This window comes from Mustela erminea, chromosome 3 (assembly GCF_009829155.1).
Source record: "Mustela erminea isolate mMusErm1 chromosome 3, mMusErm1.Pri, whole genome shotgun sequence".
Classification (NCBI taxonomy): domain Eukaryota; kingdom Metazoa; phylum Chordata; class Mammalia; order Carnivora; family Mustelidae; genus Mustela; species Mustela erminea.
The window spans coordinates 111,160,732-111,221,679 of record NC_045616.1 but is presented as its reverse complement, the minus strand read 5'-3'; the positions used below and the strand labels follow the sequence as shown (position 1 = coordinate 111,221,679).

General features: G+C 39.9%; 1 protein-coding gene across 2 annotated transcripts; it reads left to right on the top strand.

Moving 5' to 3' along the window:
• Nucleotides 1-717: 717 nt before the first annotated feature.
• On the top strand, nt 718-20,017 carry MAT2B (methionine adenosyltransferase 2B). Of its 2 annotated transcripts, none has more exons than XM_032337104.1 (7): nt 718-877; nt 10,493-10,687; nt 13,412-13,526; nt 13,714-13,866; nt 16,619-16,812; nt 17,565-17,678; nt 18,061-20,017. In XM_032337104.1, the coding sequence occupies exons 1-7, from the start codon at nt 848-850 to the stop codon at nt 18,229-18,231; spliced, it is 972 nt and encodes a 323-aa protein (XP_032192995.1). In that variant the 5' UTR covers nt 718-847; the 3' UTR covers nt 18,232-20,017. The 2 variants fall into 2 exon arrangements, with proteins under 2 accessions (XP_032192995.1, XP_032192993.1); XM_032337102.1 differs by lacking the exon at nt 718-877 and adding an exon at nt 3,168-3,273.
• Nucleotides 20,018-60,948: the final 40,931 nt, after the last annotated feature.

The window sequence follows — 60,948 nt, the reverse complement described above, 5'->3', positions numbered from 1 at the left end:
TAGTTCTACCTATATGGCATTTTGTTGTTGTTCTTAAACTGTTACAAAGCCATAGTCCAGAACAGTGGTTCAAAATTTAATGGAGTGTATTCATTGTCCTAGAAATTGTTAAAAGTAAGATTACAGGGCTTCACTCCTACAGAATGACTTTTGTTTCATAGTTTCTATAGTGCATGCAGGTTTGCAAATCATTCATCTAGAAATCTTCACTTAAAGCTGCCCCACCTACCATTTTCTCAGTGCCAAGGCAGCATAATGTTAATAAAAATGACCTGTTGCATTTTAATTGTTGGGTGCTGTTACCACCAGTGCCTTTTACTGTGCTTTGAGATAATTAGAAGGCACTGGGTGGAAAAGCACTGAAAAACTTTACTTAGATGCTGTTGCAATACGGCATAACTGAATAAAATATTTCAGGACACGAAATCAACTGCAAAATTTGCGTGCTTTCCAACTGTGAGCTCTTGCTTTTCTTCTGCAAGAGAAAATTGCAACAAGTCTTCACAGGAAGTTTTTTTGTTTCTTCCTTTCTTCTTCTTTTTTTAAATAAACTGGTCCTCCCAATAGTTTTGCTAATGGACCCTAACTTGACATGCAATTAAACATGAAACTTCTCATTGGGTATTTTCAAGACTGCCAGGGGGAATCAGCTGCCAGTTTACTGCAATGTGGAAAACTGCATGAGATTCTGGGATTGGAATCAAAATGCTAATTTAAAAGGTCGAGTGAAGCTGAAGCTCACGTTTTTGCGTGCCTGCGCTCTCTTCAGGCAGAACAAAGACCCAGGCAGAAAAGGCAGAGGCTGAGACTCACCCCAAATCTGTTTTCCTGAGATAATTTTGGAATCATGCCTGAAATGCCGGAGGACATGGAACAGGTAAGAGCTAGCTGTTCAAGAAATGAAGCATTTTGGAGTTAGTGTCTTTAAAAAGCATCCCAGTGAATGGTAAAAACCAAAAGGGTGTGTTAAAAAAAGAAAAAAAGAAGCGGGTGTCATTCATTTCTTTAAAACATGTAACTTTGGGACATGGAAGGATAAACCAGTTTTAATTATTGACCCTGGGGACCAGGTTTTCAGCTAAGTCTCATTAACTGACAAAAAAAAAAAAAAAAAGCAAAACAGAACAGCAGTTTCCTTTACCAAATTATATGCAGTGATGTACGTGAAGGTTCTATATAAGTAAGGATTTTATCTTTAATTGTGTGCTCTTGCCTTTGTCTTAGCATGAACTGAATCTGCTAACATAACTTTAGCTCCAGGCTGCTCTCTTTGAATTTACAGACTTAGCCACCACAGGAACTTGGATATTGTATGTACAACGGTGGCATTTTTGTTCACAGAGAAACTTTAATCTTTAAAGAGAATGAATAAAAACTACACACCTAGACTCTGGTTTTACCTGGGAGGTATCACGCCAAATTCTAAGGTAGGCAAGAAAACTCTTGTTCTTAACTCTGGACAAGGCTGCTCTGAGAATCAAAAAAAATAGTAATTGCATATGCATGTCCTTAAATCTTCGCACTGTACACTTTTTAAAAAAAATCAGAACGATCAGGTTGCATCACACGTCGCTACTAGAAATTAACAACAAAAATCCCAGTTTTTAAAGAGAACTAGGAGGATCTTGAATTTGCCTCCCCTACCCACCCACGGACACTCACCTTTTCTTTGTGTGCAGATTATGAATGTTTAATGCTGGGGCAGCCCTCTCAAGGACTCTCTGAATAATGCTAAGTTGATTAACAGTTTGGGAAAAAACAAAAATTGGAAAGCGGGGTGGGGGGTTGGGGGGGCTTCAGGCTCTCTTTCCCCACCGTTCCAAAGAAAGACTGTTTACTCGAATTAAGAAATGAGTTCTTGTTGGGGGGAGGGGGGTTGGATAGAACAAAGAAAAACTTTTTCAAAAGGCTGCTTCTTTAGCTCTGAAATAAACCGAAAGAGATTATGAAAATAAGGCCTTTTTGTTCAGATTTTCAGAAAAATCCAAGCCGCGGTCACGCCTGTGGGCGACTCTCAAGCCCCGTGTCCGGCGTGTCTGGGTCAGAACACTCGGGACTGCTGGGTGCATGCCCGCGGAGCCTACACGGCCCATGGCGGGTTTTTTCCTGGGCAAATTCCACAGGCGTCCCAATGGACGCGGATTTTGCGGTTTTGAGCTGGGAGGGAAACCAGTTGCCTGCGAGGTCTTTCTCGGCCCTCGGGGCTGCTGTTTCCGATTCGTGCTTTGAGGAAGCCGTGCAAGTGGTGGAGGGTCTAGCGCTCCTCCGCTCGGTTTCTTGAACTTGCGGTGGTTGCGGAGGCCAAGCTCGCGGGACCGGACCGGGCAGTTCCTGACGCGAGTGCTTCTCTCCAAGGGGGTCGGTGGGGTCCGGTTCCTTCCGCTAACGAAGATGTACAGTCCCCGGGTCTATTACCACGGGTTCTCGTTATGTGTTTACGGGTACAGTCGAGAATCTATTTTGAAGAATCTCCCCGATAATTCCTACCCCACCCCACCCCACCCCACCCCCAACTTTTTATTTTTAACTGGTTAAAAATAGTTTGACTTATTTAGAATTTCACACGTACCACTTTTTAGCATCCCAGAAAGACAAATGGGTTGTTGAGGTGTTAATGACTCAGATGCCAACACTTGTATTTTTATTCTTCTGTCTTTCTAAATCTCTGGGCAAAACAAAAAACAAAACACCACCTCCTAATGTTGCAGAGAGGGGAGGTCTACTGTCCTCCCTCCTCCTGGTGTTCCCCAAACCTACCCCCTGGCTTTAAAATGTTTTCTCCTACTTGATGTATTACGTGCGCAGTTGGCTCTTACGCACGGGGCACTCTGGAAACTTGAAACCCTAGGCGATCCAGTTCAGTTCTTCCCTAAACCAGAACAAAGGCAAAGAGAGAAAAAAGTACAGAAACAACCCCTCCCCACACAAAACTTGTATTCACTGCCTAAGGCCAAGGCCTTTGTTTGGTGTATTCCTTTAAGAGTTGGCGAGTGGGCTGGGAGCGTACTGAACGCGCCCGCCCCCTTTCTGGGGCATCGGCTGAGCGTGGCCAATCAACGGGCGAGGCCTTGGCGGCGGAAGCCGGAAGCGGAGAGCGGGGGCCGGCCCAGACCTAGGGAGGCGGGCCGAGGGCGACGCTGCTGCGGCCCGCGGCGATCCTGGGCTGGTGGAAGTGGCGGTCGCTGCGGCGGCGGCGCGAAGACGGCGGGCATGGTGGGGCGGGAGAACGAGCTCTCCATCCACTTTGTTCCCGGGAGCTGCCGGCTGGTGGAGGTGAGGGAGTCGGCCCGGGGGTCTCGTAGGAATCGGGAATGCAGAGGGGGACGAGCCAGGTCGCGGGGGCTCGGGTGATCTACCTTGCGCATCTTGCAGAAATCCCAGCCCCTGACTCTGAGTCGCCCCGGCACCTCCTTCCGACCTCTGGTTGGAGAGGGCGGCGCCACCGAGTTTGTTTACCTCCGTGCACACCCGTCGGTGTGTGCTTCTCCAGTCCTGCGGCAGGAAGCGAGTGGGTCTGGTTTCACTCTGGTGTCTTCGGTCTTCCCTCCGGGAAACGAAGAGGGGCTTTCAGAGCTCTTTCGGTTTTGTTTTATCTCTCTGAATTTCTTCTTCATTCTTTGTTCTTATCTCTCGATCTTACCAGTTCTTATCTGAGAACCAAGGGGAAAGTGGTGTTTTAGAAATAGCGGATTTGGAGATGACAAGTTACCGAAATCTTAGTGCAAGGCACTAGGTCAGGCACTTTACATGCATCATTTAATCGACCTAACGGTGAGATACTGTTTTTGCTCCATTTTACAGAGGAGAAAATTGAGGTTTACGGGATGAGCCTTCGGCCAAGTTCATTCAGTAAGCTTGGAGCCGAGATTCAGATACAAATCTCTTTCACTTTCTCAGGCTTTGAATCACTATGGAGGTTACATAAAGGAAGATTGTTACGGTGGGAGAACTATCCCAGACGTCTTCCGTCTCCATGCTTGCTTGTGTTTCATTTCTGGGCCTCCCAGCATTCAGTCCGCAGAATGTATCTAGCAATGGCGAAAAGAAGAATGTTAATGCCTAGACCGATATGTCTTACGGAAATAAGAGATGTGGGAGATGGCTGGTTTTGATACTGCAGAATTTTTATGCTTCCAAGAGTATATTTAGTGTTTCTAATCAGTTTGGTGTTCGGGGGGGTAAAGGTAGGCGAGATGGACTATGAAAACTTATGTATTGTTCTTATGTGTCCCCCAAAGTACTGAATGCATAATGTTACATATTGTTTACATACATATGCGTGTGTGTGTTTGTGTGTATGCGTGTAAAGCTTAATGTTTCACAGTAGGAGTTCAGTAGATTAATGAAAATAGGTTTTCATGATTTCACTAAAAACGATACACCCTAAATCTTACCTTTTTTTTTTTTTAAGATTCTTTTAATTTTAAAATAATCTGCACCCATAGTGGGGCTCACACTCACAGTCCTGAGATAAGAGTGTAAAGCTGTACAGACTGAGCTGGCCAGGGGGCCTCCACCCTAAATCTTGACACATATTTTCTACTCTCTCAAAACATGTAGAATTAAAATTCACTCGTGAGGGCGCCTGGGTGGCTCAGTGGGTTAGGCCGGTGCCTTCGGCTCAGGTCATGATCTCAGGGTCCTGGGATCGAGTCCCGCATCGGGCTCTGCTCAGCAGGGAGCCTGCTTCCCTCTCTGCCTGCCTCTCCGTCTACTTGTGATTTCTCTCTGTCAAATAAATAAATAAATAATCTTTTAAAAAAAAAAAAAAAGAAAATTCACTCGTGAGAATGAGGACTGCCTTACTGCTTACATTGGAGAAGGTGACTGTGGTGGTACCTGTTAAGACTGTCTTGAAGGGTAGAGATAGGGTGACAGTAGCAGTTAGACCAGTGTCACCTAGATAGTCACGGAATCTTGAGTCTCTTAGTGTCCAGTAATGTCTACTCAGAGATCTGCCTCCAGGGGAATGTTGTATGAGAGGATCAGTTAAAGAAAGGAAGAGGAAACTGCCATATCTAAGAGGTTCTAAAAATAGCAAAGTATTTTATTTACCACTAAAATTTAAGAAGATCTGATGTCTCATTCTTTTTCTGGGACATATTTATTTTATTTTATTTTATTTTTTAAGATTTTATTTATTTATTTGACAGAGATCACAAGTAGGCAGAGAGGCAGGCAGAGAGAGAGAAGGGGGAAGCAGGCTCCCCGTGGAGCAGAGAGGTTTGATCCCAGGACCCCGAGATCATAACCTGAGCTGAAGGCAGAGGCTTAACCCACTGAGCCACCCAGGCGCTCTCTGAGACATTTTTAGAAGTTAATGCAAGTGTACTAAAGTGAAAATCACTGTCCTGGAGTAGTGTTTGACCATTTTGAAAGAGCCATTTGTATCATTACCTATAGTTTGGTGTCATTTGATTAGGTAGCATAATGAAACTGGTACCTCTATGTTTATTTATATGTATTTAATTTTTTAGGAATTCTTTGAGTGACTATATAAATCTGTTCACTTGTAGTTTTATACTTCTAAGAGTTTATGTAGTTAGAGGCAAATACATTCAGAGTAACTTAAAGTGATACTTCATAGTATATACATATAAGTTAAGTTTTCAGGCAGACAGTATTTTCAGTTCTCTGTTGTTGTTTGGATTAACTACAGTTTCTTCATTCTGAGTTCTTTGAAGTGCATGGATATTCCTGAGTTTTGCAAGACTAAAGTATTTTATGGAGTAACAGTCCAAAGTAATTTTTTAGAGGAATAGTCCTTTTCTTTTAAAAATAAAAATAAAGGGATACCTGGGTGGCTCAGTTGGTTAAGCTGCTGCCTTTGGTTCGGGTCATGATCCTGAGTTTCTGGGAGGGAGTCCCACATCGGGCTCCTTGTCCAGCAGGGAGCCTGCTTCTCTCTCTGCCTCTGCCTGCCACTCTGCCTGCTTGCGCGCTCTCTCTCTGACAAATAAATAGATAAAATCTTTAAAACAAACAAACAAAAACCCCTGAAAACAGTGTGCTTTTTAAAAGCTTGAGGTGGATTTCTGTTTATATATAGAAAGTAAAAAATAAATATTTTTGTTTGGCGTCTTTTAATTTCAGAGTGAGGCATATTTTATTTGCCAACCACCAAATGACAAAAATCTTGTCTTGGCTCCTGTAGTGTGACAGAAGGTGCTCATTGAGTCTCTAGAGAGAACTCTGTGAAAAGAGGAAAAATGACTTAAATAAACGAGGCTCCTTTCGCTCTCCAGTCCCCTCTGTGTTAAGTATAATATGGAAAATGTTAGAATTACAAAACTGTGGGCGCCTGGGTGGCTCAGTGGGTTAAGCCGCTGCCTTCGGCTCAGGTCATGATCTCAGGGTCCTGGGATCGAGTCCCGCATCGGGCTCTCTGCTCAGCAGGGAGCCTGCTTCCTCCTCTCTCTCTCTCTCTCTGCCTATCTCTCTGCCTACTTGTGATCCCTCTCTGTCAAATAAATAAATAAAATCTTTAAAAAAAAAAAAAAAAAAAAAAAAAAAGAATTACAAAACTGTAAAGCTGGAAGAGCCTTAGTCATCTTATTCACATTCCTCTTTTTATTAATGAGGAATTTGATCAATAGAAATTTCAGTAACTTTTCAGTACCATATTTCATGGCAGAATAGTTAAAATTTAATCATTATGAAATCAAATAGAAGTTCAAAGGATTAAGACAAAACTCAGTTTTGTCTTCTATGGCTGGACCATAGAAGCTAGAAACAAGTCTGGGCCCAACCTTTTCCGTTTACTGTGGGTAAAGACTTTGATGTTTCAGTGCTTGAGATTCCTCAGTTTGGAAATAGTATTTGCCCTGCATGTTTAATAAGGCTATTCTTATGATCAGAAGTTATGATGTAGGCTTACATAATACTGGATAGTTTTCAGATATAAGATTGTGCAGTATCATTTCCGTTTTAAGAAATGCTTGCACTTCAGATCTCTGCTTTTTTTAATAAAGAAAATTCTCGAGCACTGACATCTGTTCACTGGTTACTATGGACTGATTCCTCTTTTCTTCTAGGGACCTTACAAATTACCCCAGGCTTTAAGGACAAAAGATAGTATTTTTTTCCATGCAACCACATTCTGTTTTAAAGTTAAGTGTATTAAATTCCCTAAGAGCCTTGCTGTCCTTGTAATTTAATTCTGTATTTCATCAAGTCTAAAATGTACTTGATTATCTGGGCTCTGATTTTAAGATGCACTAAAAAGCAAAAGACACTGCCAGAGTATGACAAAGTAAGAAGATGCATCTCTGTTTTATTCATTTAACAGGGATGTTAAAATGAGGAAAAAGTGTGCTTTACGCAGTCAGGGAAGTACGCAGAGATTGGAATCCACTGTTCAGTAACCTTTGTGTAATACATTATACTTGTTCTTTGACTTAACTCTTGTTTTCCTTTTACGGGAGAAAAGGGAAGGAAGGAAAGGTGTCGCTTTTGGAAAGGTAGATGACATTTTTTGGCTTCTTTGAATAAGATAAATGTTTCTTAGGAAAACCTTGGACTTTTCCCGGAGTTCAAGATTACACTTCTCAAAGGGCAGTTTCCAAATCACCATCTTCAGCACATTCCTGGGAACTTGCTAGAAATACAAATTATCAGGACTTATCCCAGATGTACTAAATCTGAAAGCCTCCTGCATGTTTCTTACACATAATGAGCCCTAAGAACCACCAACTAAGAACTGTAACATATGCCTTTGCTTCTTTAATGTGAAGTAATAAAAAGTGAGAAACTCAGAAGAAACCAAATCATAGCTCTTTTATATTTTCTCAGGGATCTTTATGGTATTTATCCTGTGTAAATTGTTTTCTGATTGTATCTACTAGACTTGGCATGTTCTCTCTTCTTTACAAATCAGTCTTTGTAGGGCTGTTTTCTTGCCAAAATTCAAAGAAAATATTTTGCTGGCTGAAATCCTTGTTTTCATAGATCAGTTGGCTTGGGGCCAGGTTTTAAAACAGAGAGCCTAGATAATTTTTCCTTCAATTTTTAAAAAGTTTGGAATGGTTGAACTAAGGAAAAGATATCTTTAAGAGTTTACCATTATGTAGTCTCCTTTTTTTTTTTTTTTTTTAAAGATTTTATTTATTTTTTTGACAAACAGAGATCACAAGTAGGCAGAGAGGCAGGCGGAAACAGGCTCCCTACTGAGCAGAGAGACCAATGTGGGGCTCTGTGGGGCTCGATCCCAGGACCCTGGGATCATGACTTGATCTGAAGGCAGAGGCATTAACCCACTGTCCACCCAGGTGCCCTGTGGTGGCGGCCTTTTTTTTTTTTTTTTTTTTTTAAACATAGTGCTAAATTATTTTGCTAAACTAAGGACTATCAAAGATCTTTAGTTATTGTATGCTTGTTTAAAGTGTTTTTGTTTTTGTTTTGTTTTGTTTTTTTAAGATTTTATTTATTTGAGAGAGCATGAGCAAGGGAGCCCCAGAGGGAAAAGGAGAAGCAGACTTCCTGCTGAGCAAGGAGCCCCATGTGGGACTTAATCCCAGGACTCTGGGATCATGACCCCAGCCAAAGGCAGACACTTAACCCACCGAGCCACCCAGGTACCATGCTTTTTGAAGTTTCTGACATCTCAGAATAGGTGACCATAGCTATAGTAAAAAGACTGCGAACTGATAAAATATAATTTTTTAAAGTAGGCTGCACACCATACCTGGGCTTAAATTTACGACCCTGAGATCAAGAGTCACATGCTATACTGACGCAGCAAGCAAAGTGCCCCTAATAAAACTTTTCTTTTCTCTCTCTCTCTTTTTTTTTTTTAAAGATTTTATTTATTTATTTTTTTTTTAAATATTTTTATTTATTTACTTGATAGACAGAGAGAGATCACAAGTAGGCAGACAGGCAGGCAGAGAGAGAGGGGGAAGCAGGCTCCCCGCTGAGCAGAGAGCCCGATGTGGGGCTCGATCCCAGGACCCTGAGATCATGACCCGAGCCGAAGGCAGAGGCTTAAACCACTGAGCCACCCAGGCGCCCCTAAAGATTTTATTTATTTATTTGACACAGAGAGAGAGAGAGAGAGATATCACAAGCAGGCAGAGAGGCAGGTAGAGAAAGAGGGGGAAGCAGGCTCCCAGCTGAGCCGAGAGCCTGTATTCAGGGCTTGATCCCAGGACCCTGAGATCATGACCTGAGCCGAAGGCAGAGGCTTAACACACTGAGCCACCCAGGTGCCCCCCCCAATAAAACTATTTATTGGTGGTTTTTAAAATAGTAAATGTTGATTTTATTCAAGAGTTTGGGAAATTTGGTGTTACCCATCTTTGGGAAGAATGGAAGTTTTTAAACTGGTTTGGAAACAACTTTTTTTTTTCTAAATAGTTGTTCCTTTTAATTTCATTGTGTAAGGAATTTTTTCTTCGCCATGTAAGAACATAGATTAGTTTAAAATATTTGTTTCTTTTTCTTTTTTCCATTATCTTCTGTGTTAGGGCTTTCCCCACCAATGTTAGTTTTAACTTGTCTGTTAAAGTAAATTTAGAGTTAACTCAGGAACATTTACCAGTTTGCTTAAACTTGGATTATTATTACTGTTAAGACCACATGTATTTTTCCTCCACATAAATTCCTGTGAAATGTGAATTCTCTAATTCACACCTATCAGAATATGATAAATCAATGAGATTTGGAAGAAAACTTGGGATTACAAACTGAAGACCAAAATTGTCAACTTGTGAACATACTGGTGGAATACAGCCAAATAGTTAATCAGGGCGTAAAAAATTCATAAGCTTCAGGCTAATTGTACATTTTTATAAAATGGAGAACGTAATTAAAATTGCTGTTTATTCAACTATAAATCTATTTAACTAGGTATATCCTTACATATCACCTTAGGTTCTTTTTCTTGGATAAGATGAATAAAACCTTTCTTTCTTTTTTCTTTTTTAAAGATTTTATTTATTTGACAGAGAGAGATACAGCGAGAGAGGGCACATGAACAAGGGGAGTGGGAGGGGGAGAAGCAGGCTTCCCACCAAGCAGGGTGTCTGATGTGGGGCTTGACCTGAGCCGAAGGCAGACACTTAATGACTGAGCCACCTAGGTGCCCCAGTAGAACGTTTTCTTAAGTGATATAATTATTGATGCAGCTTGATCTTTGTTCTAACTTAAGAATTGTCTAATACGGGGCGCCTGGGTGGCTCAGTGGGTTAAGCCGCTGCCTTCGGCTCAGGTCATGATCTCAGGGTCCTGGGATCGAGTCCCACATCGGGCTCTCTGCTCAGCAGGGAGCCTGCTTCCCTCTCTCTCTCTGCCTGCCTCTCTGACTACTTGTGATTTCTCTCTGTCAAATAAATAAATAAAATCTTAAAAAAAAAAAAAAGAATTGTCTAATAAATATGGGACACGAAGCAAACTACTTAGCCTGGAAGTATTTATTGAACAATAATGGTGACTAATTTTGTAGAGAGAGTATTTTCAAAATACCTGATCCTTTGTTCTCCTATTCATCTTTTAGGAGGAAGTTAACGTTCCCAATAGGCGGGTTCTGATTACTGGCGCCACTGGGCTTCTTGGCAGAGCTGTGTATAAAGAATTTAAGCAGAATAATTGGCATGCCTTTGGCTGTGGTTTTAGAAGAGCAAGACCAAAATTTGAACAGGTTAATCTTTTGGATTCTGAAGCGGTTCATCACATCATTCATGATTTTCAGGTATGGTTGTCTGTTTAACACATACATAAACTATGCTAAGAATTGTCTATGAACTATATTAAACAGTTGTCTGGATGATTTAGAAAATGTTCTTGCTCTCAAGAGAGTTACTGTACTTAAGCTCTAACCTATTAAGCAACAAGAGTATGCAGTTGACCCTTGAACAGTGCAGGCCTTAGGAGTGCTGATCCTTGCATAATTGAACATCTACGTATAACTTTTTACTTCCTCAAAACAACTGCTAATATAAGAGATTTGATATAAGAGATTTGAATTTATGAATTTAATTTGAAATTGGTATTCTTTTAACACTATTGACTGGAAGCCTGGTTGATTAACACATAGTTTGCATATGTGTTATATACTGTATTCTTACAATAAAATAAGCTCTGGAGAAGAAAATGGTACTGAGAAAATACATTTATGGTATTTTATTTATTTAAAAATATCCGCATATAAATAGACTCGTAACTCAAACCCATGTTCCACGATCAAGTGTATAGTGCACTTTTTTTTTTTCTGTTAGCATGGCAAAATACATGCAGCCGTTCAAAAGATTGTGTCGAAACACAGGTTGACAAAACTTGGGAATTAAAAAAAGCATTTTATAAAAAGCTTATGTTTGTGAGGTTCTCTTGTTAAATACGACTTTCTGTGCAAATGCACAGAAATATTATCTGTAAACCCATAACACTGCAAAGTAGGTATTATCATTTCCATTTTAGAGATGACAGAGGCTTGGATTAAATAACTTGTTGACCAGTGCTGTAGTAAAGTTACTGAAAAATTTAACTTTTGTTCTACCTCTGATCAAATTGTGAGAGTTAAAGTTCTTTTCAACAATGTCCAAGGGACACCTGCATTAGTCACTTGGAGAACTCATTATTTAGACCTCATTTCCAGAAATTTTAACTCAGTAAGTCTGTGTGGGGCCCAGGACATTGTAAGATGCACCCCAGATTATGCACGTTCAAATTTTAAAGCAACTCTAAGATTATGCTTCTTCGGCAGTTGTTAAGGATGGAGATAGTCCGGCATGTTTGTGTGTTAGCCCTCCCTGTCAGTACTTTTACCGAATCTTCACTTGGGTTCATCTTCTCTGGGAAGTAGATACCCCTCCTTAACAAAAGACCCTGTGCATTCTTATATCTTCAATTTAGTTATTATAATTATTTTTTTTAAGTAAGCTCTAGGCTGCACATGAGGCTTGAACTTGTTACCCCAAGTTCAAGAATCACATCCTCTACTGACTGAGCCAGCCAGGTGCCCCATTCCTCTGTCTTGATGTATGTCACATACTACTGAAACAGTCTCTTTACATACCCTTCTTTTCCAGTAGATTATGAAATCCTTGCTCCTTGCACAGGGGTTAGTATGTAGGTGACATAATAAATGGTTAACATTTTGTTGTTGTTTAAGATTTGATTTATTTGACAGAGAGAGAGATCACAAATAGGCAGAGGGGCAGGCAGATAGAGGGAGAAGCAGACTCCCTGCTGAACAGGGAGCCCAAGGTGGGTCTCAGTCCCAAGACCCTAAGATCATGACCTGAGCCGAAGACAGAGGCTTAACCCACTGAGGCACCCAGGTTCCCCATAGTTAACACTCTTTAAATGGTTGATATAAGAGATTTGAATTTATGAATTTAATTTGAAATTGGTATTCTTTTAACACAAATTATTATTTAGGTCATATTTATTGTATAAATGTTAGCTCTTTTCTCCCATCCAAATTAGAGAATAAAGCTTATTTTGATTGAAAAATAATAGTTGTTGGGGCGTCTGGTGGCTCAGTGGGTTAAGCCTCTGCCTTTGGCTCTGGTCATGATCCCAGGGTCCTGGGATGGAGCCCCGCATCGGGGTCTCTACTTGGTGGGGAGCCTGCTTCCTCCTCTCTCTCTCTGCCTACCTCTCCGCCTACTTGTGATCTCTCTCTCTGTCAGATAAATAAAATCTTTTTTTTTTTTTTTTAAAGATTTTATTTATTTGAGAGAGAAACAGTGAGAGAAAGCATGAGCGAGGAGAAGGTCAGAGGGAGAAGCAGACTCCCCATGGAGCTGGGAGCCCGATGTGGGACTCGATCCCGGGACTCCGGGATCATGACCTGAGCCGAAGGCAGTCGTCCAACCAACTGAGCCACCCAGGCGTCCCAAATAAATAAAATCTTAAAAAAAAAAAAAAAGAAAAAGAAAAGAAAAATAATAGTTGTTGACCTTGAGTTTATCTGGTTTTGCCTAGGGATTACTAAATTGATCTTTCCTTTTCAGGGCCTACATTTATTTATTTATTTGTCTGTCTGTCTGTCTGTCTATCTCTTAAAGATTTATTTATTTATTTGAGAGAGAGAGAGAGATCATAAGTAGGCAGAGTAGTAGGTAGAGAGAGAGGGGAAAGCAGGCTCCCTGCTGAGCAGAGAGCCTGATGGAGGGCTGAATGCCAGGACCCTGAGATCATGACCTGAGCTGAAGGCAGAGGCTTAATCCACTGAGCCACCTAGACACCCCACCTACATTTATTTTAAGGAAGTTTGAAATTTGGAAAAGGGAAGCATGGCAAAACTATTATAGCAATTCTAAAAAAAAAAATTAAAAAAATTACAGCGATTATTTACTTGAAGGAATATTGATTTAGCAAACCTTTTTTATGAATTGAGTCACTGTTGGGAGGCTGTAGCTCCCCTGTTTTATTCCTTTGGCTTAAAAATACATCAATGTTTACCTTCCAGCCCCATGTCATAGTACACTGTGCAGCGGAGAGAAGGCCAGATGTTGTGGAAAATCAGCCAGATGCTGCTTCTCAGCTTAATGTGGATGCTTCTGGGAATTTAGCAAAGGAAGCAGGTAATGATGACTTTATAAAATCTTTGCAAAATATTAAATAATTGCTGAGTTTATAAAGGTCAAAGGTTTCTAGATCGCTTAGAAGAGATTTATATATGATGAATAAGCTATTATAAATGCCAGTACAGAGTGATGTTATGTAATAATTTGATAGATTATTTTCTTTTATGTCTGTCTTTTTTTTTAGCTTTAATTGGAGCATTTCTAATCTACATTAGTTCAGATTATGTATTTGATGGAACAAATCCACCTTATAGAGAGGAAGACGTACCAAGTCCCCTAAATCTGTATGGCAAAACAAAATTAGAAGGAGAAAAGGCTGTCCTAGAGAACAATTTAGGTAAGACAAATTTCTTTAGCTCCTGATAGTTTTGATTGTTTTGAGGATTCCTTTTATGATACTGAGAAAAACACACACACAGACACACACACATGTATATATATACATATATATGGTATGCTATATATATGACATACAAAATTTTGAAAAAATTAGCATAAATCATTGGAGGAAAAATTAGAGAATGTAGTTAATAAAAATGAAAAATAAGAATTTTAGAAATCATGACGAATTTATGAATCCTTGCAGACTTTTTCGAGTATTGGTATATACATGAATGTCATTGTATAGGGGCACCTGGCTGGCTCGGTCAGTAGAGTATGTAATTCTTGATGATCTTGGGGTTGTGAATTCAATCCCCATATTGGGCGTAGAGCTTAGATTAAAAAAAAGTTCTTGTATTAAACACAATACTCTTATAGTATAAATATTTGTAATATTCTTTCAAAAAACAGGTCTGTATCATTTCTCCTAGATTGAGGTATTTGTTATTTTTTGTACAATTCGTAAATTTATTTCTTTTTTTTTAAGATCTGGAGAGACAAGGGAGTTAGGGGGAGGGGCAGGTGGAGAAGGAGAGAGAGACTCTCAAGCAGGCTTCATACCCAGTGTGGAGCCCAGGGCTGGACTTGATCTCACAACACTGAGATCATGACCTGAGCCAAAATCAGGAGTCAGATGCGTAACTGACTGAGCCACCAAGGTGCCCGAGGTTTTGAATTTCTGTTTGTATGGCTCTTCTTTTCCCCTATATGTTTGTGTATATACACACACATATATGTGCCGAATATAAAAAGTAATACTCTTTTTTTTTTTTAAAGATTTTATTTATTTATCAGAGAGAGAGAGGGGAGAGAGCAAGCACAGGCAGACAGAATGGCAGGCAGAGGCAGAGGGAGAAGCAGGCTCCCCGCCGAGCAAGGAGCCTGATGTGGGACTCGATCCCAGGACCCTGGGATCATGACCTGAGCCGAAGGCAGCTGCTTAACCAACTGAGCCACCCAGGCGTCCCTAAAAAGTAATACTCTTACTGGAAAAAAAAATAAAATCAAAATTGTAAAGCGTAGAAGTTCTTTTATAATCTCGCCTCTGGGAAGCACCAAATGTGGTTAGGTATGAAAGCATTTTTTGTGAATTTTCTAAAAATGGAGGATTTCGTTTTATAATCTGGTCCCTCGAATATTTGTCTTTCACTACATATTGAGTCATCTCTGGATTATCTTTTCCTATCAGTGGCTGCATAGTACTTGATTTAATGATTCCTTGCACTGCCTTAGACTGTACAGTCTTTGAGAAGCATCTTGTAGTGTAGATTCCATGCTTATGGCATTTCCAGGTGGGGTTTTTTTTTTACCCTTTGGTATTATAAATTATCCTGCAGGAATCATCCTTGAATACATATCTATACATGGTTATCCAGTATGTTAATTTAATTAAAAAGTTGTTAATTTTCAGTTAAAGTGTTCATTATTCAAAGTCTGTTGTAACTGCTCAGTAGGGACCTACATAAAATCTGAAAGCTCATAATTCCTTAATCAGTGGTTCCAAGAATAATGTGGTGAAACACTCACATAACTTTTATATAGATTCACCACTTGTTAATGTGTCATGGTTGTATGTGTGTGTGTTTTTCACCGAACATGTTGGGAATTAGTTGAAATAGTTCACCCCAAAATATTTCACCATGCTGTTTATCTTTTTTAAAAGATTGATTGATTGATTGATTGATTCTGGGGTGGGGGAAGGAGCAAAGAGAGAGAATCTTTAAGCAGATTTCCCACTGAACACAGAGCTGTATGTGGGGCTCAGTCTCACAACCCTGAGATTATGACCTAAACTGAAACCAAGGGTCAGACACTAAACTGACTAGGCCACCCAGGCACCCCTATGCTATTTATCTTCTAAGAAGATTTTTCTTTACATAATTACAGTGTAGTTATCACACTCAGGAAATTTAACATTACTATGGTGTTATACTATAATATATCATCTATGTAGGAATTTTCCCACTTGTCCCAATAATACCCTTCATTGCCTTTTCTTTTTTAATCTAGGATCCAGTCAAGGATCACTCATTGCACTTAGTTGTCATATCAGTTTAATTTCTTCATTATTATGACTGTTAAAAATAATATATAAAGGGGCGCCTGGGTGGCTCAGTGGGTTAAAGCCTCTGCCTTCAGCTCAGGTCATGATCTCAGGGTCCTGGGATCGAGTCCCGCGTCGGGCTCTCTGCTCGGCGGGGAGCCTGCTTCCTCCTCTCTCTGCCTTCCTCTCTGCCTACTTCTGATCTGTCTCTGTCAAAGGAATAAATAAAATCTTAAAAAAAAAAATAATATATAAAAATACCCCAAATGACAGAGACCTTTAAAAATATTCAGTATAACATTTGTTAAATGGGCGTTATTATAGGTGAACTATGTCATTTTGGTATATTGCAAGTTTTCTACAACAGTATTTTTTTTTAATTTTAATTTTTTTATTTGAGAGAGCATGGGTATACAAGCACAAGCAGGGGGAACAACAGAAAGTGAGGGAGAAGCAGGTTCTCTGCTAAGCAGGGACCTTGACGTTGTGGGGCTGATGCCAGGATCCTGGGATCATAACCTGAGCTGAAGGCAAATGCTGAACCCAATGAGCCATCCAGGCATCCCCCTGTGGCAGTATTATTTAAATCTATGTACTTTCATTTTATATCAAGATTTAAGAACCAGTCAGCTTTTAAAAATTACCTGTTTTTATTAATTCCTAGGAGCTGCTGTTTTGAGAATTCCTGTTCTGTATGGAGAAGTTGAAAAGCTTGAAGAAAGTGCTGTAACTGTTATGTTTGATAAAGTGCAGTTCAGTAACAAGTCAGCTAACATGGACCACTGGCAGCAGAGGTTCCCTACACATGTCAAAGATGTAGCTACTGTATGTCGCCAGTTAGCAGAAAAGAGAATGCTGGTGAGAATCTTTGGAAGGAGGAGTTCTTAATTGCCATCAACAAGTGAAAATCCAAGTGTTTTTGTTTCCTTTATTATTATACATAATAATATATATCTTTATAAAAATATAAATAACTACCAAGTTTTTATGAAAATTTTTTTTTACAACTGCGACCAAATGAAAGTAGTTTGCAGATAGTAGGCTATATTTGTGAATAGTAAAAATATTATGCTCTTGTATTTGAATTTTTTTTTCATACACTATGGACTCTGTCTCTGACTAGAATATTAATAGAAAGGTGAGAGTGATTGATTTTAAGATGTTAATAATGGTTTGTAGTTTTTTAACATATAAAAATGTATATTTTAAATAGGTACTATGGAACTATTTAAGGATATCGTGCCTAATTAGCTCATACTGCAAAATGGTTCTGTTACATTTTGATTTAGCTGAGGATAATTAGAAATACTCATTAAATTGGCCTGTGTTTCTGTAAAAATCTATAATCATTCTTATGATTCCCACTAAATAAAATTTGGAGCCATTTATATTTTTATTAAAAAAAAAATTCTTAAGCCTAAATTCTAGGAATTGTTTCTCATGCTTAGCTGGGTATATTTATAGGAATTTGATTTTAGATATCTCCTGGGCAGCATTCTAGAAAGGAGGGATGCATTTTAGTTCCTGCACTTCTAAATTAGTTTTTTGTCCATTCTGTTCCACTCAACTCAAAAAGTTGAAACTGTTTTGAATTTTTATGTCGTTATTAGGATCCATCAATTAAGGGAACCTTTCACTGGTCTGGCAATGAACAGATGACTAAGTATGAAATGGCATGTGCAATTGCAGATGCCTTCAACCTTCCCAGCAGTCACTTACGACCTGTAAGTACATGGTGTTTTAAACCTCACTGGTTGAAAGCCCAGATCTGTCACTATATTTGTATTTTTTTTTTTATATTTTGTATTACTGATAAAACTTTCCATGTTGCTTTAGAAATACTGGGTAACTTCATTTTTTGGGGTACTAATTAAAGTGAACTTGTAAGTTGGTGGTTTATAATATAGTTACTTATCTCTAAATTATCCTGTACAAGGAAGCCCGTGCGTATTGGTGAAGTTTATAGGAAAAGTCTTATCTTGATTATTTGTATTTTTCCAGGGATCAGATCAGATTTGCAGTTAAGGGCAAAGTGAAATAGAGACTATAAAACTGCAACATAGATGTATTTATTTTTAATTTTTTTGTTTTTATTTTTCTTTAAAGATAACTGACAGTCCCGTCTTAGGAGCACAACGTCCAAGAAATGCTCAGCTTGACTGCACCAAATTAGAGACCTTGGGCATTGGCCAGAGAACACCATTTAGAATTGGAATCAAAGAATCACTCTGGCCTTTCCTCATTGACAAGAGATGGAGGCAAACGGTCTTTCATTAGTGTATGTGCAGTTTTTTTTTTTTTTAATTGAGAAGTATAGTATGTGGCACTTTTTAAAGAAAAAAGAAATAGTTTTGTATGAGTGCTCTTTAATTGTGACTCATGATCTTTCAGGTAAATGATGCTCTTGCACTAGTGAAATTGTCTAAAGAAACTAAGGGCAATAATGCCACAGTTGAAGTAATGATTTTTCTTTTTATCATTTTGTTCTGGCTTAACTTTGTTTGAGTATAGTAAATTATGATTCTTAAATATTTACAAGCCAGGATGAGACAGATCTACTGTAGACTTTCTCTTGGATGAAATGCATTATTCATTCCTATAACCTCTACATTTTCAGGACTTTTGCAACTGTTGACCTTTTTTATGTTTTAAAGTGAGTTAAGTAGTACAAAAATCATTGGTGTTCATTATTTGCATTGCTTGAGCTCTGATCAAAATGTTTGAAGAAAGAAACTTTATTTTTGCAACTTACATGCAGTTTTTAAGCTTGAGATATTTCAACGTGTTATGTATATTGGAACTCCTGTAGCCTGATGCCTCCTGCTTTTGTAGCAGTGTATGGTGAGCAATTGACAGAGAGTGTGTGTGTATGTGTATGTATTTTTTTAATATGTGTAAAACTGTCCTTTTCACTCCATGTCACTAAGTGATATTTCATATCTGTGGTTATATTAATAATGATGGGCCTTGTAAGTCTTTTGGCCATTCAAGAATAATAAATATGTACTGCTGGCATGGTAATGCTTAGTTTTCTTTTATTTACTTTATAACCATAAGGACCAGGCATCTAAACTCACTGTTATTTGTTGCTTTAATTTTTAAAAATTACATTCTTATGTAACATCTGATGCATATAAGAAAATACAGTTGCTATCTATTGAGATATAAATAATAAAATGAACCCTGGTGAACTCTACTTGAGACCTAGAATGTTACAGATACTGTATCTACTTGTGCCATCTGATTGTTTTTTAACTAAAAATAACTATGTAATTTTGACACATGTTTCTATAGGATGTTTCTTCTGAAGAATGCAGAGTATTTGAATGTATTATCTATGCAGAGTAACATTGAAGTGACCTTAGCTTCAAGGATATTTTTGGTCCTTAATAAGGAATCAGCATGGTAGAATGAGGTGTATGACTTGGCTTCTGTTGAGGGTTCATTGTGAAACCTGGTTTTCTGATTTCACTTATGGGGTATCCTTTCCCTAGATTATGATTTTGTCATCCATTGGACAAAAAGTACTTATAAAAAAAGTATTTCTAAGTTCCTAATTTACTTAGAGTTTTAGGTTTAGAAAGAATCAGGTTTGGATGATTTGTTTAAAGGACCAGTTCCCACACCATGTTATATTTTGTAATTAGGGAAATTTTGGTGGTACCTAACCCCTAGCCTGGACTCACTGAAATAGAATTTCTGGAATTGAGACCTGCTAATCTAGTTATAAATTTTCTCTGGATGCTTCCAAAGTAAGCAGCCTGGTACTTAGATTTGGCAACCACTGGATTAAAGCCCCCCCCCCTTTTTTTTCTTTTTTTAAAAGTTATTTAATTGCACATAGGACAAAACTGAAAAGTTTCAGAGTAAAAAACCTTTCTCATTCTTCTCTAGCTACTGATTTTCCATCTGTGGAAGAAATCAATGTAGATCAGATCCTGGTATGTTTCTGCAGGCACTCTGTATAGTAAGATAAATACACTCATTACATGTGTATGTCACCATCCCTTCTTTATACAAATAGCATCATAAAATAAAAATTTTTCTGTGCTTTTAAAAACTTTATATGCCTTAGAGTTTATTCCAAATTAGTATAAAGAATGTCTATGTGTTTTGTTTTGTTTTGTTTTGTTTTTACTATTCACTTTGAAATTTCAGTCCTTTTTCTTTTTTTTAAGATTTTATTTTTAAGTGATCTCTACATCCAACATGGGGCTCGAACTCACAACCCTGAGATCAAGAATCATGTGCTCCACTGACTAAGCCCATCAGGAGCCCCTGAAATTTCAATCTTAACAGAAAAGTTGTCATAATAGCACAAGAATGTCTGTATTCCCCTTCCATAGTTCCCAGTTATCAACATTTAGCCACATTTATCCTATCATTTTCTCTTTCTCTTTACATACACAAAGTATGTTTTGTTTTTTCTGAGCTGTTCAAGAGTAAATTGCAGACATGATTCCAAGTCACCCACCTGCTATATAAGCATCATTGTATAATTCCTAAAAATCAAGATGCTCTTCCATATAACCCTATAATAAAACCATCAGACTCAAAAAATTAACATTGATACACTGTTATCTAGTCCACAGACCCCATTCACGTGTGTTGTGCCAGTAATGTCCATATTTATAAGTCTATCCAGTCCAGGATTTTTTGTGGCATTTCTTACCATTTTGTTTAGGATTCAACCTGCAACAGTTTTTCAGTGTTGTGTTCTCTTTCATGATCTTGACTTTTTCTGACATCTCTCTAAAAGAAACAAATTCACTTTGATACTTCAGTGCCAAATCACTCCATTCTTTTCTGTGCAGCTCCATTCTCTGACGTGAGAAATCTAGTTCCTGTAATTCTTAATATCCTTACCACTTGGCTCAAGTTATCTATAAGAACCATTCTGATCACACAGTTCCTGCTACCCTCATCACAGACCTCCATGAGCCAACTGAGCATCTCTGACACCTGGGCCATGGCCCCTATGACAGTGACCATGACAGTTACTGTACCTAGTTGAGGCCACTCTTTCCCTTCCCTAGCCCACACAGTCTACTGCACCAACAGCCACAGGAGCTACCACAAACCTACCCGCAGAGCACCAAAGGGAAGGACCTAGGTATTCTTTGATGGCGGCATATATATCAGTGAATGAACCACGATTTATTTAATTATTAGTTTCTTTAATGATGGACTTCAGGTTGTGTGGAATTTTAGAGCATGCTTTTAATGAGCCCAATGTATAAAACATTCAAGTTTGTGAGACTTTCTGTTCTACTGTATATCCACAGATCATACCAAAAGCTCAGGTATATATTCCAACAGGTCCTAAATGTGTCAGTCTGTGGCACAAGAATGAATATAGGAAAAATTCATTACCAAAAGGAAAAGAGCTTGATCAATCAACCTGAATGTATGAAGAACAGAATGTATCTTAAATATTTCTCAGACTATTTTTGTTACATGTTTAAACTACTGTCCTATGTAGTTAAAGGTATTTGCTTATTTTGAGTTTTAATATAAAATAACAAGCATTTGAGACACTTTCAGCAGGAAGTAGGAAACATTCAACTGTCCAATAAAACCTTTGGGATAAATTACTGTTGGAGTCTAAATTCTATCTCTTTGTAAACCACATCATATCATTAGCCTTAAATAAGGCAGTAGATTTTACTTCAACTGTGTAGATTAGTCAAGAGAGAATTTTCTAACTTGGGGACCGTATTAGGTGTAGCAAATAAGAAACAGCCAAATCTGATTTCGAATGTGGTTCTATTGCTTGCTTCTGGCAAGTTATTTTTCCTTTGAGTTTCAAGTTTCCTTTTAGGGTTAAGTGGGAGTAATATCTATTTCTTTTTTTTTTTTTTTTTTTTTTTTATTTATTTGTCAGAGAGAGAGAGTGAGAGCGAGCACAGGCAGACAGAGTGGAAGGAAGAGGCAGAGGGAGAAGCAGGCTCCCTGCGGAGCAAGGAGCCCGATGTGGGACTCGATCCCAGGACGCTGGGATCATGACCTGAGCCGAAGGCAGCTGCTTAACCAACTGAGCCACCCAGGCGTCCCATATTTCATAGGTTATATTGTGGAAATGCCTAGAGCACAGGTGATTGACAGAAAGTAGCAGTGGACTTACCAAGTGCCTAGAGGAAGAGCTTGGAGGTGTGTGGAGGAGCCTGTGCTTATACACTCTTGAGCTAGCTATACTTTCTGACAAAAGACAATAGGAGTTTTCCTCCATAAGTAGAATTACAAGTGGGTTTTTTCTAAATGATTTTTTAATATTTTCTGAGTTCTCTATAATGAGCATTTAATATTTTAGAAATAAATTTTAAAAGATTTTCATTTATTTGAGAGAGTGTGCAACTGAGGGAGGAACAGAGGAAGAGGGATAAGTTGACTTCGTGTGGACTCCCACAGTCTGGAGATCATGATTCCAACCGAAATCAAGGGTCAGACACTTAACTGACTGAACCACCTGGGAGCCTTTAAAAAATTTTAAAAAGGATAAATTAGTCCTTACTGTAACTTCTTTAGCCTAAGTACTTCTGAAATTCTGTATTTTGCCATGCAAATTAATTTATATGTACCTAATTGCAAATTGGATTTAAATGTACCTAATTCTATCTCCAGAAATTGGATGTTAAAATTCCTTTATTTGTAATTGGTTTATTTATCTTTAAATTTTAATTTTTTTTAAGTAGGCTCTGCACCCAACGTGGGGCTTGAACTCAGTGACCCTCAGACCGGGACTTGGATGCACTACCAACTGAGCCAGCTGGATGTCTTCCCATACTCTTTTTTTCAACAATTTTAGGCATTTTATTTTGTTTTGTTGGTTTTTTCTTTCTATTTTTATTTTTATTTTTATTTATTTGTTTAAAACACAAATATTTTAATTTCATCTTTAATCCAAATTACTTATTCATGAGAGTTCTGTACATAGCAGAAATTTCATAGCTTCTATTTTAAATTATTTTTTAATTGCTGTGGGTTTTTGAAAAATTTTTTTATTTTTTATTAACATATAATGTATTAGCCCCAGGGGTATAGGTTTGTGATCATCAGGCTTACACACTTTCCAAAACTCACCATAGCACATACCCTCCCCAATGTCTATAACCGAACCACCCTCACCCTACTCCCCTTCCCCCAGCAACCCTCAGTTTGTTTTGTGAGATTAAGAGTCTTTTATAGTTTGTCTCCCTCCCAACACCATCTTGTTTCATTTTTTTCCTTCCCTACCCCCCAAACTCCCTACATGGCCTCTCAACTTCCTCATAGCAGGGAGATCATAAGATAATTTTCTTTTTCTGATTGACTTATTTCGCTCAGCATAATACCCTCTAGTTCCATCCACGCAGTTGCAAATGGCAAGATTTCGTTTCTTTTGATGGCTGCATAGTATTTCGTGTGTGAGTGTGAATGTGTGTGTGTGATCACATTTTTATCCATTCAGCTATTGATGGACATCTCTGTTCTTTCCATAGTTTGGCTGTTGTGGACATTGCTGCTATAAACACTAGGATAGACGTGCCCCTTTGGATCACTACACTTGAATCTTTTTTTTTTTTTTTTAAAGATTTTATTTATTTGACAGACAGATCACAAGTAGGCAGAGAGGCAGGCAGAGAGAGAGGAGGAAGCAGGCTCCCCACCAAGCAGAGAGCCCAATGCGGGGCTCGATCCCAGGACCCTGGGATCATAACCTGAGCCAAAGACAAAGGCTTAACCCACTGAGCCACCCAGGTGCCCCTACATTTGTATCTTTAAGGTAAATACCCAGTAGCACAATTGCTGGGTCATAGGGTAGCTCTATTTTCAAATTTTTGAGGAAACTTTGTGCTGTTTTCCAGAGTGGCTGCACCAGCTTGTATTCCCATCAACAGTGTAGGAGGGTTCCCCTTTCTACACATCCTCACCAGCATCTGTCATTTCCTGACTTACAGTTTTAGCCATTTTGACTGGTGTGAGGTGTTGTCTCATTGTGGTTTTGATTTTATTTCCCCGATGATGAGTATTGTGGAGCACTTTTCACGTGTCTATTGGCCATCTGGATGTCTTCTTTGCAGAAATGTCTGTTCTTGTCATCTGTCAATTTCTTGATTGGATTATTTATTCTTTGGGTATTGAGTTTGATTAGATCTTTATGGATTTTGGATACTAGCCCTTTATCTAATATGCCATTTGCAAATATCTTCTCCTATTCTGTCAGTGGTCTTTTGGTTTTGTTGACTGTTTCCTTTGCTATGCAAAAGCTTTTGATTTTGATGAAGTCCCAATTGTTTGTTTTTGCCCTTTCTGCCCTTGCCTTTGATGATGTTTCTAGGAAGAAGTTGGCTGCGGCTGAGGTGGAAGAGGTTGCAGCCTGTGTTCTCCTGAAGGGTTTTGATGGATTTCTGTCTCACATAGAGGGCTTTCATCCATTTTGAGTCTATTTTTATGTGTGGAGTAAGGAAATGGTCCAGGTTCGTTTTTCCGCATGTGGCTGTCCAATTTTCCCAACACCATTTGTTGAAGAGGCTATCTTTTTTCCATTGGACATTCTTTCCTGCTTTGTCAAAGACTAGTTGACCGAAGAGTTGGGGATCTACTTCTGGGCTCTCTATTCTTTCCATTGATGAATGTGTCTGTTTTTGTTCCAGTACCATACTTTCTTGATGACAGCTTTGTTAATAGAGCTTGAAGTCCGAAATTGTGATGCCATCAACTTTGGCTGGCATGCTTGCTTGCTTGCTTTTTTAAAAAATATATTTATTTATTTATTTGACAGAGAGAGAGCACAAGTAGGAAGAGAGAGAGAGGGAAGCAGGCTCCTTGCTGAGCAGAGAGCCCAATGCGGGACTCGATCCCAGGACCCAGAGATCATGACCTGAGCTCAAGGTAGTGGCTTAACCCACTGAGACACCCAGGCACCCCAAACTTTGGCTTTCTTTTTCAGCATTCCTCTGGTTATTCAATATAAATTTTAGGATTATTTATTCCATTTCTTTACAAAAAATTGATGGTATTTTGATAGGGATTGCATTAAATGTGTAGATTGCTTTAGGTAGAATAGACATTTTCACAATATTTGTTCTTCCAGTCCATGAGCATGGAACATTTTTCCATTTCTTTGTGTCTTCCTCAGTTTATTCCTTGAGTACTTTATAGTTTTGAGTACAGATTCTTTGCCTCTTTGATTAGGTTTATTCCTAGGTATCTTATGGTTTTGGTGCAGTTGTAAATGGGATCAACTCCTTAATTTGTCTTTCTACTGTCTTGCTGTTGGTGTATAAATGCAGCTGATTTCTGTGCATTGTTTTTGTATCCTGATACTTTACTGAATTCCCATATGAGTTCTAGCAGTTTTGGAGTGGAGTCTTTTGGGTTTTCCACATAAAGTATCATATCATCTGCAAAGAGTGATAGTTGGACAACTTTGCCGATTTGGATGCCTTTAATTTCTTTTCATTGTCTGATTGCTGAGGCTAGGACTTCTAATACTATATTGAATAGCAGTGGTGATAATGGACATCCCTGCCGTGTTCCTGACCTTAGCAGAAAAGCTCTCAGTTTTTCTCCATTGAGAATGATATTTGCTGTGGGTTTTTCATAGATGACTTTGATATTGAGGTACATTCCCTCTATCCCTACACTGTGAAGAGTTTTGATTAAGAAAGGATGTACTTTGTCAGCTGCTTTTTCAGCATCTATTGAGAGTATCATGTGGTTCTTGTTCTTTCTTTGATTAATGTATTGTATCACATTGATTGATTTGCAGATGTTGAACCAGCCTTGCAGCCCAGGAATAAATCCCATTTGATCATGGTGAATAATCCTTTTAATATACGGTTGGATCCTTTTGGCTAGTATTTTGGTGAGAATTTTCACATTTGTGTTCATCAAGGATATTGGTCTGTAATTCTCTTTTTTGATGGGGTCTTTGTCTGATTTGGGGATCAAGGTAATGCTGGCTTCATAAGATGAGTTTGGAAGTTTTCCTTCCATTTCTGTTTTTTGGAACAGTTTCAGGAGAATAGGTATTAATTCTTTAAATGTTTGGTAGGGGCGCCTGGGTGGCTCAGTGGGTTAGAGCCTCTGCCTTCGGCTCGGGTTATGATCCCGGGATCCTGGGATCAAGTCCCGCATCGGGCTCTGTGCTCAGCAGGGAGCCTGCTTCCTCCTCTCTCTCTGCCTGCCTCTTTGCTACTTGTGATCTCGGTCTGTCAAATATATAAATAAAATCTTAAAAAAAAAAAATAAATGTTTGGTAGAATTCCCCTGGGAAGCCGTCTGGCACTGGGCTCTTGGTGGCTGGGAGATTTTTGATGGCTGCTTCAGGGTCCTTACTGGTTATGGGTCTGTTCAGGTTTTCTGTTTTTTCCTGGTTCAGTTTTGGTAGTTTATACATCTCTGGGAATGCATCCTTTTCTTCCAGATTGTCAAATTTGCTAGCGTATAGTTGTTCATGATATGTTCTTATATAATGTTTGTATCTCTTTGGTGTTGTTGTGATCTCTCCTCTTTCATTCATGATTTTATCTATATGGGTCCTTTCTCTTTTCTTTTTGATAAGTTTGGCCAGGGGTTTATCAATCTTCTTAATTCTTTCAAGGAACCAGCTCCTAGTTTCGTTGATTTGTTCTTCTGGGTTTTTTTGGTTTCTATTTCATTGAGTTCTGCTCTGATCTTTATGATTTCTCTTTTCCTGATGAGTTTAGGCTTTCTTTGCTATTTTTCTGTCCAGCTCCTTTAGGCTTGGGTTGTGTACTTGAGACCTTTCTTGTTTCTTTCTTTTCTTTTCTTTTCTTTTTTTTAAGATTTTCTTTATTTATTTGACAGAGATCTCAGGTAGGCAGAGAGGCAGGCAGAGAGAGAGAGGAGGAAGCAGGCTCCCTGCTGAGCAAAGAGCCCTATGTGGGGTTAGATCCCAGGACACTGGGATCACGACCTGAGCTGAAGGCAGGGGCTTTAACCCACTCAGCTTCCCAGGTGCCCTGAGACCTTTCTTGTTTCTTGAGAAAAGCTTGTATTGCTATATATTTTCCTTTCAGGACTGCCTTTGCTGTGTCCCACAGATTCTGAACAGTTGTGTTATCATTTGTTTCCATGAATTTTTTTCAATTCTTCTTTAATTTCCTGGTTGACCCATTCATTCTTTAGTAGGATGCTCTTTAGCCTCCATGTATTTGGATTCTTTCCAACTTTCCTCTGTGATTGAGTTCTAGCTTCAGAGCGTTGTGGTCTGAAAATCTCCAGGGAATGATCCCAGTCTTTTGGTACTGGTTGAGACTTGATTTGTGACCCAGGATGTGATCTATTCTGGAGAATGTTCTGTGTGCATTAGAGAAGAATGTGTATTCTGTTGCTTTGGGATGGAATGTTCTGGATATATCTGTGATGGCCATCTGGTCCAGTGCGTCATTTATAGCCTCTATTTCCTTGTTGATCTTTTGCTTAGATCATCTCTCCATTTCAGTGAGGGGGGTGTTAAAGTCCCCTACTATGATTGTATTATTGTGTTTTGATTTTGTTATTAATTGGTTTATATAGTTGGCTGGTCCAATGTTAGGGGCATAGATATTTAATTAATTAATTAATTTAAAACAGACTCTTTTTCTTTTTTTAAGATTTTATTTATTTATTTGAGAGACAGATATCACAAGTAGGCAGAGAGACAGACAGAGGAGGAAGCAGGCTCCCCGCGGAGCAGAGAGCCTGATACGGGGCTTGATCCTAGGACCCTGAAATAATGACCTGAGCCAAAGGCAGAGGTTTAACCCATTGAGCCTCCCAGGCACCCTGGACTTAGATATTTACAATTGTTAGATCTTCTTGTTGGACAGACCCTTAAAGTACAATATAGTGTCCTTCCTCATCCCTTATTATAGTTTTGCGGGTTTTTTTAAGATTTTATTTATCTATTTGTCAGAGAGAGAGAGAGACCACAAGCAGGGGGAGCAGCAGGCAGAGAGAGAGGAAGAAGCAGGCTCCCCACTAAGCAAGGAGCCTGAAATGGGACTCAATCCCAGGACCCTGAGATCATGACCTGAGTGGAAGGCAGATGCTTAACAATTGAGCCACCCAGGCACCCTCTTATTATAGTCTTTGGCTTAAAATCTAATTTATCTGGTATGAGGATTGCCACCCCAGCTTTCTTTTGATGTCCATTAGCATAGTAAATTGTTTTCCACCCCCTCACTTTTAAAGATTTTATTTATTTATTTGACAGAGATGACAGGCAGAGAGGCAGGCAGAGAGAGAGAGAAGGAAGCAGGCTCCCCGCTGAGCAGAGAGCCCAATGCGGGGCTCGATCCCAGGACCCTGGGATCATGACCTGAGCTGAAAGCAGAGGCTTTAACCCACTGAGCCACCCAGGCGCCCCTCCACCCCCTCACTTTTAAATCTGCAGGTGTCTTTGAGTCTAAAATGAGTTTCTTGTAGACAGCATATTGATGGGTCTTGTTTTTTTATCCATTCTGATACTTTGTGTCTTTTGATTGGGGCATTTAGCCCATTTACATTCAGGCTAACTATTGAAAGATACGAATTTAGTGCCATTGTATTGCCGGTAACGTGACTTGTACTATATATTGTCTCTGTTCCTTACTGATCTACCACTTGTAGGCTCTCTCTTTGCTTAGAGGACCCCTTTCAATATTTCTTTTAACATTGGTTTGGTGTTGGCAACTTTTAGTTTTTGTTTGTCCTGAAAGCTTTTTATCTCTCCTTCTATTTTAATTTTTTAAAAAGATTTTATTTATTTATTTGCCAGAGAGAGAGCACGAGCACAGGCAGGCAGAGTGGCAGCAGAGGCAGAGGGAGAAGCAGGCTCCCCACCAAGCAAGGAGTCCAATTTGGGACTTGATCCCAGGACACTGGGATCATGACCCAAGCCGAAGGCAGCTGCTCAACCAACTGAGCCACCCAGGCGTCCCTCTCCTTCTATTTTTAATGACAGCCTAGCTGGATATAGTATTCTTGGCTGCATATTTTTCTCATTTAGTGCTCTGAATATATAATGCCAGTCCTTTCTGGCCTGTGAGGTCTCTGTGGATAGGTGTGCTCCCATCTAATATTTCTACCATTGTATGTTACAGAGCTCTTGTCCCGAGCTGCCTTCAGGATTTTCTCTTTGCTACTAAGATTTGTAAGTTTTACTATTAGATGACAGGGTGTGGACCTATTTTTATTGATTTTGAGGTGGGTTCTCTGTGCCTCCTGGATTTTGAAGCTTGTTCCCTTTGCCATATTGGGGATATTCTCTATAATAATTTGCTCCAATATACCTTCTGCCGCAAACCCCCCTTCTTCTTCTGGAATATCAATTATTCTAATATTATTTCATCTTATGGTATCATTTATCTCTCGAATTCTCCCTTTGTGGTCCAGTAGTAGTCTCTCTTTTGCTCAACTTCTTCATTCTCCATCATTTGGTCTTCTGTATCATGCTATATTCTCTCTCCTGCCTCATTTATCCTAGCAGTAAGAGGCTCCATTTTTTTATTGTACCTCATTAATAGCTTTTTTGATTTCAGCTTGGTTAGATTTTAGTGCTTTTATTTCTCCAGACAGGTTTCTCTAATATCTTCCATGCCTTTTTCGAGGCCAGCTAGCACCTTGAGACTCGTCATTCTGAACTCTAGATCTGACGTATTACCAATGTCCATACTTATTAGGTCCCTAGCCTTCAGAACTGCCTCTTGTTCTTTTCATTGTAGTGAGTTTTTCCGCCTTGTCTTTTTTTCTAGATAAGAATATATGAATGAGAGAATAAAATACTAAAAGAGTGGCAAAGACCCTATAAAAATGTATGCTAACCAAATCAGAAGAGACCCCATATGTGGGGAGAGGAAAGGGGGTAAAAAGTTAAAAAAAATTAAACACTGTGTGTGTGTGTGTGTGTGTGTGTGTACACACACACACACACACACATATGTTAGGTGAATAGAACAATCACCCACTTGATTTTTGGTGTATTTTGGTCTCTTAGAAGAAACTATCCTCCAAAATTCTAAAGAAAGAAAAACTTACATATATACAAAAATAAGGGTAAACACGAAGGGATGGAATATGATGTAAAGTTGAATATTAAAAAAAAAAATTCTAAGGAATTAATAAGTTGGTTGGAAAAAGAAAACGAATGTGGAATCTTCTCAGGCTGGAGACTAGAGCAAAGCCCTGTGCTAGATATAGGGTATATTTTGATCTATTAGAAGAAATTATATCCCAAAAAATTTTTAGAAGAAAAAACCCTATATGTATACAAAAAATAAAGTTAGATACAATGAAGGATAGAATATGACTATAATAATGAAGGTTTGAAAAGATTTTTTTTTTTAAACCATGTTTTTTTTTTTTTTTAAAGATTTTTATTTATTTATTTGACAGAGAGAGATCATAAGTAGGCAGAGAGGTAGGCAGAGAGAGAGGAGGAAGCAGGCTCCCTGCTGAGCAGAGAGCCCGATGCGGGACTCGATCCCAGGACCCTGAGATCATGACCTGAGCCGAAGGCAGCGGCTTAACCCACTGAGCCACCCAGGCGCCCCTGAAAAGATTTTTTTTAAAGAAAGGTATTGTTGGGCGCCTGGGTGGCTCAGTGGGTTAAGCCGCTGCCTTCGGCTCAGGTCATGATCTCAGGGTCCTGGGATCGAGTCCCGCATCGGGCTCTCTGCTCGGCAGGGAGCCTGCTTCCCTCTCTCTCTCTCTGCCTGCTTCTCTATCTACTTGTGATTTCTCTCTGTCAAATAAATAAAATAAATAAAATCTTAAAAAAAAAAAAAAAAAAAAAAAAAAAAAAAAAAAAAAAAAGGTATTGTTAAGATAAACTAGTTAATATTAAAAGAGGAAAGGAGGGGCGCCTGGGTTGCTCAGTGGGTTGGGCCTCTGCCTTCAGCTCAGGTCATGATCTCAGGGTCCTGGGATCGAGCCCCACATCGGGCTCTCTGCTCAGCAGGGAGCCTGCTTCCCCCTCTCTCTCTGCCTGCCTCTCTGTGTACTTATGATCTCTCTCTCTCTGTGTCAAATAAATAAAATCTTTAAAAAAAAAAAAAAGGAAGGGAAAAATTTTAAAAATTAGAATAAAAAAATTTTAAAAAATTTAATCAACTTTGCAAGACTATAAAGAATCATGGGGAGAAAGCCATGAATTCCATGACTTTGCGTTCTCTTCCTCTGGAATTCCGCTGTTCTCCTTCATCAGTGAGTTTGGTCTTGGCAGGATGTTCTTGCTGATCTTCTGGGGGTGGGGCCTATTGTGGTGATTCTCAAGTGTCTTTGCTGAAGGTGGAATTGCACAGCCGTTGCCAGGGCCCCGGCTAAGTAATCTGTTTGGGTTCGCTCTCAGGAGGTTTTATTCCCTGAATGCTTTCCATAGAGCCCTGTAGGATAGAAATGAAAATGGCGGCCTCCCTATCTCCAGCCGGGAGGAGCTGAGAGCTCATGCCCCACTTCTCAGTGTGCCTTCGGAGAAAAGCACTCAATCACTCCCATCTCCCTGGTCTCCAGCCGGGCTCCAAGCTCACCCGGCCTGTAACCAGGTATTTCTGTCTCTGGCACACAGCCCCATTAGAAGTCTCCAAACTCAGCAGATTCCTGCCTCCAGAGAAGGAAGGTGGGTTTCCCCAGTCCTGCCACTTGTGGGATCCCTGCTCCAAGAGCAGTGGCTAGAGTGTGCCATGGATCACAGCTTAAGGTAACCCCAAACAGAGAGCTCACTCCTCGGATCCGTCTCTAGTCAGCTTTCCCGCTCTGTTACCTGCGAGCTCTGCTGTAATCAGACACTTAGTCCTTCCGTGAACCCGTGGGACCTGAGACCACACTGTCCCTGCGAGGGCTTCACCCCCGTTTGGCCTCTGGAGCAATGTCCCTCAATGGAGCAGACTTCTAAAAGTTCAAATTTTGTGCTCTGTTGCTCTGCTGCTTGCCAGGAGCCAGCACCTCCCCCCACAGTCTATGTTCCCATTGCTTTGGATTTGCTTCTCCACACATCCTATTTTTTAGAAAGTGGTAGATTTTCCATTTCTAGAATTGCTGCTCTTCTTCTCTTCAATCTCCTGTTGGGTTTGTAGGTGTTCAGAATGGTTTGATAACTAGCTGAACCCCTGTGACCTGATGTCATCTAAGTCTGCTACTCCTCTGCCATCTTGACCTAATTCTCTGGTTTGTTTTCTTTTTTACAATTGATTTAATATCAAAATGAAATTGCTTAGCTCATTCCCACAATTGTTTTGTTTTCTATGGACCCCATCTTCATTCTGATTTTTGACAAACATGCAACATGGAACAATTTCAAGTTTTCCCCGGTTCATTATAGGACTTAAAAAATGTTGCCTTTGAACTATAAACTTGTTATAGAGGTTTCAAAAAGTTTTTTTTTTTAAAGTTTATTTATGTAAGTAATTTCTATAACCAACATGGTGCTTGAACTCATGATCCCCAAGATCAAGAGTCACATGCTCTCTTGACTGAGTCAGCGAGGCTCCTCAGTTTCAAGATGTTTTAATAAGTGTTGCCAGAGGTTATCCAGGTAAGTAAAATAGTTGGTCATGTTGTAGGGCTGAGAATAATTTTTTATTCTCACCTCCAGGTTTTATGTTCTTAGTACCTATTAGGTTGTTAGTTGAATTGGAAGAGTGATGCGGGTTCTGCCCTTTGGAAATGTTCTTCTATCATTAGAATTCACCTGAAACTATAAGGTAAGGATGGATGATGGGAAAAAATATATGCTGTGTGAGGGAACACCATATGAAACATTGGTTTGATTACATGTGTCTCAGCAGCATGAGGAAAAATCCTCTTTAATAATGTCAATCTCAGAACATTCCTAAGTTCTCCTATTGAGTCCTTGCAGATCTATCACCCATGATCCACTTTAAGTCAACTAAACCAAGTTAGCACTTGTCTCCAGATACAGATGAGCTTAGTAGGTCCAGGTTACTTATTTAAAATCTGGAAGGGTTAGGAAATCTAGATGTGAATTTCAGGAAATAATTTGATTTCATCCCAATCTTAGAAATTTAAAAAAAAAGTTGTTTTTTTTTTTTTTAAGATTTTATTTATTTATTTGACAGACAGAGATCACAAGTAGGCAGAGAGGCAGGCAGAGAGAAAGAGAGGAGGAAGCAGGCTCCCTGCAGAGCAGAGAGCCGGATGCGGGGTTCAATCCCAGAACCCTGGGATCATGACCTGAGCCGAAGGCAGAGGCTTTATCCCACTGAGCCACCCAGGCGCTCCCCCCAAAAAAGTTTTTAATTGTGGTAAGTCATATGTACCAAAGTGCATAAGATGTATATACAGTTTAAAGAGTAATGACCCCATGTACGTGTACCCTGTACAACAACCCAGGTTAAGAAATAGAACATTATGGATACCTTAGAAGCTTTCTATACCGTAGTTCCCCCTTATCTGTGGCTTCACTTTCTGTGGTTTCATTTACCTGAGGTCAACTGCAGGCTGGAAGCCAATGATCCCCCTTCTGACGTATTGTCAGTAGGACAGTAGTAGCCTAACACTGCATCACAGTGCCTACATCATTCACCTCACTTCTCATCACATAGGCATTTTCTCATCTCATATCATCCTGAGAAGAAGGGTGAGTACAGCACAATAAGATACTTTGAGAGAGGAACCACATTCGTGTAACTTTTACAGTGTATTATAGTTATGGTATTATTAATCTCTTACATTCCCTATTTATAAATTAAACTTTATCATAGGTATGACTATATAGGAGAAATAGTATACCTTGGATTCTGTACTGTCTGCTGATTGAGGCATCCACTGGGAGGTCTTGGAACATATTCCACATGGATAAGGGAGACTACTGTATGCCTTTCTAATAGTCTACTTGCATTAGGGTTCTCCAGAGAAATAGAACCAGTAGGGTGTGTATATATGTTGAAAGAAATTTATTGTAAGGAATTGGCTCATGTGATTATGAAGACTGGCAAACTGAAAACATGAAGGTTGGACCCATAGGCTGGAGACCCAGGGAGCCAGTCTTCCAGTTTGAGTTCAAATGCAATCCATTGTAGAACCAGGGAGAGCTGATTTTGCAAATGAAATGTGAAGGGAGTCTGCTTGGTCAGCTGATTGAATTGAGGCCCACACACATTATGGAGGGCAATCTGCTTTAGTTAATATCCACTGACTTAAATGTTAATCTCATCTAAAATACCCTCACAGAAACAACTAGAATAATGTTTGACCAAACATCTCAGCTCCCTGTGACCTACCAAATTGTCATAAAATTAACCACTACAGTGCTACTTTTCCCTCTAGAGCCAACCAGTATCCTCACTTAAAAAAAAATTTTTTTTTTAAAGATTTATTCATTTATCTGGGAGAGAGAAAGTGTGTGAGCAGGAGAGGGAGAGAGAGAGTCTCATGCAGGTTCCACCCTAACTGTGGAGCTGGATGTGGCATTAGATCTCATGACCCTGAGATCATGACCTGACCCCTCCAGGCACCCCCCACCCAATTTTTTAAATTGTAAAATACACATAACATAAAATTTGCCATCTTAACCATGCTGAAATATATACTTCACTAGTGTTGATTGTATTTGCCAACACAGTTCCAGAACGCTTTCCATCTTATAAAACTGAAACTCTTATGTCCATTAAGCACCTATTTCCTTCCGCCCCCCTCCCACTGAGGCTTGGGAACCACCATTCTACTTTCTCTCTTTATGAATTAGATTATTCTAGGTACTTAATATAAGTAGAACCAGGCAGTATTTGTCATTTTGTGACCAACTTATTTCACTTGGCATAATGTCCTCAACGTGCATCCCTGTTGTAATGTGTCAGAACTTTTCATTTTTAAGGTTTTTAAAATATTTTTTTAAAAATTCCCTTGTAATGTATATGCCAATTTTGTCCATCCATTCACACCTTCATCTCTTGGCCATTGTGAATAATGCTTCAGTGAACATGGTTGTTAAGTATCTCCTTGAGCATGCTTTCAGTTCTTTTGAGTACGTCCTTGAGAAGTGGATTTGCTGGATCATATAGCAATTCTGTTTTCCAGTTTTTTGAGGAGCTTCCATACTGTTTTCCATAGTGGCTGCATCATTTTACGTTCCCACTAACCGTGCACAAGACTAATAAATTTCTCATTTTTGCCAATACTTAATTTTCTGTTAATAAGTAAACTTATTTATTTATTTATTCATTTATTTGACACAGAGATCACAAGTAGGCAGAGAAAGAGGTGGAAACAGGCTCTCTGCTGAACAGAGAACCCGATGCGGATCTCGGTCCCAGGACTCTGAGATCATAACATAAGCCAAAAGCAGAGGCTTAACCCACTGAGCCATCCAGGCACCCCACTTATTTTCTGTTTAATAGTCGTCGTCCTGGGGCACCTGGGTGGCTCAGTCATTAAGAGGCTGACTTTGGTTCAGGTCATGATCCCAGGGTCCCAGGATCAAGCCCTGCATAGGGCTCCCTGCTCTATGGGAAGCCTGCCTCTCCCTCTCCCACTACCACTGCTCGTGTTCCCTCTTTCACTGTGTCTGTCAAATAAAATCTTAAAAAAAAAAAATAGTAGTCGTCCTATCTTCCTTCTGAGGTAGTATCCTGACCTTTTTTTTTTTTTTTTAAAGATTTTATTTATTTATTTATTTGACAGAGAGAAATCACAAGTAGATGGAGAGGCAGGCAGAAAGAGACAGAGGGAAGCAGGCTCCCCGCTGAGCAGAGAGCCCGATGCAGGACTCGATCCCAGCACCCTGAGATCATGACCCGAGCCGAAGGCAGCAGCCCAAAACCACTGAGCCACCCAGGCGCCCCCCCCCCCCCCGTCTTTAAACTTACATCCTTCACTGTTGCATTGCTGTCTTTCCCTCAGTTTCTTGTTCATTCTACTTCATGGTTATCATAACTCATACTTTGATTGTGGTAGGCTGAGTAGTGTCCCCGGCCCCAAGAGGTCCATGTGCTAATCTCCAGAACCTATGAATGTTACTTAATATGACAAAGAGACTTTGCATATATAATTAAGTTAAGAATCAACAAGATGAAGTTACCCTGAATTGTCCTAGTGAGTGCAGTATTGTCACAGGTCCTTTTAAGAGGGAGACAAGGGATGCAGCAGCCTTCACAAGCTAGAAGGGGCAAGGAAACACTTTCCCCTAGAGCTTCTGGAGGGAAGACCCTGCCAACACCTCGGTTTTGGCCCAGGGAAACCCATTTCAGACTAATCTCCCAAACCGTAAGATAACAAATTGTTCAAAACAAAAAATTCATGATAATATGTTTACAGCAGCAATAGGAAGTAATATAGTTGGCCCTTGAACAATGTGGGTATTAGAAGCGCTGACCTCCTGTGCAGTAGAAAATCTGTCAAGCTTTTGGACTCCCTCTCCACCTTCCAAAATTGAACTAGTAGTAGCATATTTTTGATTGGAAGCCTTATTAATAAATAGGCAATTAAAACATTTTGTATGTTACATGTATCATACACTGGATTCTTCAAATGCAGTAAACTAGAGTAAACGGCTGTTTAGAAAATCATAAGGAAAGTACATTTACAGGGGCGCCTAGGTGGCTCACTTGGCTGAATGTCTGACTCTTGGTTTTGGCTTAGGTCATGATCTCAAGGTTGTGAGATCGAGCCCTAAATTGGGCTCTGCCCTCAGTGTAGCATCTGCTTCAGATTCTGTCTCCTTCTCCCTCCCATTTGCTTTCTCTCTCTCTCTCTCTCAAATAAATAAAATCTAAAAAGAAAAAGAAAATACATTTATAGCACTGTCCTTTAAAACATCCACATATAAGTGGACCCATGCAGTTCCAGTCCATGTTCAAGGGTTAACTGTACTCTGAATTCTGACTCTTATTTTCTTTCCTATTTTTTAGCTCTTTTTCTTTTTATATTCTGGGAGATTGCCCTAGCTTTAAAAAAATTTTTCCTCAGTTTTTCTACTAAGTTATTCCTTTTTGTTGTTGTTGTTACCACCTTAGTTTCCAAGAGCATTTTTTCTCTCCTCAGTGTTTCCTTTTTTAAAACAAACAAACAAACAAAAACCCTGCCATTATCATGTTTCATGGATGTATGGACTCTTAATTATATGAAATATTAGTGATAAGTTTTGGTTTTGTTTCTTTTTTTTGGCTGCAAGATTTCTCTTCCTCCAAACTGCTTTTGTTTCTTTGTGCTGGGTCTGTTTTTTTTTTTTTTTTTTTTTTTGCTCTTAAGGCTTTGCTAAGTTGTCCTATAACCTTTGGCTGTCTGATCGTGATTGGGATTGAGACACTAAAAGGATTATTGGAATTGCTGAATATATACCTGCAGGAGACAGACCTGTGAACTGTAAAATGATTAGCAGCATCCTTGGCCTATGCTAACTGGGTACCAACCACAGCCATCTAGTTAAGACAGTAAAAAATGGGGGCCCCTGGTGGCTTAGTGCATTAAGCCTCTGCCTTCGGCTTGTGTCATGATCTCAGGGTCCTGGGATCGAGCTCCGCATCAGGCTCTCTGCTCAGTGGGGAACCTGCTTCCCTCTCTCTGTCTGCTGCTCTGCCTACTTGTGATCTCTCTCTCTCTATCCAATAAATAAATAAAATCTTAAAAAAAAAAAAAAAAGTCAAAAATGTTTCCAGACATTGCCAAATGTTCCCTGGGAGCAAAGTCAACCCAACCAAAAACAGCCATTCTTGGTCTATGTGAATGGTTCCCTTTAATTGGGGACCTCCCACTGTCATTATTTTTAGTTTTTTTTTCCCTTTTGGACAGGTTAGATTTCTCAGAAAAGGGTCTTCCTGTCCCTTGTTTGAAGGGCAAAGATTTGACTGCCTGGTATCTGGTGGTTGGGTGGGAGATGAAGCCTGGGATCAATGCTGTTAAGCTCTTTCTGTGGTAGTTACCACAAAAAAAGTGTTGCTACAGGAGGAGTTGGGTAAGCCTGTCAGCATGTCATTGCCCTATCTTTGAGCTATCTTTAGAGGTTGAAGATACAGGGGCCAGGAGGGAAACCAGCCTAGGGGCTATTGGCACTCATAGCATCCAGGGTTTCCTCTCACTTCCTCCTTCCTACTTATGCTAATTCATCTTAGAGATTCCATAATTAGTAATTGTTTAGACTATTGTCAGAACCAAGTTCAACTTATATATAATAGGCTTTCTTAAGATTGTGCAGTTCATCCAGTAGAAACCTAGTCCCAAAAAACAGGGTAAACAGTTTTGGGTTCTTTGCTAGATTATGTGACAGCTCCCATACAGTCGAAAATTACTGTGATTAGCATTTAGCTTTCATCTGTTCACTTAATCCTTCCATTGCTGTGCAGTACCTCCATCCTTAACATTCCTTCCAGTCCGGGTCTTTATAGAATAAAGTCCAATCATATGGGTGTGTTGGGAAGGGATCAGGGCATTTCAGAATAAATTTATTACGGTTCTCAGCTCTCCCAGCCACTGGCTATAATTCAGCTTTTTGGGGTGGTTGAATGGTTTACATTAGTCCTCTTCGCTTTCTGGCTTCCAAAATTTTGTCACCATTGTCTGCTTTCTAGTTCTCCCTGTCCTTGTTATTTTGTCTTTTGTTCAAAAAGATTTTTCACTGGGGTTTTGGGAGGAAACCAAATTTGATACATGCCTTCCATCCACTATCTTAAAATGGAGCACCATACTTACATTGATTTTCATAGGCTTGCATCATGAATCTCTTCCTAACCCAGGTTATGAGCTGAACTCTCTCAGTTTTCTTTAGCTTAATGCCTTCCGTAGCAGATTTTATAATATCCTGGCTCACTTGAATGGCTATCCTGTGCCATTATGTATTTGGGAAAGTTGATTACACCTAGAACATAAGTATCTTAGATGAGGTCATCCATCATTTAATACAAATGAAGCAACAAACTAACCATTGTATTTTTGGTTATTAATAATGTCTGCATTCACCTAGAAAAAGTGATGCTGTTATTAGGCATGATTCCTATTATTTTGGAGTGGTTTTTAGTTGAAAAGATCTAATATTCCTTGAATTCCCATGAACCTCTTGTTATAGACTGTCAAGACTAAGCTTTAAAATTAAGAAGAATCAGTTCTGTTCCTTCCAAGAACCGTTCTTGGGAAATGAGTAAGGATCAGCATGGCATATTAACAGTGTTCATCTAAAACAACGCTAATGCTTTTCATCCTTTACCCACTGTCCTAGTTACTGTCCTTAAGTTAATAATGTCAGCTTCCTGGAAGGACACTAGATTCTTCATGTTTTCCATTTGTCAGATACAATTTAATTTGATTTCAGCAAGCGGTATTTGAATTTTCATTGTATAGGGTGGTACTAAATGCTATATGATAATACAATTAATATTAAATCTCTTGTATTTGGGTACTTCAAGGATGATTGAGGTATATAAAGATGGTGTGATGATGATTGAGGTATATAAATAGGATGTTACAGGGTACCTAGGTGGCTCAGTCAATAGATCTAGCATGTGACTCTTGGTCTTGGGGCCGTGAGTCCAAGTCCCACATTGGGCAGAGAGCTGATTTTAAAAAAATAGGATATTACAGTATAGACACTATTGGTTTTCTGTGTGGCTTTCACACATTACCACCTACGTAGAAGCTTAAACAGCTCAAATGTACTATCTCATATTTCTATAGGTCAGAAGACTGATACAGCTCTCCCTAGGCTAAAAACAAGGTGTTCTCAGGCTGTATTCCTTTCTGTGGAGGCTGTAGGGAAGATTAAGTTTCCTGCTCAGCTAGGTAGTTGGTAGAACTCAGTCCCTTCTTGCTAGTTATAAACTAAGGGTTCTTCCCAACTTCTAGAGGCCACCACATTCCTTGGTTTGTGACCCCCTTCCTCCATCTTCAAAGCCTGCAACAGTGGATTGAATCTTGAATTTCTCCAACCCTTCTGTCTCATCTTGCTGACCACAGCTGGGAGAGGCTATCCAAATTTGAGGAGGCATATGCTTAGATTGCATATTCCCTGATAATCCAGGATAATCTCCCATCTCAAGGCTGGTGGCCTTAGTCACATCTACAAAGTCTATTTTGCCATTTAAGGCTCTGGGGACAAGGGTGTGGGCATCAGTGGTTAAGCATAATCCTGCCTGCCATTAAATGTAGTTCTGTAACTAAAAAATGAAATTATTTAGAATTGGCAGCTTGAAAACACAGGTAGAAATGTTCCCTTAAGGTAAGTAAGTGTTCTGTCATTTACTTAAATCTGCTAAAGGAGGGTAGCAAAAACAACCTCCTTTTGACGGTATTCCTTCTCCTTCCCAAATTTGGCTATTTTATTTTTGCTGCAATCTTTTTTTTTTTTTTTTAAGATTTCATTTATTTATTTTAGAGAGGGAGCATGAGCAGGGGGAGGGGCAGAGGGGGGAAGCAGACTCCTAGCTGAGCAGGGAGCCCCATGCAGGGCTCCGTCCCAGGATCCCAGGATCATGACCAGAACCAAGGGCAGATGCTTAACTGACCGAACCACCCAGGCATGCCGCTGCAGTCTTTATTTAGTCTTTGGTTAAGATTCTTCATGGGGTGCCTGGGTGGCTCAGTCAGATAAGCGTCTGCCTTTGGCTCAGATCATGATCCTGGGGTCATGGGATCGAGCCCCACCTCGGGCTCCCTGTTCAGTGGGGAGGCTGCTTTTCCCTCTGCTGCTCCCCCTGCTTGTTGTTCACTCCAGCTCTCTCTCTCTCTTTCTGTGTCTCTCAAATAAATAAATAAAATCTTAAAAAAAAAAAAAGATTCTTCAGAATAACACAGGCTATCCTTTTGTCCTTTTGTAGATATTGACTGCATCTACCCCCAGAGTGACAGCCATTGCAATGGGGCAGATAAAAATGGTGGGGACATTTTCCTTTTTCTCTATTCTTAGATACTGTCATTTAAGGGGAAGCCAAATTAAAATGGAGATACTGAATAGTTTAGGAGGCAAATGTTGCCTTTCTTTGCTTTTACCCAAAAACTTCAGCATGTGATCCTAAGACAGACTGGCAATATTGTCTACTGTCTTTTATCATGCTCCAAAAAGCAGTTGATTATCTTGGAAGGGCTTCAAAAGCAATTAAGAAAATCCCTTATGTCAAGTTACATTTCAGACAGGACAAATTAGATGTATGGGGAAATGTCCTGATAAAGTACTTGAGAAATAATGAATCTGTATACAATTTGTAATTGCTCCTGCAAAAAATTTACAACATAAAAGAGGCTGTTAACCTGAGACTGAAGCTCAGAGATGGTTTTTTTTTTTCATTACAAATGCAAATGCCTTATGAAATTGAGCCCAGAGCATTTTAAAATGTCCAAAATGTAATTTAAAACATTGTTTATTACATCTCTGTCTGGGCTCTTCACTGCATCACAAGCTGCTTTGTAAATGCTGATTTTTAAGGCAGCAGGTCTGTAATGAAAAAATGGCCAATTCGACTCACTAATGTAACACAGGCCCTAAAGGGCCACCCTTCACCAGAATAAAGGGTCAGGGTTAGCACCATGCCACAGAAGGGTGGTAATGGATGATGATTGAAAAGACATTTAGTTATGTGTTTATGAGATTGTTGCATTTGCTTTCTACTTTATGCATTAAAGATAGGTGATCTTCAATCTGCATAACCCTATTCCTGTGACTAATGACCATCTCCATGGATGACCAGTAATGAGTTAGCAGGGTGAGAGGTTGGTTGCGTGTTAGAGGCTAAGGATACTCAGTGAGAAATAGGTATCATTTAGATGGAGTACTTTTATCACACTCACTGCTGAGAAATTCAAACACAATTTCCTTCCCTTACGAACTGCTATTCCCCTCTGAGTAAAATTATTTCAACTCTTCCAAACTACTTGGGTTTTAGCCTCAATTTCCTAACTTTTGAAGTATGAGTGTGCCCATTGCTAATTTTTCCCCAGTGATAAACATTAGCAAGTGGGAAGTTATTCTACGGTTATTATACAATATTTATAGACCACTTTTTATTTGTGAAGTGTTTGAAGGTCTCTTAAATATGAACTGTTTCCAAATAACCTTGGGCTCATTTTTCATCTTGATCCAAATCCCATGGAAGCAAACCAATCATGAAGCTCTCTAAAAAGTCATTGGGAGCCCCAGGCTCAGAACCCAGCTGTGGAGCCCGAACTATTAGGTTCTGTGCTGCTCGAAGCTTTGAGTAACAGCCACAGGGACTGATGCTCATTTAGGAATCAAAGTTGGTGCTTTGTTTCTGGAAGCCTTTGCCTGAGCTGAGGAAGGTGGACTAAATCCCTCATAGGAGTTCAAACTGTATAGACTTTACTTTTTACACAATTGCTTTTGAGATCGTTCAACAAAGAGATGTCTCTTCTGTTTAAAGAACAGAGAAGAGGAACAACAAACCAATGAAAAACAAACTTCAGGGTATTCCAATCAGCTCGATGACTCTGATTTCTAAGTTTGTCTTCATTAACGTTCTATTCCAGTTTCATCATGTTTTCTCCTGGTGAGCTTTCCCCCACTCCTATCCATCCTCAAATACCATCACAGGTACATACCTCATTATTTCTTACCTCGATCTGCCTTCTCCTGATTTACAACTTGATCATGTTAATTTCCATCTCTCATCAAAGTATGTTTGCCCTGATTCTCTCCAGAGTCAGCATTTGACATAATAACAGTAATAATGCTTGCCGAGTACAGAAAAGTACAAAGCCATTTACGCTCAAAATAACCCTCCGGGGTATTGACTTCTTGTGCGTATTTTATCCATGGAGGAATGGGAGACACAATGAGGCATGTTACTTAGGCCTTAACATCTGGCAGTTGGTAGAGTCAGGGTTCACGCCCAGGTGATCTGGCCCCAGAGCCCATATTGTTCACCTTTGCTTTTCATCGGCTCTTAGAGTGGGGAGAACATCAGCTTTAGGTAAGATAGACGTAAGCTTAAAGGCAGATCCTGATATCTGTACTGGATGTTTTGCCTTGGGAAAGTGAAGTAACTTCTCTGAGCTTTAGTTTCCTCAACAGTAAGTATCTATTTGTGTGCAAAACCCAGATAACCCTTATCAGCTTCCATGGCCACAGTAAGTGCTTGAGAATGTTAAAGTGTAGCTAACCCTTTCTCTCCCTCAGTGTTCTCTCTATGAAATTTGCAAATGATACTGGTTGATTTCTGTATGTTGTTGGGGGAAATGGTTCAATATATTTCCTCTCTCTGAGGTAACCTCAGGCATCCTGACTTTTCAGACTGGCAGACTTCTTACCCCTTCAGTCCACTTAGGCAAGGACATCTCTGAAGTTGTACGAAGTTTCATGTTCTGAGGTGTATTGGTTTTTTATCTGAAACGCTAATATTTCACATGACATGTGCTCTTGGATATGATCTTCAGAAAATATTTTGAATGAAGAAATGAAGTGGAGCAGCAACCACCTGCCTGTGGGTTTCTATCATGTCAGGAAGAGCCTGGGGGCTGGTCTAGTGCTCCAAGAATGGCAATGGCCCATGGCAAATGCTTCCGCAGCAGTCAGCATATTCCCTGGCCATGGGGCCAGCTGTTTCTAACTGTACGCTGTGTGGTGGGAAGTTCTCTCTCCAAGCTGGACCCCTTCTGGGAACCACACGGGCTATTAATTTTACAATGGCAAATATAACTGCAGGTGTCTGTGTGCGAGACTGGGTTGCAGAATATACCTGACGAGTTATCCAGTTTCTGGGGACCAAATAGAAAGTTTTTTCTGTGACTTACCACAATATCAAGTAGAATGCAGAAGCTCTTGCCAAATCAGTTATACTTATTTTTATAAGAAGAGTATGAGGTGGTTGTATTGTACTCAAGTGCTTCCTCAAATGAGCCCTCACACTGTTTTCGTTATTAGTTTGGAGGAATCCCTCTCTCTGCACCCCTTTCTTTACTTGGCTTACCATAGATAAATCTGATCATGTTTATGCCCAGCCATTTATTGAGTACTACGTAATCTCCTGTGCATATGGGAATATCAAGAGGATTGGGGCATAATTCTTGTCCTAAAGGATCTTGAAATCTAGTAAGTGCTAAGTATCAAACATGTAAAGCTGCTACACAAGCATATTAATATTTTTGGAACAACAGCTATTTGTAAACTACCGATTATTTAGGTACCCTTCCGGAGCTAGCTCATGCATTGATGAAGCATATATTTACATACATCTTTTTGTTTTTTTTAATGTAGTTAAAAGCATGCTATAATCCTCTTAGGTTTCTGGCTGTTTTGTCACTGGACAATATATTTTCTAGGCCATTTCATAACTGCGCGCGCGTGCGCACACACACACACACACACACACACACACATATATGCTTCACTATCTTTGACAGCTTCATAGTATCCTATTAAATGGAAACAAGTTCTTTTCTTTTATTATTGCCTTATTGTTTTTAAACTCCAAACGTGTACATCAAACTTGCCCACTCACCTGAGTCTTGGATTTAAATGACTTTTAATTGATTGCAAAAAGTCTGCTCTTTTTCTTTTAATTCAATTACCCAACATGTAATATATCATTCGTTTTTTTTTTTTTAAAGATTTTATTTATTTATTTGTTAGAGAGAGAGAGAGTGGGAGAATACAAGCAGGCAGAGAGGCAGGCAGAGAGAGAAGCAGGCTCCCCACTGAGCAAGGAGCCCGATGCGGGACTTGATCCCAGGACCCTGGGATCATGACCTGAGCCGAAGGCAGCGGCTTAACCAACTGAGCCACCCAGGCGTCCCTATCATTCGTTTTTGATGTAGTGTTCAAAAAAGTCTGCTCTTAATGAGAAAAAAAAATTAGATACAGAAATTTGGAACTTCATTAAAACAAATTTATATCTTTATTTTGAAGGCGATGACACTAATTTGGATTTATATTCTGGCTTATTTACTTAAGAAAAACAGCGTCATTAAATCATAGTCCAATCAACATACCAGATGAATGTTAAGAAAATGTTAAAGGGGTTCTGTGTATGAAGAAATTGTCAGAGTAATTTTTAATAAAGCAGCACTCTCATGTTTCATGGCCACCAGTAACAGTAGGTGTAAATCCTACCCCACTGTTCTACCCACTTTTAAAAGTGGGGCTTCAACTTCCTCAATCACTGTAGGTTTAAAATTCTGTTTTATTGTGGTAAGAACACTTAGCATGAGATCTACCTTCTTGATAAAGTTTTTTTTTTTTTTTAAGATTTTATTTATTTATTTGACAGAGAGAGAGAGTGTGCGCACAAGTAGGCAGAGTGGCAGGCAGAGGGAGAGGGAGAAGCAGGCTCTCCACTGAGCAGGGAGCCCAATGCAGGGCTCAAACCCAGGACCCTGGAATCATGACCCAAGCCGAAGGCAGTTGCTTAACTGACTAAGCCACCCAGGTGCCCCAAAACACATGGTATATCTTCTTGATAAAGTTTTAAGTGTACAATACATTATTGTTAATGTTGCATAGTGGTTGTACAGCAGATTTCTAGAATGTACTGATTTTGCATAATTGAGATTTATGCCTATTGATTAGGAATCAGTAGGCACCCTCTCATTCCCAGTCCCTGGCACCCACCATTTTACTCTGCTTCTAGGAGTTTAACTATTTTAGATACCTCATACAAGTGGAATCATGCAGTATTCGTCCTGTGACTGGCTTATTTTACTTAGCATCATGTCTTTAAGGTTCATCTGTTTCATGTTGCAGGATCTATCTATCTTTCTTTCTCTTTCTTTCCTTCCTTCTTTTTTTTTCTTTTAAAGATTTTTTATTTATTTGACAGAGATCACAAGTAAGCAGAGAGGCAGGCAGAGAGAGAGAGAGAGAGAAGAGGAAGCAGGCTCCCTGCTCAGCAGGGAACCTGATGCAGGGCTCGATCCCAGGACTCTGAGACCATGACCCAAGCACGGAGGCTTTAACCCACTGAGCCACCCAGGCGCCCCTCCTTTTTTCTTTTTAAAGAAGATAGGCTACTGAAGGGCTGGAAAGAGAATGGAGAGGATGGGGGGAAGGAGAGGCAAAAAGAGATATCCTTCACCCTTTTGGGCAAGAGAGGTCTGGCCGGTTTTCCCTGGGGCTTTGGGTCTTTACTGAGAAGTAACCCTGGCTGGAGGTCATCAGTTCCCCAAGGAGTCCTAGAGTCAGTCCACTAGGGGAAAGAGCCCGAGGCTGGCAAAGGCTCCCAGTGTGGGGTCCACCAAATTGGCCAGTACAGCCACCAAGTGTGATGTCTCTCCTGATCAAATGGGGGGCCACCAAATGTGGGGTTACCAATTATTTAGAAACTGGTAGCGTGGGCAGTGGAAGAATTCACCCAAGGCAGAACGAAAGAAATAGACGTTTATTGAATACATAAGCAAGGAAGCTGCCGGCAGGATAGCAGAGACTGTCTGCCCTTTCTTTTCTTTTCTTTTAAAGATTTTATTTATTTATTTGAGAGAGAGAGGAAGAGTAAGGGAGAGCCTGAGCGGGGAGAAGGTCAGAGGGAGAAGCGGACTCCCCATGGAGCTGGGAGCCCGACGCAAGACCCCATCCCGGGACTCTGGCATCATGACCTGAGCCGAAGGCAGTTGCTTAACCAACTGACCAACCCAGGCGCCCCTGCCCTTTCTTTTTTAATGCTAAATTCTCCTCCATGGCGTGTATGTACGACATCTTCTTTATTTATCCATTGACGGAAGCTTAGGATGTGTCCATATCCTGCCTATTGTGACTTCATTGAATATGGGAGTACAGATAATCTCTTCCAGTTCCTCATTTCATTTTTATGGATAAATCCATTAATTTTGGAGGAATCTCCATACTGTTTTGCATAGTGACTATACCATTTTACATTCCAACAACAATGTTCTAATTTCTCCACATCCTTGCCAACACTTATTTTTGTTAGTCTGATGGTCACCCTAACAGGTGGGAGGTGATCTCATTATGGTTTTGATTTGTTTCTCTGATTTTTAGTAACACTGAGTATCTTCTCATGTTCCTGTTCGCCATTTCTTTGGAGAAATGACTGTACAAGTGGTTAGCCCATTTTAAAGTTGGGTTATTAGCTTTTTTGCTGTTGAGTTGTATGAGCTTCTATATGTTTTAGAAGTGAAATCCTTATTTGGCATATGGCTTACAAATATTTTCTCCCATTCTACAGTCTGCCTTTTCACTCTCTTGTTTCTTTTTTCTTACTCTAGTTTTTGCTGTTGTTATTTTTTACTAGTTTGTTTTAAGGCAACATAAAAAGAGATATAACATGCTCAGCAAACTTTAATTGGTAATTTTCTTTTTTTTCTAAAAAAAGATTTTATTTATTTATTTGACAGAGAGAAAGAGAGAGAGATCACAAGTAGGCAGAGAGGCAGGCAGAGAGGAAGGGAAGCAGGCTCCCTGCTGAGCAGAGAGCACCATGTGGTGCTCGATCCCAGGACCCTGAGATCATGACCTGAGCCGAAGGCAGAGGCTTTAACCCACTGAGCCACCCAGGCGCCCCTAATTGGTAATTTTCACATTTTTATTCTTTAATAACTGATGTTTATAGTGATGTTTTAGAAATTCCAATATGCTGGTATTATTGCTGAAGAAAGATCAAATTCATGCTAGTTTTTTCCTATATGTATGTGTGTGTGTGTGTGTGTGTATATATATATATATATATATATTCCCTTTATTTTTATCCATATTCTAAATTTTCTTGTGCACTTACTGTTGTGCTCAATGCTTTATATGCATTATGTCATTGACTTTTCACATCACATGAGGTATGTATTACTCCATTTTGCAGATGAGAAAAGCTCAGGGAGACTAAGTAACTCACCCAAGATCATACAGGGTGGCAGAGTTGGAACTGAGATCTTGGTATCCAAAGGCCTAGTATTTCTGTTCTGCCACACTACCTCTATCTCTTTGAAAACTGTGGATCTGAATGTCATGTACATAAACGCAATCGTATAAGTGCACACCTACTCACAATGTTAATTAGAATAGTACTCAGCCATTCCAGGTAGCTTTTTGTTGTAGATAGATAGAGGGCTTAGACCCGCATAATGTAACAACACTCTACTCCTCTTTTCACTTTGAAAATCTTTGGCCAGCACTGCCAATAGGTAACCAGCTTGATTTATATGAATTTTATCTCATCTCCAATTTGCCTGTTTGGAGATGGAAGTGATGAGATGAGGCAGAAGAGTGAGATGATGGAAAAGGCTTTGTATAATATTCACTGTGTGGTGCACTAAGCAAAGAGCTTTGTAGTTGTAGTGTGTGGTAGAAGCCTATCTGTATCATACCAGAGTCTACTTTTCTTGGGGAAAACCCATTGCATGTGGTTCTCATGAGACTAGACTCCTTTCTCATCCCTCCCTGTCAAGGAGTGGTCATTTGATCAGTACCTAGGCAGAGTACCCCATTTCCTTGGCTAAAGGGATTGGATCAGAAATGGGCATATGACCCAGTTCGTGTTATTCTGACCTGTTTGTGGGATTTTTTGCTGTGACTATCAAGAGTTCTCTCTTTTGGGGTGCCTGGGTGGCTCAGTGGGTTAAAGCCTCTGCCTTCCGTTCAGGTCATCATCCTAGGGTCCTGGGATCAAGCCCAGCATCAGGCTCTCTGCTCAGCGGAGAGCCTGCTTCTTCCTCTCTCTCTCTGCCTACCTTTCGCCTACTTGTGATCTCTGTCTGTCAAATAAATAAATAAAATCTTTTTTTAAAAAAAGAGTTCTCTCTTTTTTCCTAGGAAAAATGTTTGTGAGGGTAAAGATTAGTGGCTAGCTTAGCCACCATGTGTTGCCACAGTGTAATCTAGGAATGAAGCTGAGAAAATCAGAGCCAAAAGTTTGAGAGAAATATTAGAATTCCTGATGACATCAGTTGAGCCCTTTGATTCAGCTGTGCTTGAAGCTAGCCTCATTGCCTTGAACTTTCCAGTGACATGAGGCTCCTCGTAGCAATGGCATATTCCAGAGCTGGAATTATGAGGGGGGCACAGGTGCCAGAAAATAAGGAAGTGATCAAAAGGACACAGGAACTAATGTGAAGACTCTCCTAATAGCCACATCTGGGACAATTTTAGCATAATAATAATATATAGAATATTTGATATCTAATAAATATGTGAGACCATACTGATTTATATAAACCATGGAATAAACAGATAAAGCAGGAAAATGAGATTGCTCTTCCTTAACAGAATTCCAGTTGATAAGTATAAGAAGCTTGCCATTTGCCAAACATCACAGTAATAATTATTGCAGGCTATAATCATTGGTGGATGCTAAAGTGAGTGAATGAAAATATGATGAGAAAAAGCCTGTGTACACAGTCCCACGGTATCACCTTATGAAATACTTATTTATAAAGGAGAAGCTAGTAACGCTACAGTGGAGAAACCTTGTAAACAATGTGTTGATGAAGTAATCAAATTTCATATCATAGGAATGAGACATTGACATGTGGCTCCTGATATGATGCCCTAAGAAGGACACAATGTCACTTCTGTGTTATTCTTATAAAAAATGTATAGCCTGAATCTAAATCATGAGAAAATTTGAGACAAACTCAAATTTAGGGACTTATTTAAAATAACTGTTGGTGGACCTCAAGGAGATGAGAAGCTTCGAAGCAAAGTGGGATCCTGGACCAGAAAGAGTTGTCAAAATTTGAATCAGGTTTGTAAATTAAAGTATTTTTATCAGTATTCATTTCCTGGTTTTATTTATTTATTTAAAATTTTTATTTATTTATTTGACACACAGAGAAATCACAAGTAGGCGGAGAGGCAGGCAAAGAGAGAGAGGGGGAAGCAGGGTGTGTGCTGAGCAGAGAGCCTGATGCGGGACTCGATCCCAGGACCCTGAGATCATGACCTGAGCCAAAAGCAGAGGCTTAAGCCACTGAGCCACCCAGGTGCCCTCATTTCCTGCTGTTAATAATTTATGGCTGTTAATAGTTTATGTTAATAGTTCAGGGCCTCCTGATCTCAGGGTTATGAGTTTGAGCCTCAGGTTGGGTGTAGGAATTACTTTATAAAAGTCTTGAAAACAAAACAAAACAAAAACAAAACGAGGGGCGCCTGGGTGGCTCAGCGGGTTAAAGCCTCTGCCTTCGGCTCAGGTCATGATCCCAGGGTCCTGGGATTGAGCCCCGCATCAGTCTCTCTGCTCCGCAGGGAGCCTGCTTCCTCCTCTCTCTCTGCCTGCCTCTCTGCCTACTTGTGATCTCTGTCTATCAAGTAAATGAATGAAATCTTTAAAAAAAAAATAGTTAATGGGAGTTAATTTGTTTATTTTTTGGGAAAGCTGGGTGAAGATTATATGGAAATTGAGTAATGTTTTTGTAATTCAGAAATCTAAAGTTATTCTAAATAAAAGTTATTTCTCCTCTTTGTTGTTATTTTAAGTCTCTCTCACCTGAAACCAAAAATTCTGTAATTTAATAAAATATACTTATTTTGTTGAATTTTCACAACAGTCCCATAAAGCTTTAAGTACCTTAAATAATTTTCCCAAGATCACATAGTAAATGACAGAGCCAGGATTTGAATCTACATCTGCTTGACTTCAAAATTTTATGCATGTTATAAAAAATAACAAACTGGATAAGCAAACCAGCTTATGTGAAAATTTACTGTATTTTCAAAAACTCTACCTTGTTCCAGAGACCTGAAGCAGAATATTTGAGATTTGAGTATAGGTTAAGAGAAATATTGGCAAAATATTAGAAAATATTTTGGTGTTTGTCTTTTATAAGCATAAACACTAAAATTGTCTAATTATGTGGTATAGGAGGCCATACCAATTAGCCTCAGTATGGACTTCCTCTGAAAATAATTAACACTTGACAGCAGTATGATCTAATAAACCAGATGACAGAGGCATTTTTCCAATGGGATACATACTTGGTTTAAGCCTTTGATGAACCTTTTTTTTTTTTAATATGGGAGTAGTTTAAATTTAAGAAAAAGCAAACAGTTGGGCATGATAAAATATCTATTAACTGAACACCCTGAAAGGGTATAAAATGCCTCCAGCTGCCAAAAAACAATTAGGCTGCAAATATGCCTTTGGTTACCTAACTACACATTCCCTAAACATTTAGTTCTAATTAATTTTCTTCATTACACAACAATGCCTCTCCTAATTACACTAGAGAAATTCTATAAACCTACTAGCTATTCGAAGTCTTTATTGCACAAATTATTCTGGTAGTCCTCTATTAGAAGCAAATCCTCACTCTCTAATTTATACATACCTCATCTCAGCGGACATGGGCTACTTAGTAAACCCTTGACAGCCTGGCAAACTAATCCTGTATGTGACCATTTTCCCAATTAGTAATTTTAGCGTGATGGAACATCAAGGCTGAATAATTTAAAATATACCAAGGTAAAGGTGAAAAGTACAAACACAAGAACGTGTAGCATCCAAATTCATACACATGTTGCCAAAGCTTGTGATCCCTGGATCAGCAAGAGAGGCTGACTCAGGAACAAAACACCTGCACTTTCAGTGAACTAAGTACAGAGGGTAGGCTGTGGCAGTCTTCACGCACTAGAAACAATAGAGTGAGGGTAGTCAGTAGAAAGGCCTGAATGGGTCATAGAATCATGGGCTTTTAAGAGTAGGCAAACACCCCAGTCCCCTCACTCAGTGACCAAGGACATCAAGGCCCACTGAAGTGACAGGGGATAGTACCACTCTCCAAGGTCCTGACAGAGCTGGCTACACAACACTGTGTCACTCGGCAGAGGGTTTAGTACACTTTATTGGAGCCTATTAGCTGTTTGAAAGTTGGGGCAAAGCAGAGTTTGATTCTTACAAAGCTATTTTGGCTTCCTTTGCCAGCCACATAAAAATTGGTGAACTTAATTATCAGGGTTTTGGAGGAAGGCATGTAGGCCAGTCCGTACACATGCTTCTTCAGTATTCAAGACTCGAAGCCAAGGGATGGTGATTCAGCAGCTTCCCTTCCTGCAGTTGGAGTGTGCTGACTAACCAACCATTTCAGCCCAGGCCTACAGACCTGCTTCTTCTTCTTCTTCTTCTTCTTTTAATATTTTATTTATTTTTCTAAAAAATATTTTATTTATTTATTTGACAGAGATTACAAGTAGGCAGAGAGGCAGGCAGAAAGAGAAGGGAGAAGCAGGCTCCCTGCTGAGCAGAGAGCCTGATGCGGGGCTCGATTCCAGGACCCTGGGATGATGACCTGAGCCAAAGGCAGAGGCTTTAACCCACTGAGCCACCCAGGTGCCCCGGGGACCAGCCTCTGACATTTTTTTTTGTGTGTGTGTGCATATGAATTTTCTTTCATGACATTAGATGAAAAGTTACCTAGAATTTTGCTACTCAAAGTGTGATCTGTGTGTGAACCAGCGGCATTAACATCACTTGGGAGATTATTAGTTCCCAAACCTACTGGAACAGAATTTGCATTTTAACAAGTTCCCCAGATAATTCATGTGCTCACTGAAGTTTGAGCAGCACAGGTCTAGAGCAGTAATCCTCAAATGTTAATATACCTCATCCGGAAGGATACCCCATCCCCAGAGTTTCTGTTTCAGTAGGTCTGGGCTGAGGCCTAGAATTGGCTTCTCTAGTAAGGCTATCCGGAGACTTTTGAGAAAAAAAGCTTGGATTCTGGCATAGAGTCTCTGCTTTGCCAGATCTTTGGGGGTTTTAGAGATTCAGTTGCTGGAGTTTTTGGTAGCCAAGGGCTCTTTAATTTTCACAAAGTATGGATTTGTGCAGTCCTGTTGGTAACTGGAAATTCTACACATTTGAAGATAGCAGTAAGTCAGTGGTTTAGTGGTAGTTAACAATGATTCCTGGTCCCCCACCCCCTCCCAAATTAGTGGGTCCTGGATGAGGTCCAGAAATATGCATCTTTAATAAACACCCACCTGATTCTGAGACAGGTGGTCAAACAACACACTCCGAGAAACATTGATTTAAATGCTGAACATCTTAGGGAAGAAGCAGGATTTGTACCCTCTCAGCAGCAGGATTTCAGCGTTCTCCCAGTGTGGGCAGCAAGTGCTTCTCATAATTTAGCAATTGAAGCAGTTCCAGGAAATCAGTCCACTGAGCCTTTCCCTCATGGAAGCCCCAGCAGAACTTGCTCACTCCTCCTTTCTTAATTATGTCTGGCCAGCAGTGAGCTGTGTTCTTTAATCTACTTATCCATCTTACAACTGCAATTAATCAGGTGCAGCCATCCATCTGGTTAATATGAGGACAAGCTGTTAATTTGTGAATGAAGATAAAGGTCTAAAGACAACAAACAAACTTAGCAAGGAGCTCTAGAAGATAACATTTACCCCAATCTTTGCAAAGCAGGGTGAAGGGACGGGGGGATTCATTTGTTATAATAAAGGAAGGGAATGCTTTTTGGTGGAGGGAAATAAATATTGAATTTAGGCACCTCTGAGTACCCATGTGGCTCTTCCCCAGGTCATCCCTGAACTTAGAATCTTTAGCCGTAATACAGGAAAATAATAGGACTTAATATTCATCTCAAGGAAGTGAGGAGACGCCCCTGAGATCAAGTGAGTCAAAACACTTTGTAAAATGCGGCAGAGATATTTTCAGTTGTTGCTGTGTATTTGTTTTACTCATTTCATAGATAGACAGGAGAATCTCTTTTCATGAACATCTGACACTTTCTGGGATTTCTAGCAAGGAGGATGCGCATGTTGGTCACGTGGTAGCTTTATTATTTTATAGTCTTCAAGTTTTTGTTTTGTTTTGTTTTTTGGTTTCTAAAATCCATAGAACAGATTCCCCTATCCTTTCCAACCCTATTTTTAAGTGCACATTTTAGTGTGTTATGGACTGAATATATCCTCTTCATTTTTTAAAAAAGATTTTATTATATTTATTTGACAGAGACAGAGTACAAGCAGTGAGGAGCAGCAGGGCGAGAGGGAGAAGCAGGCTTCCTGAGGAGCAGGGAGCCACATTAGGACTCTGGGATCATGACCTGAGCCAAAGGCAGAGGCTTAACCAACTGAGTCACCCAAGCACCCCAGAATATATCCTCTTCAAATTACCTGGTTGAAGCCCAAGACTCTGTGTGATGGAATTGGAGGTGGGGCCTTTGAGAGGTAATTAGATTAAGATTATGTCTTGAGAGTGGCACCCTGGTAATGATAGGAATAGTGCCTTTATAGGAATACTATTTCCTAGGAAAGTCTGTGTGAGGACACACACAGCAGGAAGACACATTTCGTCAAACCTGGAAGTGTCCTCACTAAGAACTCAATCTGCCAGCGCCTTGATATTGGACTTTACAGCCTCCAGAGCTGTGAGAAATAAATGTTGTTTAAGCACCCACCCACGTCCCCTTCAGTTTATGGTATTTTGTTACACAGCTCACTTTTTAAAAAAGATTTTATTTATTTATATTAAAGTGAAAGAGCACAAGCAGCAGAGGGAGAGGGAGAAACAGGCTCCCCGCTGAGCAGGGAGCCCGATGCGGGACTCTGTCCCTGGGATCATGACCTGAGCCAAAGGCAGATGCTTAACAACTGAGCCACCCAGGCTCCCTGAGAGAATTTGCATTAAAAAAAAATATTTTATTTATTTATTTGACAGAGAGAGAGAGAGAGAGATCACAAGTAGGCAGAGAGGCAGGCATAGAGAGAGGAGGAAGCAGGCTCCCTGCTGAGCAGAGAGCCCGATGTGGGGCTCCATCCCAGGACCCTGAGATCATGACCTGAGCCAAAGGCAGAGGCTTAACCCACTGAGCCACCCAGGCACCCTGAGAATTTGCATTTTTGACAAGATCACTTTCTTTTTTAATTCTGCAGGGCTGTGGACTGCATTTTAAGGACAATTGGATTAAAACAAAATTTCCCCTCATTACAAAATGTAAGCTTTCTTTACTATTTAAAAAGTTTATGTTCTCTACCTCACATTCCTACTCATGGTCTTCAATTTAAAAGGAAGCCTACTCCAGATTTAGAACTAAATGAGGTGTAGAGGAAATATACACCTAATGACCTTGAATGCACTTTTGTCAACAACACTGCGCTAAGCATAATTTCTTTCTTTCCATGTCATTAAGAAATATTTTGAAAGCCTTTCAACTACCCTAGGAGTTTACTACGATCGAGCTGGGGAGACCAAACATACCCTGCAAAACACTTTGCGAATAATTACTGAGCAAAGTAAACTATAAATGCAAAACAGCATTGACTAAAGTCCCCAGGTGAGAGCACTGTCACATTCCTAAAAGGAGAAATTGAAATCTAGGTCCCAAACGCTCAGAAAATCTACTTTCCACTTCAACTTGTTTACAGCTAGCTAGAGGCAAGCCTCCTGACTTCAGTCACAGATGGGATAAAACTTTGAAGTGCTTCCGTTGTCCTGACAGTCTGCCCTGTGTCATTAGATAAAGACTGAGAGCACAGTCTCTCCAGGTGTGATCTGTGGGCCACCTGCAGCAGAACTACCTTAGAAATCTATTCAGTGTATGCATTCAAAATGACCCACCGAAAAAACTTCGGAAGCCAGGTCGCGGAAACTCGTCTTTTACCCAGCTCCCCAGGTAACTCCTGAGTTCAGTTTAAGGGGATATCCTCCGACAGTCTGCGCAACCCCACCACCCAGCGCAGCTGACTTCGGGATGGGATTAGCACTTTGTTCTTGAGACAATGCTACTCCCCAGGCATTAGTAAGCCCGAGGCAGTAGGAGATGATGAGTTTTCCGTTTGAGTCTTAGTTTCTGGGTAGATTCAGATAGGACAGGAGCCATCGCCTTTGCACTCGCAGGAAGCACAGAGATCGGTGATGAACACGTGGGGAAGTGAAGCTCTGCTCCACAGACAGGAAATCCAAAGAGAGAGAAAATGATCAGATCTGAGGATAGTTCGAAGAGCCGTATCACTGTCCCTGGGTGGGTCCCAGGGAGTTGGCCTGATTAGGTTGAGAGTGTAGCGTAAACCCGGATTGGTGGTGTTTGCTTGTCCCGATGGGATTACCTGATTTCAGCTTTGATAGCCCAGCCATCCATTTCAAAGAGGCGTCCACTTCAAAGAAGGCCATTTCTCAGAAACAAACACCAGCCACGTAATTTGTAATTTGATTAAGAGCCAGACGACCTCTCCACCCTGAGATTCCTTGGTTTTAGAGATTTTGGTTGATTTTGGTGACTGATCATTTGGGCTATTTGTCTTTTCCCTTCCCTGCACCTTACACTCCCCCTGTTATGTTTTCAGTTCTCCAATAAAAAGAGAGGCTGTGAAACCCTAGGCCCTCACCTTCAACCCCAATAAAAACAGAACACTCAGCACTCTTCTGTGCTCACTCTCTCTCCCTGTCTCCCTTCCACTCCTCCCTGAGACCTCGCAGTGTGGCCCCAGGTGTGCTGTGTAATTTCCAGGTCTTGTAAATAATAAACCTTTATTTTTTTAAAGTTTCGGGTGGTTGTTGCTGAAGGGTTTCTTGCTATCATAATAAGAACCACAGGGGTCAGTCCAGTGTTAACACTGGTTTGGAAAGGTGTCTGTGGGAAGCGCAGGTGTGTGTCCCCAGGCACTTCTAGCATCACTATTGATAGGCTAAGACCAGCACAAAACAGAGGTAGACTTATTTTTGTTTGTTTTCTTGAAGAGTCCTGTTTTTAAAAAAGAAAATTGCTTACATTTACCCATGCTGTTTCCAAAGGGTAGATGACAGGGATAAGAGAGCAGTAAATTTAGTCTCGTGATCTATTTATGAGCTTCAGGCTGAGGCAAAGTCTTCTTGAACATCCCTGAGTAACTTTTCTTTTCTTTTTTTGAGCAATTTCTAATTACGAATGAATACATATCTGTTGCAGACATCTGTAAAAGCAGCAATAAATGAATAAAAATCTAATCTTACCAAATTAATCTGATGATCACTGAGTATAAAGTGGTGTGGGATTTGAGATTATCAAATAAACAGAATGACACTATGCATTTGCTACCTGCCACCGTCACCTACTATAAACATTGTCACCATTTTTCCCCTTTAAAATACATTCTGTGCTCTGATCTTTAAAATGGCTACATAGTTCCCCATTGTATTGATATTATGGTTTATATACATGGTCATTGATTATGGAATGCATTGTCCTTTGATAGTTCCCAAGGAGAGCTCCCTATTTTATACCAGATGGCTTTTCCTAGCTCTTGCCTAATGATTAAGGGGTAATGTTCTGATTACATTAGTTGTTCCAGTTCCCTCCCTTTAGACCTCCTAAGTTCTCATTTCATCCTTAAGGGCTTTCTGAAAGCAACTGTAGCAGTCTCAATGTCTTGTATTTCATTCGTTAATCTATTTATTCATCAAATATTGGGGAAATGGAGGTGACAGATACAAACCCTGTCTTTGATGGCTTTGATTCTGTTTTGAGCTCCAAAGGAATATATGGGTAAAAAATAAATATAATGCCAAATAGTGAGCAGAATCACTTAAATAAGTCTAGATTTATCGCTCTTAATTGGAAGGACATCCCTTATACTACAAACATTACTGTCAGCAAAATCAGGGTAGTAGGCTGAGGTCACAGTGCGTCACGAGGAGATCAAGGACCCCCTCTCCTCCAATATATGTGCACTTCTTGCTCTGTCACTGATTGTCTTCCTGGTTTCCCCTTTTTATGTACCATATAAAGACATGATCTGATTATTAGCTCAATGGAGGACAATTTTTAAATTAGGTGGTGAACACCAGGCCTCCTTTCTGAAGTAGGTCGTTTTATTTATAATGGTCTTGCCTTTGGCTTGCTGCCTGCTGTTTTTGTGGTTTTTCTTTTGCTGTTGTTTCTTTCTTTCTTTCTTTTAATCAATGAAGGATTTAGACTGGATGGACAATGTTGGGAATTTGGTTTCTCTTTTTAACGTTGAACAGAAAGCTATTTATTGTGTATTTCTGGGGTCAAGCAAATCAATAAAGGAGGCCAACAAAAGCACGTCCTTCGGAAGTCACCAGCTCACTGAACGTGTATTGTGGCAAAAGCTGGACTTTTGTGTCTGAAGAAAAAGGGATGGATATCAATACTATCTGACTTCTCCATCAGCACACAGATGAAGAGAAACCTGTCCAAAAAGTTGTTATGGTTCCTCACTGAACTTTCAGATGTCTCCTCATAGATGAGCTTCTAATTAACCAAAATCTGGCTCGCATGAGGTCACTAAAAATCTGACACTTTATCAGAAGTCAATTTTCGAGTGACCTCCTCGTCATTTTAGAGAGCGTTGAAGCGTAAAAGCATTTTGCTTTCCAGTGGAAGTTCTTTTCTGTTAGTGTCAAAGATAAAATCTCCATGATCCCTTCTGTGTTTCTGAGCATCACAGCTAAAAAACTTAAAGAAATTTCCCAACATTTTTCTCTAATTTAAACCTAAGTAGGCTTGAAGGGAGCAATAATGATATCTAGGATGGCTTCATGTAGACCCTGATGGCTTCTGCATATTTTCATTATGCATTTATTTGGTAATCAGGGGAAGTTATTTTGTTTCTTATACATCCAATTCCTTAGACAAACAAAGTAAAGTCAGAATAAAATGAACCATCAAGTGTTATAAAAGATCCACATTAGAGGAAAACATCCTTTTAGCTTTATTTTTATGGGAAGGGATTTAAGAAGTGCAAGTTCAAAATTTGGTAAGTCTGACTATTGTAGAATCTATTCCCTTACTACATAAGGGTGAAATTTTTGTAGATTAAAAAGAAAAGGTGATATGTTAGCTGGCTTGGGCTGCCATAATAAAGTATCACCGTCTGGAGTGACTTAAACAATCAACATTCATTTTCTCACAGTTCTGGAGGCTGAAGTCCCAGATCAAGGTGCTGTCAGGGTGGGTTTCTGTTAAGAGCTCTGCCTCCACGCTGGCAGACCGCACCCAGACCGCACCTACAGGGCCTTGTCTCTGTGCATGCTCAGAGAGAATGCTCTGGTTTCTTTTCCTCTTTTTATAAGGACTAGTCCAATTGGTTTGGGACCCCATCCTTGTGACCTTATTAACTTTAATTATCTTGAAGGCCTTATCTTCAAAAATAGTCACATTTATGGGTTAGGGTTTTGCCATATGAATTTTGAGGGACACAATTCAATCCATAACAGAATAATTCTGAGGGAGTTTTGTGTGGGATCTTTCTGAAAGGGCTCTTCCCAAGTGTGAAAACGCGTGTAGCCTCTATCACTGAAGTGGGTAGGGAGGGGAATGATAATTTGAAATGGGACTTTTGAGTGCTGTCAGACCCTCAGACCCAAGCATTCATGTAGACCCAGAACCCAAGGTCTCTGTTAGGGCACTTGTTGAAACTTTTCACACTACCCTATGTGAGGGTGCCCAGACTCAAGCCTGGAGAATTTCCACAGGGTAATGTAATACTTTAGTCTACCAATAGTTCTTAGCTTTCTTTCTTAAGTAAGAAACATGTTTGTTTACTTAAGGGAAGAACCACTTATTTTTTTAAAAAAGATTTTATTTATATATTTATTTGAGAGGAGGGAGAGAAAGAGAGAGCGAGCAGGGGGAGGGACAGCTGGAGAAGGAGAGAGAGAATTTCAAGCAGACTCTGTGTTGAGCACAGAGCCAGATGTGGGGCTCAATCCCAGGATCCTGAGTTCATGACCTGAGCCGAAAATCAAGAGTCGGATGCTCAGCTGACTAAGCTACCCAGGTTCCCCAAGAAATATATTTATTATTAACCAAGTCAACTTTTCCTTTACCTTTAGTGTCAGTCCCCAACCAAGCTAAACACGTATTTCTGAACTGGATTTGTTCCATATCTAATGACCACTTTTGTCAAGGATTCATGCAGTCTTCCTTGTGGTCTTTGAGAAACTTCAAGTTCATGTAATTTTTTAACCTGCCTCATTCTACTCTATATATGTCAAGCCTCTCAGTTCATAAGGGAATAATTGTGCTCTCTTTGGACATAAATGCTCTTGCTGCTGGTGAAATCAGATCTGTTCGTTCAGTTATAGGACTTTCTCGGAATGCCTACAGTGGAACATTATGTCTGGTCAGTTAGTGGTTCTTTAACCTTCAGGTAAAAACAGCATGGCCTGGAGAAGAAAATTTATTTATTTTTCCTGATTAAAAAAAAAAAAAGATTGGGGATGATCATCATAGGAAACAGGAAGGAGAAGAGAAGAAGAGGAAGCGCAAACCACACATACAAGAAAGCAAAGAAAGCAAGCTCATCATCTTACCTCGAAGAAATCGTCATTGTTAACATTTGGCTTATTTTCACCTGGCCTTTGTTTTAAGTGGTATTTGTTATGTGCTAAATACTTTGCATTCATTGAGAGATAGACCTCATGAACTTCCATTCTTAGAGACTACTGTGATGCATACAGATAGTATAGTGAAGTACAGATAATGTGCTTAGGGTACTCCCCATCCACACACCCCCATAGATTGATTCCCCTGTATGGGTTTCTCTATACCTTATTTTACTCAATATTGCCATTATAGACATTTAATCATGAAAGTTAATAATCTTTAAAAATATCTATTTCATACTATTTCAGGCTGCAGATGTAACACGAGTTCCCTCCTGCTGGCTTTTGAGGTTGTGGCTCGCCTTATTATGCTGCTGCTTTTAGCGTTCTTGGATGTTCTGCCAAATCAGAACCAAAATGTCTATATTCTGAAACTTGATTTTACAATAGGTATCAGGGCCGCCTTCTTCTTCTTCCTCTTCTCCTTCTTCTTCTTCGAACTCTCTGGAAATTCTAATTCTCTCTTATACAGGGTTATAGACAAAAAGACTTTGAAATATTAACATTTCCAGAAAGGGGGAGGAACATCTAAACCAGTTAAAAGACTGGCAAGCAGGATCTGAAATCCTTTCAGACCACAGTTCCTTCTACCTTCTCTCACTGGACCCCTTCCATACACGTCTATTTGTGGTGTAGGCAGCACCTTCTTGCGGAGTGCTTACAAGGCCTTTTCCCTGTGCATGTGCAGAGAGAGTGCTCTGGTTTCATGGTGTGGGTAACTTTATTTTGATAAAATGATAAGCTTTTGAAATACTTGTAAGAATAATGATACAAAGAGCTTCCCTTTTAAAAAGACTATTCTTAAAAAGCAGTTTTAGGGGACGCCTGGGTGGCTCAGTTGGTTAAGCAGCTGCCT

What these genes read in the sequence shown, in the direction of transcription:
- MAT2B (XM_032337102.1), top strand. Translation starts at nt 3,211, where the DNA reads ATGGTGGGGCGGGAGAACGAGCTCTCCATCCACTTTGTTCCCGGGAGC. An exon ending in GAATTTAGCAAAGGAAGCAG is followed by an intron (nt 13,527 to 13,713) that starts GTAATGATGACT and finishes CTTTTTTTTTAG; the next exon opens with CTTTAATTGGAGCATTTCTA. An exon ending in TAGCAGAAAAGAGAATGCTG is followed by an intron (nt 16,813 to 17,564) that starts GTGAGAATCTTT and finishes TGTCGTTATTAG; the next exon opens with GATCCATCAATTAAGGGAAC.